Genomic DNA, 70,489 nt, shown 5'->3' with positions numbered 1-70,489 from the left:
ACTCCGGTGGCGGCCACTCACGCTTCCTGGGACATCAGCTAAGGGAGGGGCCGGCAGAGGGAGGCAACAAAGCCCAATGGGCTAGGATGGCTGAGGAGTTCAGTTTGGGGTGCAACAAATGTGGGGTGCCGGGGCTCCCAGGAGTGGAGATGGGCAGGAGGAGGCCACTGTCTGTCCAGGTTGGGGCCCGGGAGAGCTGGTGGCGGTGAGCCAGAGTTTGCAAGCGCTCGGGGAGGCTGGCTGAGAGCCACCTCCTGCCCCCTTTGGGAGTGTCCTGTGTTCCTCCATGTTCAGCTGTTGCTGCCAGGGAACCCTCTTGGTGTGTAGCATCCCCTGCTCGGCTCACTGAGGGCCGGTGTGGCCGCCAGCCAGGCTGGCGACCCAGGCCTGGCGAGCCACCGCTTTCAAACGGGGGGCGGGGGGGCGGACCCACTGTCTCCGGGTGGCTGCTGGTTCACCTCCCTCTTGGCTCAGCCGCTCTGGTGCCAGTTTACAGAGAATGTGGGTGGGAGGTTGTTAATCCCCAGAAGTGGAGCTGGTCCGAGGGAACGTGGCCGCGGGCCCTCCAGGCCGGCCGCGGGGGGTTGAGAGTGCCGGGCTGGGTCGGGGAGCCTACTCGGCACCATCCCTGTGGTCTCTGCTGCGGCCCTATTTGCATAATTTTGAAGTTGATTGGCCTAAAGGCAACTTCGCTTAATCACAGCTAAGTCTCTGGTTGCAACGGCAGCTGCTTCCAATTAGCCGCGTTGGTACCGTGGTTTGTTAGACTGGCTAGGCAGCCCCTCTCCCAGCTCCCCCGCCGCCCGGCCCCCCTTAGACCCAGAAGGAACCCGCAGGGCCCGTAGCTGCCTGCAGAACTGAGTGTGGACAGGTTAGCACACAGCCTGGGATGCAGCAGGTGGAGGCCCTGCCAGCTCCCTGGAGATGCTGCCGCGATGGGCTGCGGACTGTACTTTAGGTACCAAGGCATGGGGGTTAGAAAACGGGGCTGCCTGGCTCTGTTAGTAAAGTTTTATTAGCACACAGCCGCTGCCGTGCAGCCTGTATTGTCTAGGGCTGCTTTCTTGCTGTAACGGCAGAGCTGAGTCACTGTGATGAGCCCTCCTGGCCCACGAAGCCTGTGATATCTAGTGTGTGGCCCTTCACAGATAAACGTCCCCGCCTCCGACCTAGCCCAGTGGTTCTCATACGTGAGTGTGCGTCAGAATCCCCCGGAAAGCCGGTAAAACGCAGATTCCTTGCCTCATCCACCCTTGTTCTAATCCGACGGGTCCCGGGGGGCCCCAGACCCCGCGCTGCTAATGAGCTCCCAAGCGGAGCGCGGGGCCACACGCCAGGCAGCCCCGGTCCAGCCACCTCCAGGGTCCCTCACAACAGTGTCCATACTCCTTAGACAGAAGAGAAAGCCAAGGCTCTGAGAGGTCCCTCGCTTCTCCGAGGGCCTGAGCTGATGCACTCTTCTTCCCCAGCACATGCTACACCCTCGACCCAGGCACCTCACCCCGGGCGCACCACGTGCCGGGGCACAACAGGCCCAGCTCGGTTACCTGGCCTGGTCGGTTCCATGTCTGGGGTCCACACCGGGCTCCGCCGTCGGGGACAGCGACGACTCTTCGGCAAGTCAGAGTGTGTTGCCTTCCTTGGGTTGGGCGAGCATGATGGCGGGAAGGCAGGGTGTCAGGGGCACAGCTGAAAGCGCTTGGGCCCTACCAGGGGCTCTGCTGCCTCCCCCACCCCTGGCATCTGCAGTTTGCGGTGCATTCAGTTACCAGTGTCTGTTTGGTTTCATCCCCTGGCTCAGGCAGAGACCCGGGCTGCCACCCCCGAATCATCTCATGCCACTTTGTGAATGATCGAGGGTACCTCCCACACGGCACCCTCTGCATCTCTCATCTTCCCGTGACCTGGGAGGGGTGGGAAGGGGCAGGACACCCACTTACGGAGGAGAAGCTGGGCCTCCCCGAGGCCAGGTGACCTGCCCGGGCAGCTGCGAGGTGGCGGTGGGATTCCATGCCTGGGTTACCTCACAGGGGCCCACCTGGTTGGGGCACGCTGCCGAGCACAGGAGGATGTTTCAGGGCCAGCGTCCCCAGTTTATAGGCGAGGAAACTGAGTCATCGAGAGCTCATGACCAGGAAGTACTTGACGGGGCAGAGTGTCTGGGGCTCCCCGGAAGGAGGCGATAAATCCTTGCTGGAATCAGAAGACCCCAGCACAGGGATAAACATCCTTGAACCTGCCAGCCAGCGTTAACAGCTGGAACACCCACCCCCGTCCCCTTGGGGCCACACCGTTACCCCCGCTCCTCTCCGTGCCCTTATCACGGCTACACGCCTTCTACATTTTTAAGCTCTTTTTAGCTTCCTAAAGTGGATCATGCAGCGTTTGATCTGGGGACCGAAGTTTCTCCCTGAGCCCTGGTTGCTAAAATGCCCTGTGACGTTTGGTGTGGCGACGGTTCAGTTTGGCCGCTGTAGAGCATTCAGTGTTTGGACATCCTGCCATGCGTTCTCCCGCCCATCCAGCTGGGCCACCTCCAGGGTTTTCCTCTCAAAAATGGCCTCTGAGAACGTTCTCGTACCTCGCGCCCGCGGGGGTCAGCAGGGCCTTTGCTGAGCCCAGGAGGGGTGTTAGTGCCACTCATCCCACAGTCACTGAGGACCCACCGTGCGCAAGAGGATGCCGTGAAATTAGCCTCCGCGAGCTTGCTGTGGGGTTGTGCTCTCTCCAGCCCGGCCCCGGCCCCCCTTCCCCCGCCCCCCACCAGCCCGCCAGGCAGGCTGGTCTGTGCTGTGATCACAGGCTCTATTGAAGAGGAATAGAGGAATTCCTACTGCATGGGGTCATCACCAGGAGTAAAGGCAGTTACAGCTGCACTTTCATATGACGTAGGGGCCCGGGGTCTGGCTGAGGCAGCCCAGCTCAGAGAGGGGAAGGCACTTGCCCAGGGTCACACAGCTGAGAAGTGGCAGAGCCCAAGCGTTAGGACCCCAAGGTCAGAGCCCTTCCTTCTTGTTCTCTGCTGCTGTGCTGACCCTCAGACCACAGGCAGGACGGGAAGCCCCGTTACCTGGGTGAGCACTGCCCCCAAACCGGTCCCATATTTATTGCACTGAATGAACCCTCACTTTGCCGCGTGTGTCTTAGTCTCTCTGCCGGGAATGCCCTCCCACACTTACTGGTCCATCAGGAGTTACTGCCAGACCCTCTGGTGAGTTGAATCCCAGCTTTACCACAGCTAGCTGGGTGACCCAGGGCAAGTTACTTAAACTCTCCGTGCCTCAGTTTCCTCATTTGTAAATTGAGGATAATCACAGCACCTCCTGATCGCGTGAGGATTAACTAAATCCCCATCCCTCCCATCCCACCAGACGGTCGGGCACTTCTCCTGGGCTATCATGGCGCCCTGGTTTCCGCATCACAGCCCCAGTCACCCTGGGCTGCCACTGTCCACCTGGATGGTGACTAGATAAGGGGCACCCAGGCCTGTCTGGACCTGGCACTCTGTCTGCTGTAAGCAGAGCACCTGTGACTTCAGGGGATGAGAAAAGAGGTTTATGTCTGGCCCAAGGCAGGATCCAGCGATGGGAGGGAGGGAGAAGGAGCCAGCCTCCTTTGTGGCCTGGCTTTAAATGCCACCGTGGCACTGGCCACGACAGAAATGCCAGCTATGGGGGCACAGGGGGCCCTGGGTGTAGAGATGGTGGTGGGCGGGACAGTGCCTGGGGGTAGGGGAGACCTGGCTGTAGAGGCCTAGGGCCCTTTTGACTGTGTCCAGATGGTCACATGATGTGTTGCCAACAGCAGCTGGAGCGGACAGCCCTCCGCGGTGGACAGGTCTTCTGCTGCCGGCTGGAGATGGGCGGGGGGTGCGTGGGAGGGGGCAGCCAGGAAGGCAGCCCACCTTTGGAGACTGGTGGACAACACCCTCTCCGTGTGCCTCGGTTTCCTTCCTCAGAGGGCAGGGGGCTGAATGCACTCACGAACGCACTTCACCTGGGCAGTGCCCGGGATGGAGGACGGTCTCCAGCAGTGGCATCACTGACCCGCATCTGACCAAGGACGGATGTTGAGGGCCTCGGGGGGAATCCACATGCATGGTCTCTCATACTGTGAAGTGTTAGCCCAGATGCGCCCCTGCAACCCCAGCTCAGCCGCTTCCGAGCTGTGAGACCTCCCAGAGAACAGCCTCAGTTTGCTCACCTGTAAAATGGGACTTTTGGTGAGGCGCTGTGAAGACACCAAGGCAGGGGGACCTGAACCTGGCCCCGGGGACAGTCCCCAGGTGGCGGCCCCAGGCCTCGGGCTTGAGCTGGGTCCCCATCGGTGGCGTAGGCCTGAGGCTCTCTGCAGCTGCTAGCCTCCTCGTGGCCCCAGAAGAACCAGCTGAGCTCCTGTCCACACAGGCCGGCAGCCATGCTCCTTTGCCGATACAAGGCCCGACTGAGTCACTCTCATTTTATTGGGGTGCAGGGTTGATCGTGGTGGGGAGTGGAAGGCCAGCGGCTGTGACGGACAGGTTTCTGGTCTCTGCCATCCAGAGCTGGGCAGATCAGGATGTTCCCAGATCCACGGCGTGCAGAGGCACGACTTCCTTCGGGAGCAATAAGGGTGAGGGCCTCACCCTCACTGAGCCCAGCCGCGAGCCCGGGTCCCTGCCCTGGACGAGCGCACAGCCTGGGGAAGGAGCCAGGCGGGGCCAAAAAGTGACCCTCAGTCCCAGAAGGATGTGAGGGGCCCCAGGGGAGGCTGTGATGGGCAGGTGTGGGGAGAGCAGGCTCTGGGCACAGAGGCTGGGAGCCCTGTGGAAGGAGCGCAGATGCTGGCCCCGGACCACCTGCTCAAGTTCCGGCTCCTCTGCCTGCAGGCTGTGTGATCTCGGGCAAGTTGCCGACCATCTCTGTGCCTTAGTGTTTTTGTATCAGGAGCTTAGCACACAGGGTGGGTGAATAGAGGGGCAACGGCTCCGACAAGCTCCGTGCTTTGTGGACCAGCGAGGAAGCTGGGATGGGAGGGAAAACAGGGAGTGCGGGGGAGGCGTGAGGGTCCGACCTGGACCACCTCCAGCCTCCTCCCTCACCCCCACTCCATCCTCCCTTCAAGCTCTTTCCCAAAGTCAGCTGCCCTTGGGGCCCTGCCCTGGTGACCTGGTGCCCTTTCCCACCTCCCCTTTGCACCCAGCTGCCCCGAAGGTCTCTTCCTGTGCGCGCACCCAGCCGGCTGGCCCGGCGTGGCCAGGCAGAGGACAGGGTGGGCAGAGCCCGGGGACGCCCTGAGGGTCATGGCTGGCCCCTGTGTGAGCACGGGCCAGCGCCTCCCTCCTCCCCTCCCCCGGCAGGTTCGGGCGTGAGGCTGCACAGCTGTCCTGGTGCGCAGTAGGTGCTCAAAGGGCTCTACTTGTCCTCGGCTCTGCTCCCCGCCCCTTCCTCACCTGAGAGGGCCAAGCCGCCGGTTTCTGGTGGCCCTCGTGACCGGTGGGGGTGGGCGCCAAAGAGACCATCAGCACCCACTCCGTGCCAGCAGCGCCCACTGCCTGCCGGCCGCGCCTCCTCCCCTTGCCCTCCCTGAGCTCGGCCCCACCCCTTGGCCTTTGCACCTGCTGGCCTCACTGCTGGCGCGCTCCCTCCCCAGGCCCGCCTCGCCTGGTCCAGCTGATCCTGCCTGAGATCTGACCTGTCAGATCTCGTGTTCCCTGGGGACACCCCTGACCCAGACCAGGTCAGGGCCCTCTTCTGTGCTCAGGTGCCCAGAGTCGCCACGTGTGGTTGGCTCCACAGGGGCAGGAGGGGTCTGTTTAGCCCACCGCTGTGTCTGCAGTCCTTAGATCAGGGCTGCCCAACATCCCACTCGGCAGGGAATGAATGAATGAATGCCTCCATCACCTCCATGGCCCCTCCCAACACGCCTTCAAGGGGGGCGTGTTATCCCCACTTACAGATGGGAAACTGAGGCTGGCCTTTGGTTTCTGTTCTCCCCAGTGAGGGAAGGTTCCTGGGGCCAGAGCCCCCTCCCACGGAGGGAGGCTGGAAGAGAGGCTCCCAGAGTGGGGAGAGAAATCCAGGGCTGCCCTCCGACAGTCTGTGGGCCTGTCTTTCCTCTTCCTGCCCTGACACTTTAAGTGATCCATTCTTCATGTGATATTTTCATGCTTCTACAGTGGGAAGAAAATGCCGCTGGGATTTCCAGGGGTTGTTTTATCTGAATGGTGTAGCCAAATAATTCGGAACACGTAGGGGCAGAGGGCCTCAAGAGCTCTCAGCTAAGCCCTCCCCTTAACTGGGGGAGCCATGCGCCTGGTGATCTGGTGTGGCTCTGAGCAGGGAGCAGAGCGTCCGGGCCTTCAGCAGGACTGGAGTTTCCAGCCCAGCCTCTCTTAGCTGCGTGCCCTCGGGCAGATCTCTCCCCTCCCTGGGCCTCTGTTTCCTCACCTGTGAAATGGGAGAGCAGAAGTGCCTACCTCAAACATTCAGGAAAGAGACATGCACGGAGGACCCGGTGAGATTCCCAAGAAGGGATGATGGAAACAAGCCAGGTTTGGAACTTGAACCCAGAGCCCAGTTGGCAGAGGTTGGGGTGGAGATGTCGCTGAGGAAGGAGAGCCCTTTTGGGAATCAACTAGCATGTCCTCTTGAAGGAGGGACTTGGGGGGCAGGAGTGGTTTCCAAGTTGGTGGTGACCTGCACGCCATCCCGTGGTCACACCCACGCCGACACCCCACACCGCACTTTGCAGAGCTCACCTCTCCCCTCCTGCGTTGACCCTACAGTAAGTAGCCCCATGGAGCGGGGGACATTGGGTGGGGGTCAAGGGACGTAGATCCAGGACCCTGCGCTGTCCCACCTGGGCTCCCCTGGACTCCGGAGTTGGGGTTTCCTGGCTTAGAGGAGTGGCATCCACCACGGGCTGACGCCCAAGTTCCCTCGTGGTGTTGGCAGTGAAAGTTGACACCCCGTCTCAGTGCGAGTTGCACTCGGGCCTCTGCCTGCATCTCTGCTGTTCCCATCAGAATGTTTGCTCTTTGCAATAAAGTGGACCCCGCATCCAGGCCAACGAGTGTTGACACAGTTCCCACTCTTTGAACAGCAGCACCTACTGTGTGAAAAGCATCCTCTGTGGGTGACAGAGACACAGAAGGCCTCGTGCCCTGCAGGGAAGCAATGAACAAGCAGGTGGGGCAGAAGGAAGTCAGTGCTAACTAACGGCATAAGCCCTGCATGAAAGGAAGAGTTCAAACACACTTTCCTCTGCACAGCAACTTCCCAGGGACCTAAACCACCGGCTTTGGAAACAGCAGTAGGCAACACCAGATAAAAGCCATTTACGGAGCACTTGCTCGACGTGCCGGGTGCCCCGCTAGCGCTCCTGGACCTTTTCACCTTCCTTTAGGACCCCAGCAAGGGGTGGGGGTCATGGTTCCCATTTTACAGACGAGTAAGCTGAGGCCAGTGAAATAACTTGCCTAGAATACTCAGCTACTTAGCAGCAGGGCTCAGATTCCAGGCCGGGGGAGACTGACTCCAAAACCTGTGCCATCACCCCAGCACCCACTTTGAGCCCCTGCTTGGAGTCAGACACACCTGAGTTCAAGTCCCAGCCCTGCCAGCCTCCAGTTCTGAGCCAATCACTTAGGCTCTCTGAGCTGCGATGTTTTTATCTGAAAAATGGAGCTGGTAAAGCCTGCACTCACTCAGCCAAGCCAGCATGTGTTTATAAAGTGCCTACTGTGTGCCAGGGCCCATGCCGCATTGCGAGAATCCAAAAGCGAGTCAGCCAGGCCCGCTTCGCGGCGTGCGAGCCACGCTCAGAAGGGCCCGTGCTTGGTTTCATGCTCCACCGTCGCTGTCTAGAAATGCTTATTGATTTTTGAACAAAAATGGTTCTCTGCATTTTTCATTTTGCACCGGGCCCTGCAAATTATGCCGCCGGTCCTGGGTCACAGCCCTTGTCCAGCTTACAGTCTAGGGGAGCGGAAGACGCAGCTCAGAGAGAGCCACTGTGCAAGCGTGCGATTATAAACTACTATCTGTGTGTGAAGGAGAGGTGGACAGGCCGTGAGCACGCACGGCAGGGTCCCCGACCTCGTGTTGGGGTCAGGGGACGCCTCTTGGAGGACACAGGCACTGGGGGATTCATCTGAATCTACCGGGTGAAGGGAAGCCACAGGGTGGGGTGTGGGGCATGGTGAAGGGGCTGCAGGATGGCCAGTGTGGCTGGAGGGTGGGCCTCCCTGACCGGGGAGGTGCCAGGACCCTGGCAGGAGTCTGGCCTTCCCCCTGCCCATCCCCCCACCCCATGCCCTCGGAGGGTTTTAATCAAGGAGTGATGCAATGGGGTTTGCATTTTGAAAGGCAGCTCTCTGGCTCCGAGGTGAGGGTAGGTTTCGGGGACAGAAGTTTCGGGGGGCCCCATGTGCTTGACTGATTCATGGGGTGGGGTGCAGGCCACCGAGATGGGAGCAGCGTGGACCTCAGGGCCGGCGTGAGGTTGAGAAGATGTGGGAAGGGAAAGGGGCTGGCCGACACAGGCTGGGCCCCAGCTGGGGTGCGCTTCACGGTGGCCGTGCCTGCTGGCCATGCAGCCCAGAGCCCGGCTGCAGGCAAACCTGTCGCACTCTGGCCCAGTTCCGTCTTGTTTCCTGCTTCCCCACCCGCCCGCCACTCCCTCCGCAGGCCCCAGGGGTCAGGAGGACACACTTTGATCTTGCTTCACACCGGCTCTATTCCTGGAATTCACGTTTCAGACAGATTTCATAACCTCCAAGTGTGTGTTGCCCTAAAAAAAAAGTTCACAAGCTCAGGAATAGGACTGCATCGCCAAAGAAAGGCCCTGGAAACGTGGGGACTTGCTGGAGGATAAGGTCGCCACGGATAACGTGTGTGCCCGTCACATGTATGTCTGGGCAGCAGGGGGGTGTGCATGCATGTGCACGCACGTGTTGTTGCAGGCATATGTGTGCAGGCGTGTGCTGCCTGGTGAGTGAACACGCCCATCTGCCCATGGAGACAGGGCACAGGAGCAAAGTGCGGGCTTGGCATCCTGGCTCTAGCCCGCCCGTCCCTCCATCCACACCCCGGGGAGGGCAGTGGTACAGCCTAAGGGTGTCAAGAAGTAAGTGAGTGCATCATAGTCAAGTGCTCTGCAGGCCTCCCGGCCCAGGGTGCGCGCCCAGTGGCTGTCTCCAGGGTTATTTCCAATACCTGTCTATTGGGCACCTGCTCTGCCCACAGGACTGTTTGTGAGGCCCCAAAGGGCTCTATCCTTGTTTAACTACTAATTCATAATGCTCATACTACTATTAATAAGAAGAAGAATGCCCAAGCTTAATTACTAATTCATCATGGAATCAGTGGCTTCCTGACTGTTGCCCCCAGGCCGTCGTCCCATGGCGACCAGACCTGGTCCATCTCGTTTGTGGCTGAATCCGACCGCCACCCAGCGCTGGGTTTGGCCCCCTGCAGAGGCCCGTTAGGCATTCACCGACGGGTGTGCAGAAGAGGACCCACTCCCTGGACGCTGGGGGTGGGGAGGACAAGTAGCTGAGGCAGCTTCATGGACCAGGTGGCATTTGAGCCGGACCTCGTGGTGGGTCTGATCTGGACATCTGAGTTGGAGGAAGAGATGCCCGGGGAAGGGCCAGCCCGAGCGAAGGGCCCGACTCCTGGGCTCTACCACCAGCACCCAATGCCCAGGAGGCTGGGTCGGGACCCATCCTCAGCTGCACCCCTGCAGGGGTGGGGCAAGGTGGGATGTGTCTGGGGGACAGGTGCGTAACTAGCCACGTGCCCTTCTTTGTTCTTGCTGCTGGGACATGCGGGGCTCAGGTGGCCGGGTCTAAAGAGGTCAGGCCCCTACAGCAGGGGTCTGGGTTCTCAACGCCCCCGCCTGCCACCCGTTTTCTCTAACCCATTTGCTCTCAAGCTGGGACACAAACTAATCAGGCAGCATGGTCCCGCCCATGCCAGCCTCGGGAGCCCACCCAGGGGAGTGAGAGAATCAGAGGGAGAAAAGCTTTGCTGAGAGATGGGCGCCGCAGCTGCACCTCAAAAGCTGGGTCCAGGCTGCCCGCCTGCAGGACAGGGGAAGGGTGTCCGCAGTGTGGGGACAGCGTGTGCAAAGGCCCAGAGGAGAGGCACATCCTGGAGGGCTGAACCTTGAGGAGTAGAGAGAGACAGAGGAGGCAGCAAGCCAGACCACCTGGGGCCTGGGAAGTGAGCATGGACTTGAACCTGGAGCTGCCAGGACCCCTAAGGAGGTGCGTGGGTGGTCAGATGGGCCTTTCAGGAAGTCAGTAGGACCTGGATTGGTGGGCGAGGCTGGGGCAGAGGTATCTAGCGGCAAGCAGCAGTCCCCACGGGTATTTTGAGCTCCAGCCCCATTCCAAGCACTTTGATGCACTGCTTCATTCAATCATCACAAGGACTCTGTGAATTAGATGCTATTTTCATCCCCCTTTTAGGGCCGGGGAGACTGAGGACACTTGTCCCAGGTCACACAGGGTGTGGCTACAAAAGGTGGAGCCAGGCAGTGTGGCCCAAACCCAAGGCCCACCCTCCAGGCCACCCGGCCCTTGACCTGGTCCAGGCAAGAGGGGATGCTCTTGGCCACGCCCAGGGAAGGTCACGGTGGGCTAAGCAGGGGTCTGGGGTAAGCCGAGAGAGGATGAGGAACCTCCAGGTATTAAGCGGGGGGCCGCCAGGCGTGGGGGGTCCTGGAGGGACCGTGGCAGTGCCCCCTGCCCCACATCAAGGGCCCGCCTCCCCTCCCTCCCTCCCGAGCCCTGCCTAGCCCTGGCTGATGGAGAACAGATCTGCTGTTGTTGCCAGTGGGGTTTAATTCATCTTCGCCGGCTCTGTTTCTCTTCACATGCCCTCCATCCTCTCCACTCAGGCCTCGCCAAATTCGGTGTTTAAAAATAATCCTCAAATCTGGGAACAGCAGTCCCCGGCTGACCCAAGGAGTGGATGCAGAGATGCGTGCTTGACTTGTGGTTCTAGAGGCAGTCAGCCTGGGGGGTCCTGCTCATCCAGAATGTTCCCCCTGTTAGTTGAGATTTATATCACTGGCCACCAGCTACCATTGTGGGTAGATTACCAGTGTTCAAAGAAATAGAACCCCGGTCAATAAATCGAACCTGTCTGTGGTAAATGTGTTTTCTGAGGAGCGAGGGTTGGGGGCTCCGGAGGCTCTGGAAACTCCTACAGTGCCAGGAGGGAGAGTGAGTTTCGAGGCTGGGCTTGCTTCCTGTCTGAGACACTGAGTGGCTGTGTGACCTTGGGCAAGTCACTTCACCTCTCTGAGCCTCAGTGTCCTACTTTACCAGATGGGAGTTTGATATCTGCCTCATCAGGCTGTCGGGGACTATCTGAGATAACATGGTGAAAAGCCAGCGTCCAGCACCTGTGAAGAGCCCAGCTGGTCTAAGCCAGTCCCAGGGCGCAGCCCCACGGCCGCAGACCCCAGAACCAGGGCTGGGCCCAGGGGGCGGGATGAGGGATGCTCACTCTTTCAGCCCCAGCTCCTACCTCTGCTGGAGGGGCTTCCCCCAAATGTCACCAGTGGGGGAGGGTCCCAGGTGGTGGCACCTGACAGCGTGACACGCCCGGGTCCCCCTCTGCGGACCCCACAGGGGGGCTAAGGTGAATATGGGGCTGTTGATGGTGTGCCCTCAGAAGCTGGCCCTCTCATGGAAACCTCACAGGGATGGCAGCCACGGAGTTTCCAAAGCAGCTCTCCCACCGAGCCAGGAATAGAGATGCTGGCTTATAGCTTTCCTGTCTTCGGTCATTAGAAATGGAATTTTTATGTAACTTCCCAGTGACACATGGTGGGGTTTTCTTTCCACCACGGGTTCAGCCTTCAGTGCCAGCACCTAAGCTTCCCCGGGGGTCTGAGCAGGTGGGGCAGCCCCCACCTCCACCTTTGTCCCACCAACAGGGCTGTGGCTTTTGTCACCCGTTGACTCATCCTGAGGCAGCCGTGGGTGACCAGGCAGGGCGGAGGGCGCACGGCCAGGCAGAGGGGACTGAGCAGATCGCAGGGAGGACCCTGCTGGACAGGGGACAGACGAGTCACAGTGCATCACTGTGACGGGGTACACCTGTGCTGTGCGGGACCCACACATCCACAACAGGCCCTGTTGCTTCAGCGCCCCCAACGGGCCAAGGGCTTGAGGCCGGTGCCAGTCGTGCTGGGAGTCTCACCCAGTCTGCGTGACCCCCAGTTGGCCAGGCCCTGGCCCAGGACTCTCACAGTCGGAGAGAGGAGGGCATGAGGACCAGTCCCATAAGGTAGAGCTGCTGGGCGCCCTCACCCAGGACACCCTGAGTCCCTAGAACCTGGCCCAGTCCCTTTCCGGGCGTCAGCAAGCGGATAAGTGGGGGTCAGCAAGTGGATGTTGAGAGAATACATGAATGAATAAATGAATTAACACATTAAGGAGAGAAGAGATAGAATATGATACGCCTCAATGGAGAGACAAACTTCTTCAAGCTGATGGAATCGAGGCAGGCTTCCTGGAGGAGGCGGCATTGTAACAGCTTCTAAGGTGGTGCAGGATTTGGACTCACAGGAAAGAGAGGAGGGCACCCCAGGTGTGAGTGATAGCCCCCCTCAGTATACGCAGGACTTTGTAGGGAGTGGGAGCAGCAGGAAGGAGGGCTGGGCACCGGCGGAGGTGGACCCCCACCCCCACCCAAGCATTTGTTCCATGAACCCACCAGCTCTCAGACTGGAGCCCCGGCTTAAAAAGTGAAAAGTGAAAGCCACCTTTCAGGGGCTAGAAGGGCTTGGAATCTGGACACCCGTCTTGGCCCTCGCCTTCCCCATCTGCGGAATGGGGCCACATGGCAGGGAGGACTCATCTCAGAGGACCTGTCACTCCCCACCCCCACAGTGCATTTTCCAGGACTGATCTTTAGGTTTCCCCAGTATGAAACCCTTTCCTAAGCATTTCAAATGCTTTAATCTCCTTCATCCTCCCAGGAGGGCCCTGAGGGAGGCAGGGAGGAGGCCCAGGCTCAGAGCGATTAAGAAGCTCACAGCCCTTGGGGGCAGGACTGCTCCTGGGGGAGCAGAGAGACCTTCACAGAGAGGTGGGCGGGTCCCCCCAGGGACTGGCAGAGACTGACACCAACATCACCACGAGTAAGCGTCGTATTAAGGCGGTCAGGCTTCGTCCAACAGCCCTGCCACCCCCTTTTCTTATTCTGGTTCACCAACCTTCCAAGCAGCAATGACACCCTGGGTGCCGCCGTGCCGCCCGTGCTGCAGGTGCGAAGCCCCAGGCCCCACAGCAGGGGCAGGGCCTGGCTGTGAGCAGCCTGTGTTTGGCCGTGAATCTGGCACTGTCTCCTCGGTCCGAAGCTCTGGCCTCTGGGTTGCCCCCTTGGCTTCCTGCCCTGCCTGCCCGCTAGTCAGCAGGATTCGGAGCTGCCTTGGACCCAAGCTGGGGTCCCGGAGCTCTCCCTGATCAGGGATGCCGTGAGGGTAGAGGGTAGTGTGCAGGACCTTGTTTGGCCTGGAGCCTGGCACATAGTAGGTGCTCAGCAAATTACTCCCCAGCCACATGCAGCTACAACCCTGGTGGGGCTCTAGCAGGCCACACAGAGGACACTTGGTCCTCCTCTGCAGCCTCCATTCCCAGAGCCCGGGGGCGGGGTGTGGGGGTGGTGATGATAGTGAGGGAACCCGTCCCTCAGGTTTGTCCTGAGGTTTCAACAACCTGATATAAAGTGGCCACTGAGGACCAAGGCCCTGCCTTAGGCGGCCTCTTGCTACGCACCCCTCCCCCCATCCTCCACTGGCCTCCCTGCTGCTCCCACCTCAGGGCCTTTGCACCTGCTGCTCCCTCAGTATGCAACACTTCTTCCAATCACCACCATCCATCTCCAGAACTTTGTCATCTTTCCACACTGAGACTCTGTCCCCATGAAACACTCACTCCCACTCCCCCTCCCCCAGCCCCCGGCACCCCCCATCCTACTTCCTGTCTCTATGGACTTGACTGCTTTAGGGACCTCGGATGAGTAGAATCGCACAGTGTTTGTCTTTTTGTGTCTGGCTTATTTCACGGAGCGTAATGTCCTCAAGGCTCATCTGTGCTGCTGCCTGTGAGAATTTCCTTTCTTTTGAAGGCGGAGTCATGTTCCACTGTAGTACGTGCCATGTAGTGTTTGTCCATCATCCATCCATGGACATTCGTGTCATCTCTTCCTTTTGCGATCGTGAATCGAGCTGCTATGGACATGGGTGTGCAAGTATCTGCTTGAGTCTCTGCTTTCAGTCTTTGGGGTGCAACCCCAGGGACCTCATAGCCTCTGAACTACTCATCTGTGAGCTGTCAGCCCTGGTCACTAGAATGCAATCCAGGACAGGGACAGCTTCTATTGAGTTCCATCTCGAGTCTGTTTAGTTCACTGCCATGTCCCTAATGCCTGGAAGGTGCCAGCTGGATGCATGCTGGTGGGGGTGGGGTGAGGTTAATGGACGTCACCGTTAGCGACACAGCAGGGAGACGTGGGTCCCGCCAGCCCCCTGCAGGTTCACGAGCTCGCCTCTAATCCCCTCTCTCACCACCGTTCTCATTCCCGTGCCCACCGGCCTCAGCCCGCTGGTTATTTCCACCACCTGAGCCATCCGTCCTCCTTTGATTAAGTCTCATTTTGCCGTGAAAAGAAAGGGAGATGACAGCTGACTGGTGGGGGAAGGTCATTCATCCCGGAAAGGAAATTGGATGGCGGAGTTTCCATCATCCGCGGCCCGGCCCCTGCTCCCGGCAGACCTGCTTCCCTGCCCATGCCTGTCCGGCCCGGCCATGGGCAGCAGAGCCAGTGTCTGCACCGCAGACAAAACAGCCCACACCCGGCCTCTCCCGGCTCTCGTTCGACAGGCAGCGCTCGACGAACCGATGCAAGCCAAACGATGACCAGTTGTGGCCAGCAGCCCTTGAACGTGCTCACCGTCCTCTCGTTGCTGATTTCCGCAGGTAGAGCCTCCGCGATGCTTGGCGGGAGGCGGGAGGGGGAGGTGGTCCCTTCCTGGTGTCAGGGCTATAGCTCAGCCGGGCTTCTGGGTGCTGAGGGGCTGCCTGCCCTAGTGGCATCAGCCTCGTGAGGGGCTCATGTTTGGTGAGAACCTACTGTGTGCTGTGCCCCACGTGCCTGCCTCGGGGAGCTCAGCTGGAAGATTCTCGCGGACACCGTGGGGTTAACGGTGGCTGCCGGTAAGTCCCGGGAGAAGCCCTTACGTGCAGTGAATTATCTCCTGACCCCAGCAAGTCAAAGTCAGGCGGTATCGTAGTCATCCCACTGTACAGAGGAGGAAACTGAGGCTTGGAGAGGGAACTGACAGCCAGAGACAACACAGCTAGTGTAGGGGCTGGATTCCAACCCAGACAGAGTGGTGCTGGGGCCCTGTCTCCCAGCACCCGACCAGTCCCCTAGGTGGGCCCCCTGATCCCAGCAGGGGGGCTTTCACGCTCCTGTTCGCAAAGAGGAACACGAACCAAGTCCTTCGGCTGCTCCAAAGCGAAGCTGGCCGGCTGGAGAAGCGCACCCTGCCTCCTGCCAGCAGGGCTGGCCCCGCGCGAGCCCTGGTCTCAGCGAGGTGCCTGCTCTCGCTGTGTCTCTCCCTCTGTCTCCCTCTCTGTATCTCTGTCCCTGTCTCTCTCGTGCGTGTGTGCACCTATGCCCTCGTGCCCTCCTGCTCTGGTGGGGCTGTGGACACCGGCCTGCACCTTTGGGCCCCTTCTGCCCCTTTGCTGGGGGTCATGGTTCAGGAGGACGCCATGAAGGGCCCTGGGATGGCAGAGAAGAAGCCAGGCCAAGGCCATGGGTCTGGGGGCCCCTGTGCACAGAGCTCCTTCCCCACTGCTTTCTCATGCAGTAGGTCATCTTGTCCCCTGGGAGAGAGGAGCTCCCCACCCATTTACAAATGAGGAAACTGAGGGTCAGACCAAGAAAGAGACCTGCCTGAGGTCACATGGTCAGTGGACACCGTCACCTGGCTGTTAAATGATGGCCACGCAGACCCTGAGCCTCGCAGGTGTGTGTGTGTGTGTGTGTGTGTGGAGGGGGTGATCGGGGTCCTATCTTGGACGCCAAGACCCCGGGACCCAAGAGTGGCTCTCCCCTCAGTGTTCCCTCTCCACGTGGGCCGGTTTTCCTGGTGACTCAGGACACGCTGGCCTCCTAACGGCCATCCCCCTGCCCTCGGGCCCCAGGCACAGCCCCAGAGCCACGGTGCACCCGTGCCTGGAGGCCGGAAGTGCTGTCCTTTATCGTCCACTCTTTCGCTTACACCCTCCCTGCTCTGAGCGGGCCCTGCGCTTTGCTGTTCACAAATGCTTCTCGGAGCCCCCAGCCCCCGGGAGACCGCTGGTCTTCCATCCTTGAGGGCAACGAGGCACAGAGAGGCTGTGATGGCCCAGGTGATCCTGTGCGCTCCAGGATTCAGACCAGCTGTCCTGGCTCCGGCACATTCTTCCTCAGGAAGCAGCAGTGGCCTTGTCTTCGCACATGGTCAAAGCAGATGGTACCGGCTGTCCAGGGGTGGCCGGGGTGAGCCACTGGGGACTTCTCCTCATCCCTTCCCTGGCTGGGCCTCCCTCCCACTTCCATCTCTGCACTGCACATCTGGCTCCTCTGAAGCCCAGCTCAAAGGCTCCCCCCACCACTCTGCTCCTTCCCTCCCTGGGTCCTGTGGCCTCAGGGCCCCAGCTTGTCTTCTTGACCAGCCACTGGGTGTTGCTGACACATCGAGCCTCCTGCAAGCCAGTGTGAGCTGACCCCCGCCCCCCCTGCAGGGCTTTCTCATCAATCTGGACGGGGACTGGTCAGTGGCTGGAATTCACTTCCTGCCTCTGCCTCTCACCTTTAGCCTCTGGTACGTTGTGCCTCCAGGCCAGTGGGTCCCAAACCAAGTCTATTGGCATCCCCTGCAGGGCTTTCTAAGACTCAGGCTGCGCCCCCCACCCCCAGAGTTTCTGATTCAGAACGTCTGCTGTGGGGCTTGAGAAACTGCATCTGTGACAAGTCCCCTGGGGACGCAGACGCAGCAGGTCAGGGACCACACTTTGAGCCTGGTGCTCCCAACCTTAGTTTTCTCCTCTGTACAATGGGAATACATGAGATCAAATGAGACGGTGCATCCCCCTGGGGCTTCCTTAGTGACCACGGCATCCATAAGAGGGTCTTCTGTTTCCCAGAGTCGAGGCTGAGAGCTCCCCTGACTCCTGAAGGGCTGAGACCCTTTTCCCGCAGTGATCCTACCCGTCCCCACGAAAGAGGGTGCTGTACTTTGGGGAAGGGGCCCAGGATTTCACGAAGCCACCCAAGCCAGCCTCGGCGCTCCAGTACATGAGGCCCACCCGCCCACCGGCCAGCACAGCCCAGCTGCGATCCCCTCGGCAGCCCCTGGCGCTGGGAGCTGTGTGGGCTGGAGTCTAATAACCTCTCAGCAGAGACGGAGCTCTCAATTAACTGAGGCGCTTCTGCAGAACTAGAGCCTTGGTGGTTGGAGAAATGTATTCAGCCTTGGAAGCCCCTTTTGAGCGATACAAATTAGATACAGCAGTCCTTTCATGAAGACGCTAATTAAGCTGGAGACAGCGGGCTTCAAGTTGCTTTCCATTGTTATGTTTGTTCAGGCTTTCACTCGTCTTTATCATCAGCAGCACAACTAGTAAATACTGTCCTGGGTTTTCAGCGTCATCAGTGGCTGAATAGGGGCCTCTGGCCTTGAGCCAGGAGAATGAGGGTCCAAGGCCAGGGCAGCTTTCTCGCCATGAGCTGGGGCCACCAAGGCGGGCCCTTGGGGACCTCCGGGTATAAGGCATCAGTTTAGTAGAAACCGAGATACGAGGGGACACCGCTTTCTCTACAAGTGGGACCTGGTTCTTGCACCCATGCCACTCACCACCCAGGCCAGCCTGGACTTGTTGGTGAGTCCACCATCAGTCCGCACAGTGATGGAGGAGTACAGAGGCTCCTGGACCTCGGATCCAGGCAGGCCTGGGTTGGATTCCTGCTCCACCACCTCTAACCGGCTCAGGTAGGTCACTGTACACCTCTGAGCCTCGGGTTCCTCCCTCTGTAAAGTGGGATCCCAGACCTGCCTGCTGGGATGGCCAAGTGGATTAAATCTGCTAGAGCCTGTGAAGCACATAGTAAGTGCTCAGTTAGTGTTGCTTCCTAATTGAGTGCCAGCTGTGTGCAGAGCCCCTGGAGGGGATCCACGTGAGGCCTAAGATCAGCCCAGCCTGCAAGAAACTCCCAGTCTGAGCAGCACAGTAGAAGCAGGATGGTAGCCGAGGGGGGCCTGGGAGGTGACAGGAGCCAGAGCAGTCTTCCTGGCAGAGGGGAGGCTCACACTGGACCACAAAGCCTTCCTGGCAGAGGAAGAGGTGGGCACAGCCCTAGAATAGGCCAACCGGGCTCTGCCCGTGGTCCTCATGGACTGGTGGGGGTCTCGGGCCAGCTGGGCCTGAGGAGGGACCCCACCAAGCCTGGTGACCGTCTTTTCCAGTCTTGTCCGCGCATTTCCGTGTCTGTGAGCCATACACGGACCACAAAGGCCGCTATCACTTTGGCTTCCACTGCCCCCGGCTCTCGGACAACAAAACCTTCATCCTCTGCTGTCACCATAACAACACGGTTTTCAAATACTGCTGCAATGAGACAGAGTTCCAGGCGGTGATGCAGGCAAACCTCACGACCGGCTCCGAGGGCTACATGCACAAGTAAGTACTGTGCTGGGGCCACAACCCCACTGCCTTGGGCCCCAGTCAAGTCCGGGTGCTGCCAAAACACCCCAGCCTCCAGGCCAGCTGTTGGGCAACCAGTGCAAGGATGGGTGGACCTGGAAGGAGTCTGGGAAAGTCTTCAGGTGACAGGTTTTCTGACCTGTTCTGCCCTCCGGACTTTAGCCTTCTTATCTGAGAAATGGGCATGTGATACCTGCCTCTCAGGGCTGCTGCGGTAGTTAAATGAGGTCAAGGATGTGGAAGACTTTCAGGCATGAAAGGTGCTTGGACCCGAATCCACGGGGCCTGAGTTCCTTTTTCATTCATTATTTGTTCAACACATATTGGTTGACATTCCTGACCCAGAGATTAATCCCATGCAGCCCCTTTCCCTAAGGTGATTAAAACACATGAGACCAGGGCCCTGATGGAGGGGATATGAGTGTAAAGAAGGAGGAGGAGTTTGCTGGTAGAAAAGCAGTGAGAATATGCTAAGTAAAGGCACATAGTATCGAAATAGCATCCACTGATTTCTCTTACTATGAGTGAAACTGAGCATATTTCACATGCTTGAGAGTCACTTGTATTTCCTTTACTGTGAGCTAACTGTTTATGTCCTCTGCCATTTCCTATTGAATTTTTGGCCTTTTCTTATTTGTTCACAGGAACTCTTTACATATGAAGGAAATAGGATGCATTGCAAATATTTTCTCAGTGTGTCTTTGAATTTGTGATGCTTTTTTCCTCATGCTTAATTTTTAATTGTTATGTAATCAAATTGTACCCATTTTTTTTCTTTTATGTCTGGTGGGGTTTGTATCATACAGAGGAAGTCTTTCACTACCCTGAAATTGTTAAAAATCCCCTCGTGTTGTCTTTTACATCTTTTATGTTTTAATTTTTTGCCTTCAAATCTTTGATCTGTGAGGAATTTATTTGGAAGTAAGATTTTTTTAAAATTTGGATGTAAGTAATTTTTTTGGATGTAAAGTAGGAATCCACATTTATTTTTTTCCCACATGGGTAGACAGTTATCCTAACAGCAATCATTGAATTGTCCATCTTTTCCTCACTGATGCGAAATGCAAACTTATTGTATACTATAGTATACTAAATTTGAGTGTCTGGGTAGATTGTGATGGCTTTCATTGGTCTATTTATACATTTGCTAGTACCTCATTGTGTTAAGTACTGTTGCTTTTGATGTGTTTTAATGTCTTCTTAGTCTATTCCCCCAGGTCTTTTGTCGTACGAACTTTAGAATTGGCTTTTGTAGTCTCCCTGCCAAAAAAAAAAAAAATCTAGTTAGTACTTTTTACTGAGATTGTGTTAAATTCATAGATTAATTCAAGGACAATGGACTTTTCATGACGTTGAATATTCCTATCCAAGAATACAATGTGTCTTTCCATTTATTTTCTTTTATAATGTTTTGGAGTTTTCTTCATATAGATATTGCACGTATCTTTTGTGTTTGTTCATATTTATTTCTTTTCAAGCTGCTATTTTATAATGGGGTTTTTCTTCTACTATATCTTCTAACCCAGGGGTCCCCAACTCCCAGGCCGCGGATCAGTACCGGTCCACAGCCTGTTAGGAACGGGGCCGCACAGCAGGAGGTGAGCAGCGGGTGAGCGAGCAAAGCTTCATCTGCCGCTCCCCATTGCTTCCCATTGCCCACATTACCGCCTGAACTATCCCCCCACCCAGTCCCTGGAAAAATTGTCTTCCACGAAACCGGTCCCTGGTGCCAAAAAGGTCGGACACCACTGTTCTAACCAACTGTTGTTTAAATGATAAAACCTAATGATTTCTAAATACGTATTTTTTTACTCAGCCACCTTACTGAAATTTCTTATCTTTGTAATACTTTTTTCAGCTGATTCTCTTAGGTGTCCGATGATGCCATTTGCAAACAATGATAATCTCATCTCTTTCTTTCCAATTTTTGTGCCTCACTTCTTTTTCTTGTCCAATCGTGTTGGCCAGTACCTCTAAAACCATCTTTAAAATTGTCAGGCAATCTTGTCTTCTTCCTGACTTTAATGGGGATGCTTCAGATATTTCCCCAGTAAGCCTGAAGCTGACTCTTGGGGTAGATGTATTTTTTTCATGGTAAGGAAAAATCCACTTGGAAGGAGTGTTTGTTGAGTGACTGTTGAAGAGATTAGTGGCACTGCTGGGAGTGGTGGGGTGGGGGTCTGAGCCTCCATCTCTCTGTCTGATATTGGGGCTTGGATGTTTCGCCACCATGCCATGCTCACTTGGGGGAAGTTGCCTCTTCCCTTTGATCAGGCAGGAGATGCAAATCCCTTGACTATCTTCTGAATCTCTCCTCCTCCCACCAAGGCCAGCTCCCCAGCCTTCCTTCCTCAAATGCACGGGTGCTTCCCCTGAATATCTTGCCATCTGCTCAGACCTCAGAATAATTTTGTGTGAAGTAGTTCAGCAAGTCTTTTCTGTCACGAGGACTGGAATCAAGCCTGGAACTTGACCCAAGCCTTTTATAAGACCAAAGACTAATTCCCTGAGGGAGGAGGGCGGTGCCAGGACTGGGGTTAGGACCCTGAAGTGTTGTCATTGCCAGCTGAAAGCCAGACAGAAGACAGAGGCTTGGCAAGACGGCCAGACTTCTCCGAGGCTCTGGCGATGGTGTCTGGGATCCTCATTCTGAAGCCCACAGGTTTCTGTGATCTGCACATTTACACGGGATTCACACGGAATTCTCCAGCGTTTAGGCACAGTGGGTCCTGGCTGCAGATAATGAAGAGTTGGACCACAGAACAGAGCCCTTCCCCGGGGAGGCATGGACGCATTGAGGAAGTTTAGCTTGGCTCTTATCCTGGCACCTCGGCAAGCATTTATGGAGCTAGCGGCACGGGGCCAGCTCTGTGCTCAACCCTCTGAAGCCACTTAGCAGCCCACCCTTGGCCCCCTTTACACACAGGAAGGTGAGGCGTGGAGAGATTGACAACTTGCCTGACTGAGGCAGCCAGTCGGGGTGGAGCCGAGAGCCAGCCTGGGTCCAGAGCTGCTTTCATAAATCTGGGACGTCCACTGATGGAGGGCCTAGAGCCGGGACCCCCCCTGCGGCCCAGTGGACACCTGGAGCCTAATCCTCCTTTCTGGGGGCTGCTCTGTGCACTGTGAGACCCTGGCCGCCATCCGCTAGACGCTGATCGTGCCCCCTCCCCACTGACTGGCTGTGACAACCAACCGTGTCTCCTGACGCTGCCAAGCGTGGGGCGCGGGACTCTCCCGGTTGAGAGCACTGCTCTGGAGGGATCCCTCCTGATTATTCTCCACCGAGCTTCCTGCCATCGCCCTTCCCGCAGACGTGGACGGAGGCCCAGAAGAGCTGGGCTGAGCTCCCCTCCCAGGCTGCTCTGCTCTCCTGGGCTTCACGAGGGAGGCGTGGTTCTTGGTGTCCTGTATCCGAAAGTGTTGAAGAGGGTGGGAGCCACACAGTCCAGAGGAATGAACGTTTCCAGACACAGTTCCCTGCAGCCTGAGTGTGAAATGCCAGGGGAACCATGGGGCAAGGCGGCGGGGGCTGGCGGGATGGGGTGGGGCCTCGTGGACCGGGGGGCAGAGGGGGAGGGGCTTGGGCTTCCTCTTGAGGGTGGTGAGGGGTCCCGAGAGCTTTAAGCTGGGCTTGTGCTCAAGGACCTAGGACACTGCAGAAGTCATGAGGATGACTTGGCCAAGACCGGGGCCCTGTGGAGAGGAGAGGCTGGGGTCACCCAGGAGACAGCCAATCCAGAGCTCAGATAAGAAGCCCTGGAGGCCCCCGTTTAGCTGCGTGAGCTGGGGCATCTTGGGGAGAAGGCCTGAGCCCAGGGAGTGGGGCCAGGGCCTTGCGTCCGGCCAGAGCTTGCAGCAGAGAGGGGACAACTGGAGGATGGGCCACTGGGTGTGGGAGGATAGGTTAGTGAATGGGTTGGGACAGGCCTGCCTGGCCAAGAGGTCCTGAGTGCTCCGGGTGTGTGAGGAGAGCCAGGTAAAGTCCACCTCTGGGACCGTCCTGCCGTTTGGAGCTCTGACCCTTCTGGGCAGGATGCCTTTGTTGTCTCATTAGTCCTCACAGCTACTCTGAGAGGAAGGAAGAAGGGGCTGGGCCCAGGCAGGTGAAGTCACCTGTTCCACCCAGTCAAGGCCAAGGGACACCAGGGCCCTTGTTCCGGCCAGCGGGCTCTGCCACTCCCAGGTGCATCTGGAAAGCCAGGACCTGTCTGATGCTGGGGGGTGTGCCAGACCTCAGCCGAGAGGCCAGGTGTTCCAATATCCCAGGAGGTTAGCGCCCACTGGCAGCCCCTCTAGAGGGACCAGCGCAGCTGTGACCCCCGTTGGGGCTTTGCGAAGGTGCATGGGGCTGTCAACAGCAAGGCTGCCTGACATTCGCCTGCCCCGCCAGTGAATCAGCTGGGAGGCGGGGCTGGCGGCAGGGAAGAGGAGAGCGCTCCCGATGACTTCTTTATTTGTGTCTCTCCGGAGGAACAGAATGGTCTGTTTTGGCTCTAGCTGCCTGGCAGGAAGGCGGACAGAGCTAGGGAAGCAACCTCGCCAAGCCTGCCGCCACAGTGAGATGCCACTTCTAGCCACTTGGGCAGAGTCCCTGGTGTTCAGGAGTGTACTGCACACCCTCCCATGCCAGCTTCCGGCTGGGACGCCAGCAGCAGTGGCCACCCAGGGCCCTGCAAGCAGTGGCAGCGTCTGTCCAGGGCGCAGGGTGGCACGGGGTATATGGGGTCAGCGGTCAGCTCTCTCTGGGGGCAGAGGTGGTATGGACTAGAGGCTGGTGCAGTGCGTGGGTGTTCTCCACCAGGCAGATGGGCTGCCAGGGGTGGGAACCTGGGGCAGGAATGCTCAGAAGACGGAAGGGTCTTCAAGGCCTCAAAGTGGGAAGTGATGGGTTGTCATTCTTCCCTCGGCTGCACTGAAACCTCTTTCCTCCAGTAGCTTTCCTTTCCCGGTACCCAGAGGTGCTCCAGCCACACCGAGAGCTGACATGTGGCGGTGGGCCAGGCCTGAGGACCTGAGAATCCCAGCACCCTGGGTCTCCTCTCCCTGGGCCCTGTCCTGCAGGCCTTCCATCACCGTCAGACATGCTTCAAGCTCGGAATCCGGCTCCCGAGTTGGGCCGGAAGTTCCCGGATGTTCTTGTCAGTTGCTCAGCCCTATCAAGCCCCTTTAGGCGTAAAACATACGGACACACTGTCGGCCTCGTGACGCTCCAGAGGTTCTAGAATCCGCGAGGCTTTCTAACCTGAATACACCCCTCCACGCCAGGGGAAGGGACGTATATGAACGTTTGCGAGCATTTAGTGGAAGGCAGGGGGCCTTACTTGCCCTGACTCCTTTAATCCGAGTAGAGGTATTTATGAAGAAGGTCCCGCTGGCCTCACTGCACCAGGACTGAGGCTCAGAGAAGGTGAGAGCTTTCCTGTAGTCACACAGCACACAAGTGGCACAGCAGGGTTTGGCACCGGTGTGTGGGGCATCTGGGCTCAGTTAAGGAGCAGCCCCAGAGTCCCTGGGAGTCGAGACACAAAGGCTTATTTTTGTTTGTTTGTTTGTTTGTTTTGCGGTACGCGGGCCTCTCACCGCTGTGGCCTCTCCCGTTGCGGAGCACAGGCTCCGGACGCGCAGGCTCAGCGGCCACGGCTCACGGGCCCAGCCCCTCCACGGCATGTGGGATCTTCCCGGACCGGGGCACGAACCCGCATCCCCTGCATCGGCAGGCGGACTCTCAACCACTGCGCCACCAGGGAAGCCCCAAAGGCTTATTTTTGACTCACACTCCATGTCTTTCTTGGGTCACCTGGGGCTCTGGGCAGGGAGCATTCTGTGACCCGAGCTGATCAAGCAGTCCTCATCCAGAGCAGGATGTCTCCATGGCAGCGGGAAAAGAGCGATGGTGAAATTACAAGGTAACTTCTAAGCTTCCACCCAGAATCGGCCTGATACTTCTGCTGACGTTTTTTTTGGCCAAAGCACATCACTTGGCCAAGGCTGTTACCAGCAGGGCCGGGCCCTGTAAGCAGGCCTGCAGGGAGAACAGTGAATATTTTGGTATTACTGGACGCTACTTCATTAGCCCCAAGCCCATGCTCCTCCACGGCACTGGACAACCTCAATCCGGCTGTGTGACCTTGGGCAAGTCACTTTGCCTCTCTGGGCCTAGATCTATTGAGCATTCCCTCTGTGCCTTAATCACAGGAGCCAGCACTCACTGGGTCCTTTCTCCTTCAGGCCCGTGTTATCTCATTAAGCCTCACAATTGCACCACCAAGTAGGGCATATTGTTATCCCCATTTTACAGATGAGGAAAGTAAAGCTCGTTTTCCCCAGATCACGGAGAAAGAATTTTGCCAAGCTGGGATTTGAATCCACACAGGCCTAATCTCCTGGGCCCAGAATTCAGTCACCAGGGTTATCAACTTGTCACACTGACTGACAGGCCCCCCTGTGAGCGGGTTCAGTTATTTTAGGTGAAGTCGGCTGAGGGGCCATGAGCCATCTCCCAGCCAGCCTGGGGCCAGCTGTGAGCTCTGCAGCTGATACTCCTTTCTGACATGATGGCCTCAGGAACTCCGTCCTCCGTCCTCAACTGGGACTGCCCACGGGTGGCGATGGGACCTCCATCTGGCCTCCGCCGGCTGACATACCTGCTCCTGTCCCCGGGAGGTATTCAGTGACATTCCTCCGTCAGAGAAGGTTTTGTTTACTGCTTGGGAAGCAGCAAAAGAATCTGAATCATTAAATCTTCCAAAAGATACTGAAAAATTGCTATCTGTGGCTTTGGCTGGCTTCACATCTTGTCCCATAAAACAGCCTCTATTTTCTCTCCTGCCCTTTATAAAACACCCACACACACACTCAACAAAGACCCCTGCATCTGGATGAAATTAATTTCCAGATCACATTTTTAAATTAGATTAAAAAGACCAGAATGCTTCCAGCCAGGCAACCATGGAGAGGGCAGGCCCTGGAAGGCAGGGAACTGCCTGGAGACGGCGTCCACGGCCCAGGCTTCCCAGCCGGCTGCCGCCTCCAGGGTGGCCTCCCTTGCGAGGCAGAGGGAGTCAGCAAAGGTGGCACCTCCTGCGGGTGTACCCCTCCCTTCTCTGAGCTGGGGGGGGCGGGGTGTGGTGAGATCATGGGGGGTGCTACCACCCCCCAAACCCCATGCCAGTTAGAGCAAGCTGGCTGCGGAGGCCTGCAGGCTCAGCAGTGCCCATGCACCCCGTGACGATGACACACTGAGATGCAGGACGCTGTTGCTGGGGAGGTTGGGGCCTGTCCGCAATTCCTGGTAGAGGATGAGCCAGGACAAGTGGGCCAAGCAGATGTGGGGAATTCCTGCCTGGACATCTATCTTAGACCTGACCTTGGGATTCCCCAAAACTCAGCATACTCTGAGGTCAGATAGACCTGCTTGTGAATCCCAGTGCGGCCACTCCCTAGCTGTGTAGCCTCTGGCCACTGACTTTGCCTCTCTGGGCCCCATTTCCTCATCTGTAAATGAGGGATACTGGCTCCTAACTCACAGTACTGTTGCAAAGATTCGGAAACACAAGGCACGGGCACGTTGTGATTGCTAGTATCACTATTAACTACTAGAGAATATGCATAGAGAAGGTAAAGTCTAGTGAAGAAGTTATTCCTATCAAGGCTGCCACTGACAGCAGCTCGCTATAAGCACTCAATATATATTAGCTTAAGGAACATTGAAAGCAGCCCGAGGCCGAGCATTGAACGCTGACCCTGGCCCCAAGGAGCTCTGATCTCGAGGTGCAGACAGTCCTACAAGACAGCAAAGACAACACAATGTGTTCTGGGAAGCCCGGTGGCTTTGGGAACCCAGGAGAGGGATTGGACTTAACATAGGACATCAGGGAAGGCTTCCTGGAGGAGGTGATAGCTGCGCAGACATGGGGGCGGGGCCAGCGGCCTGCACAGGAGGTAGGGAGCAAGTTCCAGTCAGGGCAGCAGCATAGGCAAAAGCCTGGAGGCGACTTGTCTGCCCAGAAAACATGGGTGGTGCCTGCCTTAGGCGGTGTGGCGCAGCGGTTAGGAATGTGTGCCGTGGAGCTGGATTGCTGGGTTCAAATCCTGGCTCTGCCACTTAATGGCTGTGAGCTTTAGACAGTCTCTGAATTCCTCTGAGCCTCAGTTTCCATCTCGGGGATGGGGACGATAGCGGTAATGCTTCCTTCCATGTGTGTTTTGAGTGTCGTCGGATGAGCTAAGATGCGTAAGCACTTAGAGCAATGCCCACCGGCTGCTGCTCTGCAAGCTGTTATTATTTCTTAGTCCTGATGGTTTAGGCCCAGGCGTGTCCAGCTCCCACCCCCAGCTGGCGTCGTGGACTCCCTCTCTCAGTGTGGCAGCCCCTGCCTCTCCTGCCCCACCGGCTCCCTCAGCGCCCGCGGCTGCCGCCATGGGAACCGCCAAGGCAAAGCCTGACGCTTAGAGCAACTCTGTGGGGGCAACAGAGGAGGTTGGAGAGGGGGTGCTGGGGAAAGCAGGGGTGCCAGGGGCCGAAGCCAGGCCTTCCTCCCCTGTCCACGTGGACTCCTGCCTCGGCATGCCAGACAGGGCTGCTGGCCTCTGTTCCCTGGCAGGCATTCACACCTGGATATCTCCAGGTGAAGCTAGCTTCCCCTTGAAATGAGGCAGCTCAGGGGGCTGGGTCGGTGGGGGGCGCTGGCAGGCAGTCATTCACACCTTAGCATGAACAAGCCCCTGGGACAGCCGCAGGCCTCATGGAGGTGGTGGCTGGAGATGAAGCCGCAGAGGGATCCAAGGTGCCGTGAGGCGGAATCGTTGGGTTACTCGTTCCTCAAGCAGATACTTGCCCCAAACACCTGCCAGTGCGCGCCTGCTCGCGGGACACACAGAACCTCCCCTCGAGGAGCCCCCAGCCGGCGTGGGGAAGGAGGGTGTTCCGGGCAGGGGGCTCGTGTGGGCAAAAGTCAGCCTCCCCACCCAGCCTGGGCGCAGCCCTGGTAGGGGCTGGGGGACCCAGAGGGGAGGGACGCCCATCTCACTGCAGCGGCCAAGGCTGAGCAGGTGAACCCAGCTGGGAAGATGCAGAGTCTGGAAACCGAGACCAGGAGGGGCTTCACATCATCTCCTCCAGACCCAGAGACACACGGGCATCCTCCCAGGCCACACGGCAAAGGGAGGCCAAGGAGAAACCAGAGGCAGGGCCTCCTGGCTCCAGACCCGTGCGCCACAGCTTCAGACAGCATCCAGAGGTACCTCTCGAGGGGACCCCGGACACCCGGGAGCCTGTCTGCTGAGAGCCAGGGCGGGTCCCCCCCAGGGGGCAGCGAGGCTGGACACTGGCTTTGCCTCGTCTTTGCCGCCCGCCAGCTCACACCCACCTGAACAGATGGCCGCAGCAGGGAGCCGGTGGAGGGGGCATTTGAGTGACTAATAAATCCGGCCCTTAAACAGCCGCAGTCCCGGGCGAGCCCCGTGTGGAGCTCCGCTGGCCCCGCTGCAGTGGTGAGGCCAGGAAATGGCCCTCCCCGGGCACCCGGGAGAGACTCAGACCCTGGCCTGGGCGGGAGGATATACCCGGACCCTGCCAGCGTGGCCCCGGCTGGTGGGGGGAGGGTTTGAGGGGCACTCAGTTCAGAGGAAGGGCCCAGCAGTTTCCAAGAGGCAGTGGGAGTCAGGCTGGGGAGGAAGGAAGGCGGTGGGGGGACAGAAAGCGGTGGCTGGGCAGAAGGCGCAGTGTCCCAGTGAGCTCCTCAGGGGGCAGCCAGCTTCCCTTCACTAAGGGGCATTTGCAGCTCAAAACCAACCCCATCATCTCTGCTTCTGGAGGGCAGACTGGCCCTCAGCGTGGAAATGCTGGGTGAAGGAATAAAAGAACCGACGTCAGGGGGCCCTGAGACCCCCAGCCGTGCAGTCTGGGGGTGCCTGGTGGAGAGCGCTGTCGGGGAGCGGCCTGAGGGTGGGTGTGAAAGGCATGTGGCTGGTGGAGCAGATGCACCAGTGTCTGGTTCGTGGGGTGTGGGGAGGGCAGCTGAGCTGATGCCCTGACTCCTGGGCTTCCGAGGGAGGGAGCGTGATGGCGCAGGCTGGAAGGGAGCGGGCCCCAGGTGGGAGACGCCCTGGCTGAGTCCCACGCAGAACTTGGGGGTGTGAGGTGGCCCACCCAGTGTAGATGCCAAGGGGCAGGAACTTGGGTCAGTTTGTCCTCAGACGACAGACTTCCTGCATTTGCCCTGGGTCCAGAAAGATGGGGAGGGGAGGGGATGATGAGGGATGCAAGAGAGCCTCCTAGAAGGCGGGGGTGGGGGGTGGGGGGGGGCGTAAGCCAAGGCCAGGAGGGGGGCAAACGGGAGGTATCTGCGGGAGAGAGCTGGCAGGTCTGGGAGTAGCGCCCATGTTGGGGGGGCAGGAAGGTGAAAGTAAGGGCCACCACAACACAAGAGCCCCAGATGCCCAGCGGAAATTTTCTTCCAGGGGGCCTAACAGGGTGAGGCCCCCTGGGCTCCCGGCCCAAGGACTTGGGCCTTGGAGGGGACGCTCGAGGGACAGGCCGAGGGCAGTGGACTGCAGGCACCTGGGAGGGGCAAACAGGTGGGGGAGAGGAAAGTGGGGAGTGGGCATGAGAAGAGGGAGCTAAGATCCCCTGCCCCCCAGAGGGGTTCACCTTCCTCTCGGAGACCCCGAAGTAGCCTCCGTGCCGCATTTTCTAATCACCCCCCCTGATTACCTCCAGCCTCGATGAGGCTGCTGTCCCGGCCTCTCTCAGCCTCTCTCTGTTTTCCCGCAGCAACTACACCGCCTTGCTGGGAGTGTGGATCTATGGCTTCTTTGTGTTGATGCTACTCGTCCTGGATCTTTTGTATTACTCGGCAATGAACTACGACGTTTGCAAGGTTTACCTGGCACGGTGGGGCATCCATGGACGGTGGATGAAACAGGACCCCAGGCGGTGGGGGAACCCTGCCCGGGCACCCCGGCCAGAGCAGCCGGCCCTGCAGTCCCAGCCTCCCCCGGGTCCCCTGCCTCAAGCCCCCCAGGCCGTCCACACGCTGCAGAGAGACAGCCACAGCCCACCGCTGATGAGCTTCCAGGGTTCGTCTGCCTGGTGAGTGGCTGCGATCTCTTGTCTTTGACGAGCTTGAAAAATACCAGATCATTATTGCTGCTGTGTTTGGCTTGTCAATTACCGGATGCTTTGCTTATATTATTTGCCAAGAAAGATGTGAAGTGGCTCGTGGTAACAACGCGTGCCTGGACAGAAAAGTCGACATGCAAGGTTGAAACAGCTTAGAAACAAAGCTTGCAAGTTTGTTTTGCTTAGATTCTGGCGTGAGAGCTGTTGCCACTGAGCATGAAGTGGAGTTGTGAGTTTCCTAGCTGCCAAGGCAAAAAGGGAAATTGGATGGCTTCCCAAGTTCTCACAGTCTGGTCAAAGGAAGCAAGTCGATCTGTCGGGGGCTGAGGGAGAAGCTTTTTCTGAAATGAAATTTGAAAATAAGCATATTTATTACTGGACTCCATCGTGCATATATGTTGAGTCGCAGAAAGGCATCTGAGGGCGATGCAGGCAGGCTGCTCAGCGATGGCTCAGGGGAAGGGAGGGGAGCCGGCCAGGGAGGTGGGATCTCGGCTGGCCTTATAGGGTGGCCACCCCAGCAGAGCCTGGTTACCCTGCCCCAGGGGCGAGTTCATGATTTCCTGGAAAGGGACAGACTGCTACTCTCATGCCTAGCCATCTCCAGTCTGGTGGGAGGCAGAGAATAACCTAACCTGGGCGTCCCTGGGCGGTGCAGAGCTGGAGGGAGAGAGGAGGGGTCTGTGCATTTTGAAGCAGGAACCTACCGTGTGACTGGCCAGCACCAAGAACAGGCGTCAGCCCCTGGCAGGAGCCAGGCTGAGTGTAGATGCTCAAGTCCAGGGCTCGGGTGTGGGGTTCAGCTGCTCTGCAGGGGCTGAGCTGCAGCCACGGGCACACAGGGCACGGGGCACATCATCCCAGGACATCACAGTACTGAGCCCAGCCTGCAAGATCCAGTGCAGAAACCTACAACACAGTGATCCCTGCCAAGCCATGAGTTTTGCAGGCAACCCAACCCAGGTTCAAGTCCCAGCTCTGCCAGTTACCAGCTCTGTAACTTCGGGCAAGCTCCTTCACCCTCTTAACTTTCCAATCCTTGTGAAGCAGGGGAGAGTGAGAACGCACCCCCCCACCCCCGCCACCCTGGGATTGTCTTGAGGATCAAACAAAATGCCTGGCACATAGTAGGTGCTCAGCTAACCGTTGCTCCTTCCTTGCAGGAGATGCAACCAAGCTTGTTCATGATCGTTTAAGTAGCTAACAGATAGTGACCTTTTCAATAATGAATGACTTAAATAATTAATAAGATACACTTTGCCACAACGGTCATGCAGGAGGCAAAGACGCAGCCTTGCTCAGCTCGGCTGGACAAATGTGGACTGAGCCGGTCCTCTGGGTGGGGCCCCCGAGCCGGGCTTCTGCTGGTGTGGAGGTGATGGGTGGAGGAGAGGCTGCTCTTCCCCTTGAGGAGGGGGGAGGGGACACACAAGCCCACCCAAAGCTACAGACCATGAAACAGCTGTTGGCTCTGCCCCAAAGGCGTGGTCTCCTGAGATGTGAGTCTCGCGCAGCAGACACACCTGGGGTGCTTGTCAAAATTAATTCCTCAGCCACAGCGTCCTAACCAGGAATCTCTGGGGGTGATGCCTGTAGGCACTACAGTTTGAGAACCATTGGAAAACTTCATTACCAGGACCCAAGTGTTCTGAGAGCTGAGACTCTACCATGTAAACGAAGGTGCTCCCCAGCCCCTGCCATGTTCCTGACGAGACGGTGATGTGAGCCAGCCCTTAGGGGCTGTTGCCGTCCTGCCTGCAGAACCCGGGGTGGTTTGCTTGCACAGAAAGGGTCCATTTCTGAGTCGCTGCGTCTGGTCCTAACAGTTCTCAGTGTCCCTTGCTGTTAACCGTTGCCTGTCTCTGAGGTCTCCCCCTTTCCATATTGCACACGTCGTGCACCTCCTGTGTACCAGGCCCTGTGCTGTGCGATCCAGATGGGGTTTAAGGACATCAGCTGTGGAGGGGAAGGGGGCATGCAAGCTCGTTGGCATTGCACGTGAAGTCTGGGTTCATGGCATCTTCATGAGAGGCTGGGCTCCCAGCCCACGGGCTCTGCCCTCTGTACAGATGGTTTCATTTCTGAGCTCAGAGCCTCTTTGTGTCCTGGTTCTCATAGAGGCAGACTCAGAACGGGGTTTCCATCACCATATGAGTCTCCGTACAAGAACAAGCATCAGGAACGTGCCAGGACGCGATGGGGGTTAGGGGATCCCCAGGTGCCGCCCAGCTCCCATCCTGCCCTCCACGCTCTGTGTGACCTTGGGCCGGGGACTTCCTGCTTGGGCTTCCTTGTACCAGCCGAAGGGAGAGGGGATGGACTTTGAGACCAGAGCAGACCTTCACTCGCTGGGCCTCCTGGTGGGCGCCCATGGCTCCAGCAACATCTGCGGAGCACTTGCTGTGTTCCGGGCCCTGTTGGCACGCCTTCGTTCTCACTACGACCCCGGGGGCTAAGTGCTGGGAGCACGGAGCTTTCTGGAGGAGCCCAGGCAGTAGGGTCAGTACGTGATGGGGTGGAGGGGGGTGAACAGCTGGCCCCAGCTCCTGCCCCGCTGCCCCTTGCTTCCAGCCCCGCCCCCTGTGGCGGCAGGAATCCCTCCCCTTCCCGAGTGTGTGCCCGTCTTCCCTGACGTTGTTCGGTTTGGCTGGAGTTTCCCAAGCAGCCACTGCCCCACCCTGGCTCTGTGCCAGGTGCTGGGGACACAGAAGCAAGCGGGCAAGTGAAACCTGGGTAACCGTCACAGGGTGATGGGGTACAGGCGGGGGGGGGGGCGCAGGCGGGATGCGGGGCACAGCCAGGCCGTGGGCCCCAGCAGTCTGAGGTTAAACAAGCCTTGCCTTGTGGACAGGAGCGGAGGTGGGGCTTCTCGGGCAGGTGGAGGTCTGAGACAGCAGGGCTGTAATCAGTGTTTCTCCCGGAACAAGAGCTATAGCGTCTGCACTACTTTACTACCAATTGTCACCTGGATCTCCCCACCCCCACCCCCCACCCCGCACGTCGCTGAGATGCGTCTCCTTGAGCACGGATCCCCTCAGCCACTCCCCAAGGGCCCCTCTCTCTCTCTCTCTCCCTCCCTCCCTCCCTCCTCCCTCCCTCCTTCCTCTCTCTCTCTCTCTCCCTCCCTCCCTCCCTCCCTCCCTCCTCTCTCTCTCTCTCCCTCCCCCCTCCCTCCTCCCTCCCTCCTCTCTCTCTCTCTCTCTCCCTCCCTCCCTCCCTCCATCCCTCCCTCCTCTCTCTCTCTCCCTCCCTCCCTCCCTCCCTCCATCCCTCCCTCCTCTCTCTCTCTCTCTCCCTCTCTCCCTCCCTCCCTCCCTCCTCCCTCCTCTCTCTCTCTCTCCCTCCCTCCCTCCCTCCTCTCCCTCCCTCTCTCCCCAGGGCCCAGCTTCTTCCCTGGGGAGAAGGACCAGAGTTCTTCCTCTTGGAGGAGGGGCCGGGGAGGAAGAGGGTTGCAAATGCACACTCGGCACCTTGGTCCCTGGAGTCCCCATCCCGAGGTGCCTTCCTCTTCTGGGGTCTCCATATGCCTGTTTTGAGCCCTTACTTGGCGATGGGGAATTCTGGAGCCAAGATCCAGCCTGGAACGACTCCAGGGGAGACTGAGGCAGGAGGCTTATCATAGGCACCCCGGAAGGGAGACCCAAGGATGCTGCAGCTGCCCGGTCCGGCGGCTGGGAGCAGGTACTAGACCTGGACGCCTGGCAGTGGACTGGGCTGACCTCGGCGCCCCCAGCTGAGCCCTGTGAGGGGCCAGGCACCTAGCAGGGCTCAGCAGAAACCCACGAAGGAGGCTGTGGGCGCTGCTCCCTGCACCCTCCTCCAGGCAGCCAGCATTGATCTACTCAGTGTCAGGTGCTCAGGGCACAGAGACACAGAAAGAAACAAGATGGGAGGACAGGAAGCGGACGGCAGTAGCCGTTGCTCAGTGCCGACCATGTGCCAGGCACCCACACCGGCTCCGTCAGCCAGGTGGGCACCGCCCAGCCATAAAGCCGTCAGCCTTCTTAGGGGATGTTTTTAGTGCTATCATCACCGTCGGTATTATCAGAAGCAGCACGTGTGCCTGGGCCGGGAGTCAGACGGCCCAGGTTCGAGGCCCACCTGTGCCACTCGGAGGCTCTGCGACCTTGGGCAGCCCGTTCCACCGGCCCCTGCCTCAGTTTCCCCATGTAAGCACCAGGGGTCATAATCATCCTGAGAATTAAACGGGCTGACCCTCGTACAGGCCTGGTACCTGGTCCTCAAGTGCCGGCGATTCTTGAGATCATTTCACGTTTGGGTAAATAAAGGTGGTGGGGGTCCTGCCCTGCCAGGGTTGGGGGGGGCGGGAACAGCATTCACCCCGTGCCCCACACAGGCCAGCCGCATGCCGCTTGTTCTGTAGGGCTGTTGAGCCCCATTTTCAGATGTGGAACCTGGGGGGCTCGGAGGAGTTCATTGACTTGCCCAGGTCAGCCAGAGAAGGGGAGACTGATGCAGGTCCCACCCCAGGGCCCATGGCCTCTGCTGAGACTCGCAGAGCCTCTGGAGAGGCGGCCTCCTCCACGGGACGGGGAAGGAACGTCTTCGTCAGAAGCTTCTCTGGTGACGCGCGGACTGAGGCAGCCCCCAAGCTGCCACTTCAAGAGCGGTATCGGAGGTCGCGCATCAGGGGCGCTGCATCTCAGAGCAGTGCCTGCCTCCGTGGTCCCTGCAGACCCACACTCCATCCAGCCCCATCCCCGGAAACGCCATCTCCTTGCTGCCTGGCAGGGCCAGGCCCAAACTGCATCACCACTCGGGATGGCATGGTGGTGCCCCTGCCTCGGAGGCCACAGTCACTGAGTTATGGACCCGGCCTGGATCCGGGGGTGGGGAGGTGCGGTCCGAGGGGAAGAAGCGCAGCCGCTTTCAGTTGATTTCATGGAGAAGCTGGCTTTCCCTTCGTTTAGAACACAATGACCTCGGACTGCAAAGTTTTCTGCTAAAATCCCACGGACTCAGCCTCCCCTGGTGCCCGCACCTCCGTGGCTCATTGCCTCCCGGAAAGTGGTGACAAGGTGCCCTGCTTTTCTGCTCATAATGTCTCCCTTGCTCACTTGACACGCTCTGGTTTTCTCCCGAGCTTAGGGAACGTTTCACCTCGGCCCTCGTCGCACCCCTGCCGGCTCCCAGGCGGCAGGAGGGCAACTCCGGGCTGTGCTCCCCCTTCCTGCCGCCCTCCCCTGCCTCTCCCTCCACCTGACTTTCTTTTTGCCCCAGCTCCGGGTCTACCTCCTGGTGAATCACAACTCTATTATTGTGCTACGGTTTCCCCGGGCTGGAACCTACGCCCACCGCAGGCATCTTGTCTCTGGTGTTCAGGGCACATAGTAGGTGCTCAGCTAATGCTGTCTGATTGACACAGCAGCAACAGAGCTGGAGTCAGCCCTGACACATCACCCTAACCCTCAGGCTGCGTGCTTTATTGCCAGAGCCCCCCTAGGCGTGCAGTGGAGCTAAAGGAGAAAAGGGAGGTGGCCTGGGGTGCTGCAGGTACTACCCAGGATCTTCACTGCAGCTTCAGGGAGAGGGGTCCCCGAGGCACGGTGTCATCCCAGCTGCCTCGATGCTTGTGTGCATCATTGTCACTGTTACGGGCCCAGGGGAGTAGCAGGGGCTCCAGGTCAGACACATCTGGCTTTGAATCCCAGCTTGACTCCTCAAGACCTGTCTGAGCCTCGGTTTCCTCATCTGTAAAATGGGGACAATCACAGCCTCACCTCACAGGGAGGTCTCAGGACCAGAGGAGGTTCTGGCTGCCCTCTCAGGGCCCCAGCCCCCCGTTGTCCCTGCCTCACTCCCGCTGGTTTGTCCCACCTCCCCAGCCCCCGAGAGGGTCTCAGCTCCTAACCTGGCCCCCAAGGCCCTCCGCAGCCTATCTCACTCTCTCTGAAGCCTCGGGCTGCTGCTCACCTCCCTCTAAGATGCATGCACGGGAGCAGGTCGAGCGCTGGGAACCACGGTTACACTTACAGTTTAGACGCCCTCCCCCCCGCCAATCATTATTTCCCTTGGTCCTTGTAATTCCCACCCTGGGAACTGAGCTGCCCAGCTTTACCGTCCCCTTTTACAGATGAGCAAACACAGGCCCAGAGAGGCTAAGTGACTTGCCCACGGCCACACAGTAAGTCCATGGACTTAAGCCAGGGTCTCCCTAGTCCACAGTCTCTCGGAACTAAGTACGACCCTGAGCTAACTGCCACAGCCCCTGCCAACCTCAGAGCCTCACACCCCACAGCAAGATAGGACTACAGGGGCTTCTGTCTTCCCCACCAAGGAAAGCTGTGCAGTCTTCCCCTCCCACCTCATCCCTCATCCCTGCCTCACACCTTCCATTCGAGGCCTGGTTCCCCTCCAGCTCTTGCTGATTCACACCTCCCTGCTTTTGCACACAATTCTCTTCCCAGAATGCTCTTCTTCCACATCTCCCTGAGGAACTCCTATTCATCCTTCAAAACCTTCCCTGAGGTCAGGGTCCCTGGTCAGGCCTAGAGGGCTGAGATGGGGTGGTGACTGGAGGAGAGACAGGAGGCTGCCCAGCCCCCAAGCCTTCCCAAGAGAAAATTCCTGACTGGGCCTGGGAAGGGGGTTGTTTGTGTATCTCAAACTTTAATGGGTATCCAATCCCCCAGGGTCCTGTTAAACTTGCAAATTCTGATGTGCATGGTCTGGGGTGGGCCTGGGATTCTGCATTTGTAGACAAGCTCCTGGGAGATGCTGATGCTGCCAGTCTGGGGACCAGCCCTTGACTAGAGGACAGAGCCGCGGCCGTTAGAGCTGGGAGCTTCTCTAGGGCAGGCTGCCTGACTTCAAGGCCCAGATTGGCAGAAGGAGCCCTGGAGGCCTGGGGGGCTGGCTCTGGAGTCCAGGGGGGATGCTGAATTTCCTGGCCCCCTGGACAGTAGAGGAGCAGCTCCCCCTGGTCCACCTGGCCAGCCAAGAAAGCCTCCAGCCAGGGAGGGGCTTGTTTGCAAGGAAGTGTCCCATCACTTGAGAGAACGGCCACAGTAACATGAAGTGCGCAGAGGACCCAGAAGAGCCCATGATGAACTGCGGGGGAGGGAGGAGTCAGGGCATGCTTCCTGGAAGAGGAGGCGATGTTGCGCCTCACCTGAGGAGGTAAGGGGAGGTCACCTGGTTGGCGCACAATGGAAAAGTCACCTCGGACAGAGGGAGCAGCTTGAAAAATGGCCCCGGTGACCCTTGAAATCACGTGACTTTTGCAGATTTCGTGTGGGAGAACCAGACCTTCTTTCCTGATGTTCGTTCGGGGGCTCCCCTCTCAGCCCATCACTCTCCCACCTCCTCCCTCCCCCACCTAGAACCCTCACAGCTCATTGCAGAACTCATCTGTGCCTCCCCGTGGGGTCCCTGGAGTTCACCCAACCCCAGAGCCTCCCCCCTGGCAGAGCCCAGGCGTCACTTTTTTGCTGGCTCTGCGGCCAGAGTTTCTGGTGTACGGTTTCTGCAGGGACACCAGCCAACAGCGAGAAATTCCAGAAAATTAGGAGACAAAGGGAGAGGACCAGGTATCTTCTTTCCTTGGCATCACATCAAATAACAAGGAGGCCTCCGTGATCGGAATTCAGAAAACAGTGACTGTCCCAAGTGGGGCTGGAGTTTCAAATGCTTAGGGCTTCCAGCTGGATCAGGACACTCTGGCCCTGTCCCCTCCGACCCCTGTCCTTCCCGGCTGGGCCCTGGCTTCCTCCCACCCGGCCTAGTTGACACAGGAAGGCACCCTCTGCCAGCTCTCCCTGTTTTCACCTTGTTCACACGGCTTTGGTGAAAACCCAGGAGAGTGTTTGTTCATTAGTGGTGCTCCACGACCAGGGGGTACCATGAGGGATGAGGGGTGACAGAAAGTCCAGACCAGAGGCCTCACGTGCTGTGTGTCCTCAGGTGAGCCGCTGGCCCTCTCTGAGTCTCAGTATCTACTCTGGACAATGGTGATGAGAGGTGAAGGAGGGCACACAGAAAGGCCCAGCCCAGGGCTGAGCACACAGTAGGGCTGCAGGGAGCGTTCATGCTATTCCTGGGGAGTGTCCCCTCGCCCCTCACCAGCTGGCCTGTCCCTCCTTACCCTGGAGAGGGCAGAAAGCCAGACTTAGTGGAGAAGAGCCGGCAGCGGGATGGGGGGTACGGGGGCGGGGCAGTTAGCCCAAGAGGGAGCGCTTGGGTTTGGTGCTGGGGAGTGAATTTAAAATCACGGCAACCCTGGAGCAGGGGTGCAGCCGGGTGCGCTATGTTCCTGCCCCAGCCCCGCTAGAGCATAAGAATGAGGGTTTCGTTTGCTTGATTCAATGCCTCCCTCCCAGCTCCCAAACACTTATTTGACAAATCCTCATTTTACAGACAAGACAACGAAGGCACAGAGAGGTTAGGTAACTGGTCCAAGGTCACCCAGCTGGTCACCTGCAGACTCAGCACTTGAACCCAGGCAGTGGCTCCACCCCAGGCTGTCAGGCCCGGGTCTTCAGCCTGGTGCCCTTGGCCAGAGAGCCGGATGAGAGAAGGCAGGAGTCAGGAGATAGAGCTTGAGGGCCTCTGCGCGCCCCTGAAGCCTTGGGCAGGGAGCAGCTCCCTGCTGCAGGCTCCAGCCAGGGCAGGGCCAAGGGCAGGGGGAGGGGCCAGGAGGAAGACAGGGTATAGCGTCCAGTTCTGGGCCAGAGAGGGGCAGGGATGGGAGCCGATCTCCCCCACTCCTATCCTGCGCCAGTCTCTGAGTTGGGCAACTGGACACACAGTCAGACGGACTCAGGTGCAGACAGAGGAAATGAGTGATCAGATCTGATCAAAGGGAGCCCAGAGAAGACACCTGCCCATCCTGGGCGTCAGGGAGAGTTCCCTGGAGGAGGTGGCGGCTGGAATGATCTTTAAGGATGAGTAAGAGTTAGGCAAAAAAAAGAAAAAGCCGGGAGTGTGTTGCTGGCAGGAAAAACAGCACGTGCAAAGGCCCAGGTGAGGGGCCAGGCCCACGAGGTCTCCGAAGGGAGCAGCCGTCAGGAACAGAGTGCGACTCAGGGTTCTTTTCTCTGATAGAATTATCAGATAGATTCTTCTTCTAGGCAACCCCCTTTGCTCATATTCCACAAGAGCCCAGAAACGCCCCCCAGAAAGTCTTCCAGTTCTCAAGGCCTTCTCTTTTTCTGCTCTCTCCCTTCCTCGAGGGCGATAAACCCCAACAGAGACCCCAACCCAGCCCTTGAAAACACCAGCCTCCAGGGTCCAGAAAAAAGAACCAAACAGTCCACGTTCAAAGGGACCTGGGGCTATGCTGGTGGATTTTCCCACTCATACCAAGGAGTAAATTGTGATATTGGAGCAGAAGGGAAGGGGGTGGATGAGGCAGTTTGGAGGGGCAGTCCTGAGTTCAAATCCCACGGCTGCCCTCCTGAGTCATGTGACCCGGGCGATTCCTGCAACATCTCGCCCCCTCCCTGCCCCCTCCCTGTCTCTCAAGGCTTAGGGTCTTCTTTGGGAGGGGATGATGAGATGCGTGGAGAGGCAGGGCCTCCTGGAGCCAGAGCACGGGGCCCCTTATCTCTGGTCTTGATTATTATTTCCTCCACCTCAGCCCTCCACCAAGTAGCCGTGACAGTCTCCTTTCTTTTCATGCCAAATTTTCCACCATAAAATTGCCCATGCTCGGTGGAGAGCACACGAGGAAAGGACCAAATGGCCACACCACCAACCGCGGCCCCTTCTCCCCTCCAGCCCTCTCTTGTCGTCAGCACATCATTTCGCTTTATAGCTGTTGCCTTCGCCCAGAAAATTGTGTGTCTTGGGTTTTTAATTCAACATTATGTCATGGCAAGCTGCCCGCGTTATTGAGAACTTTTCATGAGCAGTGCTTTAATGGCTGCGTTCATTGTGCCTTGAGAGATGGTCCGTCATTCCATGACCCACTTCCTTGTCTCTGGCTACCTGGGGGCTTCTGACCTCCCACCTCTCAGAGCATCGCTCTTCTCGTGCCCCGGTCCCTCGGCCTCCAGGACGAGAGGGTTTCCGGTGTTGGCACTGAAACCCCCTGCCCATCCCTGCCCAGGCGTGTGCTACCCAGTGATGTAGGGCTCACTCCTCCGAAGCCAGCTGCCTGTGTCTGAACAACTCCACCTGCTACGAAACTCTATTTCTTTGCAGGCAGGAAGCAGAGTGGTGAGGGGCAGAGGCTCTTGGAGGCTGGCAGACCTGGGTTCAAATCTTGCTCCCCTGTTTCTTGGTGGCCAGAGGACCTCCAGCACATGATTTAGCCGAACTGCCCTCACCTGGAAAGCAGGGTGATTAAATCAGCCTCACAAGGTGCTGTCTGGCTAATTGAGACGTGGGAAGAGCCTGACATATAGAAACTGCTGTACAAATGGTTTTCATCTCTCCCCGGCATCACATCGAGGTGTGGCAGGCTTTCTGCAGTGTTGAAGATGGCAGTCGGCTGTCCCCAGGGTCCACAGCCCTTTCGGCTGAGTACCAGACAGCGATCAACACAAGGAAGGGTTTCACTGGATGAGTAGGAGTTTTCTGGAAGTGAAGAAAGGGCAGAGAGAGCAGCTTGGCAACGTCCCAGAGGAGGGAAAGGCTGAGGAAAAGTGAGGAGCCCTGGGGAGCCCCGGGTCCTGGGCACTACCCCATCATAGCTCCCGGCCTCTCACTGGCCCCACCTTAGTCCACGTCACTGCTCCCTCCTCGTGTCTGCAGCCTTAGACACTGGAGGGCCCTTCCTTGAGCCTCTTCTTCCCATCTCCACCCCCCGCCCCGGGAACCCCACCCGGCCCACAGTTACAGTCTTGTCCCCCTGTACCTGACCCCGGGTCTGTCTCCACCCACGTCTCCCCCGACTCCAGACTCACCCGGATGTTCAGTAGACACGGCCGACAGACCAGCACATCCAGGGACCCCCGCCCCCCTCCCGCCGGAGCCAAGCTGACCCCACCCTCTCTTTCCCGTTTCACACGTCCTGTGAGCGATACCTGAACGAGCCCAGAACCCTCCCTCCGCACCCCTCTCCCAAGACCAACCATTCCAGTCCATCTTCCCACCAGGGTCGAGACAACGCCTCCTAATTCTCTCCCTGCTTCTATCCTCTGCCTCCCAACACCCCCCCCCCCGCCCCCCAACCACATGGAGCAACGATCCCTTTCAAATGTGAATCAGAACCCACCGAGGCCTTTCTCACTGCAGGAGAAAACTCTTTCACTGGCTCACAGCTTGACCTGACGCCCCTCCCCAGCCCCTCTGTCCTCCTCTCCCCCACTTGATCCGCCACACTGGCCTCCCTGCGGCTCCCGGAGCTTGCCAAGCTCACCTCTACCTCAGGGCCTTTGCACCTGCCACTCCCCCTGCCTGAAAAGCTCTCCTCCCAGATATTTGCATGGCTTGCTCTCTCTCTCTTCCACCAGGTTCCTGCCCAGATGTCACCTCCTCCAAGAGGCCCTCCCTGGCCAAGGTTTATATGATAGCAACAGCCTTCCCACCCCACCGTCCCCCTCTACTCCCCCTATTTCTCTTTCGGTCTCTACATGGAGCTCACCACCTCTGTTGTGTTTGCTTTCTTGTCTGTTGTCTCCTCTGCTGTAAGGAATCCCGGGAGAGCTGGGATTGGTCTGTCTGTGCCCAGCCGTGCCCCCAGCACCTAGAAGTAGGCTAGGCGCTCCATAAGTAAGTGTTGAGTGAATGCATCTTCTTCTGCCCGGAGCCTGGCACGTATTAGGCACCTAGTAAATGTCAGACCGATGAGTGGATTGCATCATTATTGTTCATAAAAGGAGCTCCCATTAACTGAGGAACTGGTGAGCTAAGCGGCTGCAGCAGACGGTGCCAGTTCACGTCCCTAGCTTGGCCACCCTGAACTCCGTGCATGGAGGAGGAAACGGAGCCTCGGCGAGAGTTAGCAACTTTCCCAGAGCTGCACGGCTGCTGAGGCAGAATTCACACCCAGGTCTAGCTGACTCCGAAGCCCACATTCTTGGAACGGGAAGCAGGGTCTCCCCCGGTACTTCTCCTGCTGTGAGAGCTACACCCTGAGATGGTGCTCACAAAGCACCCAGCCCCATGCTGGATCTGAGGACAGGCTCCCTGTGCAAATCAGGCCTTACCCACCCCTGGGGCAGGACCCTGAGGGTCCTCCGGGCACCGGCAGAACAAGCCCTCTCTGATCTGGATGCAGTATCGACCTGGGGTTCAGAGGGTGCCTCCACTTGCTAGTGGGGAACCTCAGGCAAATTATTTCACTTCTCTGAGCCTCAGTTTTCCCATCTGTAAGATGGACCAGTAGACCAACCCTGCGGGGCGACTGCGAGGATTAGAACAGGGCCCGGCATGTGATAGGGGCCTCATGCTCATCATAATTATTGGTGTGTTATTAGTGCAAAGAGTAAAAGTAGACAAGAGAAGCCACAGAACCCCCCAACATGCACAGGTGTTTTGCGTTTTCTGCTTTCTTATGCACGTGCTTTTCCACTCTTCCAATAATGACGTACAGTGTTTCCCCCTTATCCAAAGTTTCACTTTACCGGGTTTCAGTTGCCTGCGGTCAACCTCGATCTGAAAATATTAAATGGAAGATTCCAGAAATAAAGAATTCATACGTTTTAAATTGCACACCATTCTGAGTAGCGTGATAAAAATCTCAATCCATCCTGCCCCAGATGTGAAACATCCCGTTGTCCAGGGTGTCCCGTCCATCAGTCACTTAGTAACCCTCTTGGTTATCAGATGGGCAGTTGTGGTGTCACACGGCTTGTGTTCAAGTGACCCTTATCTACTTAATAACGGCCTCTCGGAGCAAGTGCAGTGATGCTGACAAGTCAGTTGTGCCAAAGGGAAGCCACAAAGTGGATCCTTTAAGTGAAAGGATGAAAGTTCTCAGGGTGGAAAGAAAAATAGCTAAGACCTTGCTAAGATCTACGGCAAGAACGAATCTTCTACCCGTGACGCTGTGAAAAAGGAAAAAGAAATTTGACAGTTTTGCTGTCACACCTCAAACTGCAAAAGTAACAGCCACAGTGCCTCATAAGTGCTTCATTAAGATGGAAAAGGCATTAAATTTGTACAATAAGGTATTTTGAGAGAGAGAGAGAGAGAGAGAGAGACCACTCTCACATAACTTTTATTACAGTGTATTGTTATAATTGTTCCATTTTATTAGTAGTCATTGTTGTTAAATGTGCCTTATTATACTTATTGTGCCTAATTTCTAAATTAAACTTTATCACAGGTATGTACGTATAGAAGAAAACATAATATACGTAGGGTTTGGTTCTCTCTGAAGTTTCAAGTACCCACTGGGGGTCTTGGGATGTATCCCCCATGGTTATGGCCGGGGAATGTCTGTACACATCATTCTGCATTCTAATTTTATTCACCTAACATTAAATTAGCCATTGTCCTGTGGTTTTGACTTAATTTTTCTAAATACGTTTTAGCAGCTCCCAAGTAGTCCAGATTCTATATGCTGGCGTTAATTTAGCCATTCCCCTACAACAAGGCATTTATACAGCTTACAGTTTTTTGTACTGTGACAAAAAACATTGCAGGGGAGGCACATACTCTAGAAAATCAGGGGTGGCAACAAACACCTTTAAGTGTTTATGGTTTTCCCTTTTCTGAATTATTTCCTCTGGGTAGATTCCAGGCTGGCAAATTATTGAGTCTAAGGATGTGACAGTGTTACGGTTCTTTATATAGGTGCCAGCCTCATTCCCAAAGGGACTGTCACCCACCAGCATCTTCTGAGGTTGCTCATTTCACAGCCCCCTCTCCAGCACAGGGGTTTGCTTTTTTTTTGATTATTAGTGAGGTTGAACACCTTTCCTTTCATCTGTTAATTAGTTGTATTTCCTCTCCTGTGGGTTGCCCACTTATTTTACTGTGCCCCCAAGACAGGTGATAATTGAAGCCATTTCCATCAACAACATTTCTTTCCCAAACGTCAGCTGCTAGGTGTTCGTCTTGACTGTGTATCTCTCTCCCTGTACTATTTACTTACCACATTTTTAATTGATCTTAAATCAAGCCATTTTTTTTGGTTAGAAAACTCAGACTTGCTCTAAGCAATCATATCTTTACATATTTCCAGGGAACCATCCTACACCATTGGTGGGAATGTAAATTGGTGCAGCCACTATGGAGAACAGTATAGTGGTTCCTTAAAAAACTAAAAATAGACCTACCATACGATCCAGCAATCCCACTGCTGGGCATATACCCGGAAAAGACTAAAACTCTAATTCAAAAAATACATGCACCCCCATGTTCATGGCAACACTAATTACAACAGCCAAGACATGGAAGCCACCTAAGTGTCCACAGTCAGAGGAATGGATAAAGAAGATGTGGTATATGTATGCAATGGAATACTACTCAGCCATAAAAAAGAACGAAATAATGCCATTTGCAGCAACATGGTTGGACCTAGAGATTATCACACTAAGTGTAGTAAGTCAGAAAGGGAAAGACAAATACCATATGATATCACTTATATGTGGAATCTAAAATACAACACAAATGAACTCATTTATGAAACAGAAACAGACTCACAGACATAGAAAACAAACTTCTGGTTACCAAAAGGGAAAGGGGTGGGGAGGGGTAAGTTAGGAGTTTGGGATTAGCAGATACCACTACTATATATAAAATAAACAGTAAGGTTCTACTGTAGAGCACAGGGAACTCTATCCAATATCCTGTGATAAACCATGATGGAAAAGAATATGAAAAAGAATATATATGTATAACTGAATCACTTTGCTGTACAGCAGAAATTAACATCGTAAATCAACTATACTTCAATTTAAAAAAAAGTTACATTTTTCCTAATACACATAAAACAAATCCATAAACGTACCCAAGAGTTGCTGGGGCTGCCGCAGCAGCACTGATAGTTAAATTCTGAGAAATTTTCAGAGCCCGTAGTTAAACCACTATAAAAATTCAATGTTATAAACTTCCAATTAAATAAATTTTATTAAACACAAAGGTAACAGATGCTTGAAACTCTTCACTTCCTAATTGCGTTGCTACATTGGCTACTTTCTATGCCCTTGAGGTTTGAGGTCTGTTGTATCTGTGTGATGCAAACGTGCATGATGGTGGCTACCACCCATCTCTCCCCAACTCTGCAGTCAGCTACGTCATATTGGCAGTATTTACACCATGGACATGGGCAACAAATGCTACAAATCAGGGCTTCCCGCTGGAGAACAGGTCATTAAGTGTTTACCAGCTCATCGCTATACATGGCTCAGATCTGCCTGCCCCAGTGGTCTGCCCCGTACTGTGGAGAAGCAAACATGTTCTTAGGTGCTTGTGAAAGCAGGGTCCCGGCATTCCCTGGGACACCCGTAGGCAGGCGTCCCGGGCAGCAGTAGCTGGGACAAGAAGCAAGCTGGAGGGAGATGCATCCACCCTTTCCAGGTCCTGGTTCTTCTGGGCACAGAGAAAGCAGGGGGCGTGAGAAGGCAGAGAGTCTGGTCAGCCCTCCCTGTCACACGTGTGGGTCTCAGACCCCGAGGAAACAGCTCGGACGTCCCTTTGTAAACCCTCCGGCTCCATCCTGCTCCTCCTTCCCTGAACCAGTCCGCATTGCTGTGCAGCTGCAGCCCGGGCACACTTACCTCCCTCATTTATTCAACCGGTACTTTATCCAAGGTCGGCACTAGGTCACGGCTGTGCTAGGTGCTGGGGGTAGAAAGGTGAGACAGGATCCGCCCTGCCCGCGAGGAGCGCTGGCCAGTGATGGGCAAGAAATCGATCCTGGCCCTCCACTGGCTTTGCCTGGAAAATCAAGGTAGTCAGCCACAGGGAGAATAGACCTCAGGGAAGGTTTTGGGAAAATCACTGAAAAGGCACTTCCAGAACGAACTAGACCCACTGTCTCTGGGCCCAGGATGCAGCTCAGCCAGGGCAGGGGTGGGGAGGTGGGGAGTGAGGGCCTTGGGTCCAGCCAACCAGATCCACAGGCCCTGTGACCTTGGGCCAGTCACTCGCTCCTGCCAAGCCTGTTTGCTTGTCTGTGAAAATGGGGCCATCAGGGGGACAGAGATGGTGCCCACTAGAAGCCTGGCACAGAGCAGGAGATCAGCCCCGTGGCGCTCCCATTCCCGGGGGCACACTGCCGGGTAGCCGCTCAGACCCTGGGAAAGGCTCCTGCGATCCTGCCCTTGCACCTGGCCACCCAGCCTGGAGGAGACCCGCACGGCCCACCCAGCTCCCAAGTTTGAAATCAATTAAAATTCCGTGACCCAGGAACTGCGGTAGCTACTGTGCAAACAAAGACGCCAGCTCGCCTGAGTAATTAACAAGGAGATGTTTCCACGAAGGCCCGGGCGAGTCTCGGGGGCCACTAGCCCAAGAGAGGAGGACGAGCCTTTACGGCGGCCCGACAGGCATTCCACAGCATCGCCCTCTGGGCTGCAGCAGGCGGAACCAGAGAAAGCGGGGCCACCAGGGAGGGAAGTCGTGTTTGGGCTTATGACTGTTATGTTCCCCCAGACCCTTATTTCAAGGGCTCTTCCCAGGCCCAGCTCCCAGATCAGGGCAGGGGAAGAAGGAATTTATCTCCATGTGGGTCGGGGGAGACCACGGAAGCTTTCCTTCTTTATCCTGCTCCCCCATCCCCGCCATTAACACTCTGGCTTTAGCTGCTAAAATATTTGCTTCCGAGAATAGATGCTCGTTGGTGCAGCAAATGTCTCCCGATGTGAGCATTCCAGCCCCGTCGGAACGACGGAAACCTGCACTTGCCTGTGGGCCAAGAGGGCACCCCCTCCCCCCTCCTCCTCAGCGTCTTCCGGGATGGTCTTCCGGTTGTTTCTAAGGCACCCACAGGGTGCTGGGGAGAGCCCGCTGCCAGATCGCTTTGGCTGCGAGATCTGGGAGTGGTTCCATCCTGCCCTGGGTTCTGGGAGCATGGCTTTGGGAATCTCTGGGTGCTGCATCCCGGGAGTCCCCTGGGCTGGGCTGGCACCAGGTTCTGGGCTGCCCAGCTGTGCATCCTTGGGCAAATTGCTTTACCTCTCTGAGCTGCAGCGTAGACATTGGTGGGGGAGCAAATAACCTCCACCTGGCAGGGGGGTGGATAGTGAAGACGGAATCTGCGAGGGTGTGCAGAGGACCTCATCCAGCACCCCACTCATAGGAAAGACCCCCAAAGTACCCCCTTTCCTTGTCTCTGCTCACTTTGTGAGTGGGAAAAGAGCTCCCTGCCAAATGCCCCCTGCTCAGCTGGAGTTTGCCGAGGGTTTACGTCACAACTCATCCAAACAGACGAGACAGGGGGATGTGGTGCTGGCTTGTCCTGTTGTGGCCTGGTCACCCTGGGGTCTTCACATCCCAGAGCCCACTCCCTGGTGAGGCCGGCTAGAGTTGTCTGAAATTTGGGAGGCTGGAGACAGCCATCCCCGGCCCTGGTGGTCTCAGAGCCAGGGAGACACAGCTGCTGAGGCGCCCTGGGGCCCCCATCTGTCTTCAGGTTTGCCGTCTGTGTCCAGCCCTCCTTCCCGACCGCTGCCCCCAGGCCGGCAGATGCCGCAGACACGTCCTGGGGAGCGGGTGGAATGCCAGAGCCTTCTATGCATCCAGGCCCCTCGGCGGTCACTTGGCTCCCAGCCCCCCTGCAAATGGGCCCCCTTCTCCCGTCCAGCACCTCTGAGTGACCCTCCTCCGAGCCTTTGACGCCCCTTTCTGGACCTTCCCTGCCCCCAAGTGTGGACACACCAGTCGCTACAATAGCACCCCAGTGACTGTGTCCCTGTGACCCTGACCGGCACCATCACTTACACGACTCCAGGGGTCACGTCTCTCGCCTCCAGCTGTGCCCCCGTGGCTGTGTGCATTTGATGGAGACTTGCCCACTTCTTCCTGAAAAGCCACTGTTCCGGCTGCTGATGGGACTCACAGCTGGCGGCCTCGTGACGGGAGGGAGCGTGTCTGTGAGTTTAAGGAAAACGTGGGGTGGGTGGAGGGCTTTCAGCATTAGGCGACTTGGTCTGATGGGAGTTTGGTGGGAGCTCCCCCATCCGTGGCCCGGGCAGGACTTACAGTAGGAGGCGGGAGTGGAGGCAGGGAGGCTGAGGGTAGGCCGCCGCTGTGCCCCAGGGAAGAGGCCAGGATGGTAGAGGCTGGGGGGTGGTGACGGAGAGCAATGGACCGATTCGGAAGTATCTTGGAGGTGGACTAGGTGGGACCTACGGAGTGAGTGGATGTGGGGAGGCGGGGGAGGGGGAGCGCCAAGGACCACTGTGGGGTCTGACGTGGGTGACACGCGTGTGGCCACAGCCCAGAAGGACACACGAGAGGAGAGGCGGGGCGGGGGCTGTGGGGGGGAGGGGCATGTAAGGGGGAACATGCCTCGTGAGAGATGCAGAGATGGCGGCGCCAGGAGGGCCAGGTGTGAGCCAGGTGGGCAGAGGGAGGCCCCAGGAGGGCTGGCGGACTCACGACATGTTGCCCTTGAAAGACGGCCTCCTCCCTGGCTGTGAAGCCTGCCTGGAAAGGCCAAGACCAGGGGTGTGTGTGTGTACAACGTGGGTAGGCGGGTGCAGTCTGTGTGTGTGGCTTGTGACGCAGTGTGGGTGTAGTGTACGTGTGTAGCATACAGTGCGTGTTGAGGGTGTGTGTGTGCGTGTGAAGTGCAGGTGTGTAGTTTGGGCATAGTGTGTGCGCACGTGCGTATCGTGTGTGTGTGGATGTGTGTGTTGTGTGCACGTTCATACGCTTGGGTGTGTCCCTGGCCCGAGCCTCAGCGCCCTCCTGCCACCTCTGTCCTGACCCTAGGGCAGCGGGAAGGGCGGCGGGGAGGGGCCAGGGCACCTGAGGCCGCCAGGGGTGCAGTAAAGTAGGAACGGGGCCAGGTCAGCGCCCAGACTGAGGGAGCACAGAGGCATGGATGGTGCCAGGGCCAGGGGACCAGGAGCCACGGATGGCCACCGGCAAGGTGCAAGCGCCCCAGGGCAAGGAGGCACGTTAACTTCCCAGAGATTTTGGACCAAAGCCTGGGCCCCGGGCCAGGGCTGAGGACACAGAATGGATCAGACTCCATCTCTGCCCGTGAGACGCTCACGCAAGCCTGGCCTCACTGGGTTCCCTACCCCAGCTCCCCACGAGCTCCTACTCACCCCTCAAAGCCTTGCTCAGGTCACTCGCCTCCCTCCATCCTCTGGAGGATTTCTTCCCCTGCTCCACGCTCCCATCACAGCCAGGACCACGTGGTCTGTTGTCACATCTGTCCCCACTGCACCAAGCAAGAACAAGGACGATCTGAGTCCTACTGGGGATCCCAGGGCCCAGAGCAGAGCCTGGGCTGGGAGTCACAGCTGCTCGTTCAACCCCCTCTACCACTGGCTTGCTGTTTAACCTTGGGCAGCCTTGTGCCCCCCCAAGCTTTACTGTCCCCTCGTGTAAGTCGAGGGAAGGGACAGAATGCTTCTATGGTGCCTTTCAACTTAGAACCTTTCTGACCTTCTACCTGGCTGATGGAGACGCCGATAGGGGACAAGAACGGATGTGGAAAGCGCTTTGAAAAGTTCGTAGCAGGAAGCAAAGAGAGAGTCTGTCTGTAGAGCAGGAGGAGGGGGGAGTTATGGACAGAAGCTGCAGATGAAAAGGACAGACTCTGGAGCACCTTATGGCATTAATGTAGGATGCAGAGCGCCTGTGGAAGCAACAGCGTCAAATATTTACCAAAGCAACATTAAAAATTAACCTTTAGGGTGTAGAGGTTTAAAGACCCAGAGCTCCATGGGAAATGCCACCAGGCAGAAGAGTAAAGGGTACGGGCAGGAAGGGTACATGCTGGGCTTGAACAATGATGCCCCCAGAGCCAGGCACAGCTCCCCACGGACCCCTCCTCTATTTCCCGCCACCCGCCACAGGAGCCTTCAGCCCTGCATCTGCAGAGGCACCTGGGCAGCCCTCCTCAGCCATAAGCCTTTCTGAGGCTCCCGGGTCTGCAGGATAAGGACAGGCCCTCGGCTCGGCATTCGTGGCCCTCTGTATTTTGCTCCTGCCTCTCTGGGCAGCTGAGACCTTTAGGATGGAAAAGAGTGAGCTGCCGAGGTTGGAGGAGATTGAGGTGGGATCGGGGAACATTCCAGGCCCCGGAGTGGCATGTGCAAAGGCACTGAGGCACAGAGAGCCAGTGCATTCATGCACCAGAAGGAAAGTCGAGGTGCAGGAGTGTGGGGAGAAAAGGGGAGCACAGGAGGGGAGGGATGGGAGTTGCAGGGGGTGTCTGATGTGCAGGGCCATGGTGAGGGGTGGGCTTCCTGATCCCGGGACCAGGGAAGCCCTCCAGGGGAGGGACAGGTGCCTTTTTCAAAGCTACCCCTGGCAGTGAGTGGGGAAGGGAGCTGGCCGTCCAGCAGAGGCGGGCACTGTCTTGCAGGCTGGGTTGTGACAGGAGCAGAGAAGGAAGCAGACAGCCCACAGGACCAGCTGGTGGATTGGGTGGGGGTGAGGGGCTCCAAAGACTGTGTCCCGGACTCTGGCCTGAGCTGCTGGGGAGATGCTGGTGGGATTTTTCCAAGGTGGGGACCCAGGGGCAGGCGTGGCTTTGGGGATCAGCCTTGTGGAGTGTCTGCAGCCTGAGGTGCCTGTGAGCGTGGATGGGGTGATGTCGGTGCCGCACACAAGTCGGGGAGGAGCTCGGAGGAAAACCTGGGTTGAATCCCAGCTTGGATTTGGCCAAGGGGGCTTGTCACAGAATCATGTCGTGCAGGGGCCAGGAAGTCACCTGGGGAGAGGATGACGTGTGTGGGAAGGGACCAGGGGACGCCGGCAAAGGAGTCTGGGTAGGAGCAGCCCCTGAGGCAGATGGAACCCAGAAGGCCTGAAGACGGGGTGATCCTGGAGCGGCGGGGTCAGCCTCAGATGCCAGGACCGAATGCCCTGCCCTCTGCCCGCTGCTCCCATGATGCCCGTGTCCGTCCCGCAACACAGTCAGCGGCTCCTGCAAACACACGGAGGCGACGGCTTGTCTGACTCCCAAAGGCATCATCTCTCCTTCCCATCCGCCTGGCCTTTTCCGCAGCTGGCTTCTCTCTTCAGGAAGAAAGTGAGGTTTCCCGTTGGATTCTTTAAAATGAAGCAGTGCCTTATGACCCCAAATCATTCTAATTTGTCCACAAACAAGACCTTTGTTTTGATGGTCTCTCGTTTCTCCTGGAGACCCGGTGACCCACAGCTGGGGTGCGAGGGGCACTTGGGAGAGCGCTGCCCGTCTCACCTGCACCACGGCCTCTCAGGACAGGTGTTTTCTGGCCATTTTACGGATGTGGAAACTAAGGTTCTGAGGGGTCGCTGGCACATTCGAAGTCAAGCAGCCAGTGAGAAGCAACCTGATTCCACGGTCGGGCTCTTTACGCTCTGCTGGGAGCACCTGCACGGCGCCAGGTCTCAAGGGGGACCCAGTTAGCCCAAAGCCTCCCCAGCACACACACATACACACGCGCCACACACATGCACACACACACATACACACAGACCACACATACACACACACACACCACACATACACACAGACCACACATACACACGCGCCACACACAGAGACACACACACACAACACATACACACACCACACATACACACACATACACACGCGCCACACACAGAGACACTGTTGACATCACACACCCAGACATCTCACACCGACACACACACACACACACGCACACACACATGCACACACACACATACACACACCACACACACCACACACACACATACACACACATGCACATACACACACACCACACACACATACACACAGCACACACAGCACACACACATGCACACACACACGCACACACACATGCACACACACATACACACACCACACACACCACACACACATGCACACACACACACACCACACATACACACACATACACAAGCGCCACACACAGAGACACTGTTGACATCACACACCCAGACATCCCACACCGACACACACACACACACACACACACACACACACACACACACACACACGCCCGCACCTTCCCCTGCTCAGCCCCTCCTTCTGCACCGGGATCACTGCCCCTCTTCATCCGTCTAGAGGACCAACAAGCTGTCTTGCTAACGGCAAAATAAACATTCCCTAGAGGGTCTCTAACGTCCCCTGTGTGAAACGCTTGCCCCGCCCACTTCACGGGACATCCGTGCCCTGAGCGCCTTCTGCGGGCGAGGCGCTCTCACACGCTCTGCTTCCTGGAGCCTCACAAGGTCCCCGCTTAGCAGGAGCGTGAACCCAAACTCCCGGAGTAGGTGACGGACAGCGGGTGACGGCAGTGAGCGAGGACACGGGCCGAGTGTCTGCGGGGACCCCAGGGGCCTGGGCCCTGCCTCGCTCCGGGCAGCTCTCGCCTGAAGCAGGGGAGGATGGAAGGAAGCCCTGATCCAGAGAAGCCTGATCGCTCTGAGGGTCGTGGAGCCTGACCGTGTCTGCAGGACTAGAGTGAGGGACCCCGAGGCCGAGCTGGCCGCAGGGGGAGGAGGCGGCCAGAAGCAGGTTACGGGCTCAGGAGAGGAAGAGCCTCCTGCCAGGAAGCCTCCCTTCACAGCCCAGCAGCTTTCCTCACTAGGTAGTGAGCTCCCCATCACTGGGGCATGCAAGGTGAGACCAGAGGCTCATTTCCTGAGGCTGTTCACGGTTTCCGAGTTGAAGTACATGAAGTGCCCATCTCGATGCTACAGCGTGGTGAATTTCAATCCGAAACTGAAACATCCCAACATCCAGAAGGCTTAGCTCGCGTCCCCTCGACACCACTCCCCTGACATCCAGCCCCTGAGTGTTTTGCACAACCGTGGGCTGTTCCTAGGCTGGAATTGGCTGGTGTGGGGCCTGGGGTCAGTGTCTCTCACGCAACATTTCATCTATGAGGTGAATTCCTCCGTGTTGTTGGGCATATCGAGAGCCTGTCCTTTTTCAGTGCTGTGTAGTACTCCATCGTATGGATGTAGCACGCTCTGCTTATCCCTTTGCCTGTTGAGGACATTTGGGTCGTTTCTATTATCCATAGAGCTGCTCTGAACCTTCACAGCCAAGTACTCTGGTGAACGGGTGAACACATTTCTCTTGGGTGTCGTACAAGTGTCCTGGGGCTGCTGCAACCAGTGACCACGCACTCAGTGGCTTAGAACAGCACAAATTATCCTCTTATAGTGCTGATGGGCAGAAGTTCAACGTGAGCCTTGTGAACCCCTAATATTCAGGTGCTGGCAGAGCTGGTTCCTTGGAGGTTCGGGGAGAATCTGTTCCCTGGGCTTTGCCAGTTTCTGGAGGTGGCCTGTGTTCCATGGCGTGTGGGCCCTTCCTGTGATGGCATCACTTCGACCTCTGCTTCCATCCTCACATCTCTTTCTCTGACCCTGACCCTCCTGCCCCCCTCTTTTAAGGACCCTTGTGATGACCCCAGGCCCACCCGGTAACCAGCCTCCCCGTCACAAGGCCCTTGACCCATTCACACCGGCAGAATCCCTTTCACCCCGTGAGGCCACCTTCACAGCCTCTGGGGATGAGGATGGAGACCTCTCTGGGGGCCTGAGTTCTACCCACACAGGTGTATATGTGGCATCAGGGGACAGGCATATATTCAACTTCAGCACGTACAGCTCCCCAGTTTCCCAAAGCAGGTGAGCCATTGTGCGCTCCCCAGGTCGTGGGTGAGAGCTCCTCCCCCACCTCACCAGTCTTTCTCATCTTAGCCCTTTGTTTCAGGGGCTTGTAGGGCAGCTCCCCGTAGTCGTTTTACGTTGCATTTTCTCCATGCTCGCGTTTCACTTTCTATCATCATTACCGAGCACACCTCCTCCATGCCACCCCCCACGACCACACCTTCTGCCACTAAGAGGCCACCATCTGTGCCGGGGGACTCTGCTCTCCCCTCCGTGGGAGCGCCCTCTTACCACCCTGGTGGTCCCGCATTGTTCGCCCCTTTGCGAGGAGTGGTCAAAGCGTCTCCACCTCTCAGGTTGCTGTGAGGACGCAACAGAAATTGAGCTGAAGGCTCCTGTCCCACTCCCGGCTTATCGTCCCCACTAGATCCAGGCTGAGCTCTTATCAGTGCTGTGGGCACGGTATCTGCAGCTCACCTGGCAATGTAGCCATGCTGTGCCTCGTGAGGCCTCTGCTTTCATCCTGAGCAGTGACTGTGACAGATTCTCCGCCTCTGGAAGCGTCCATTGTTATGCAAATTGCCAGGAGCTCTGTCTTATCTCCCCAGTTAGGTTGCAGAAGCCAGCTGGAGACCCTCCTTATCCTGCTGGGCCCCATCCGGGTCCCAGCCCTGCATCCTCTCTCCAGGGCAGCGGTGCCTGCTGCTCAACTGGCCTCCCCACAGCCAGCCTAGCCAGGCCACCACCCGGCACCTGAGGGGTGGCAGTGCAGCCCAGTGGCCGGCAGCACAGGCTGGACTCCTGGCTCCACCACTAGCCAGATATGTGACTCTGCGCAAGTCATACTACCTTCCTGAGGCTCGGTTTCCTCACCTGTAAATAGGGGAAATAGGGCTACGGCTGTTGGGAGAGCGAAGTGAGACTAGGCATAGAAAGTGCTTGGGGCTTCCCCGGTGGCGCAGTGGTTGAGAGTCCGCCCGCCGATGCAGGGGACGCGGGTTCGTGCCCCGGTCCGGGAGGATTCCACATGCCGCGGAGCGGCTGAGCCTGCGCGTCCGGAGCCTGTGCTCCGCAACGGGAGAGGCCACAACAGTGAGAGGCCCGCGTACTGCGAAAAAAAAAAAAAAAAAAAGAAAGTGCTTGGACAGTGCCCAGCCCAGAAGAGATACCCCATCACAGCAGCCCTAACTCTGACCTTTCTTGGGATTAGGAAGGATCTTCCACGTCTACGTCCCAGAGCCCTGGGATCTCGTGTAAGGCCTTCACCTGGCAGTTGAAGGGCTCCGTGGCTGCCTGTCTAGCCTCAGCCCACCAGGAAGATCCTGCGTCACCTGCTGTGACCCTCTGATTGGTCTGGGCTCAGGCTGCCCCCTCCTCCTGGTGTGCCTTCCCCCACTTCCTGACATGAGTTTTCCCTGGGTCCCCGCCCCCATCCAAGCCACGCCCCCAGCCACTCAGCGCTGACACAGTGCGGGTCTGACGCTCTTGTTTTAGGGTCCCAGTGTGGCTCCCCCCCAGCTCAGAGCACTCGAGGGCTGGGCCCACTCCTTCCAGGTCTGTGTCTCAGCCCCCAGCCCAGGCCTGGCAGAAGATGCTACCAGCAGGGGCTTCCAGAGGCATCATTCTGCTTTGGTCGCCACTGCGTGGGGAGCCATTGCTTCTGAACCAGTTGCCCAGTGATGGACATTTCTTTGATCCTAATCCTCCACTTTACCCACATTACTGCAATAAATGAGCTTGTAAGGATTTTGCCCTTGTGAGCGTATTTGTAGGATAGTGGTTAAGTGGGATTACTGGGTGAGAGGGCGCGCGCATCTATAACTTGGGTGCGCGCCAAACTGCCTTCCAGGAGTGACCTGACGTCCCTCCCACCAGCACGAAGCAGAGGTTTCCCCCCCAAACCCAGCAAACACATGGTGCGCTCAACCTTTTTGATCTCTGCAGACGTGATGAGTGGAGGAATGTAGAAGCTTCCTTTGCGCTGTGCTCTGGAACGCCTTCTCATTATGGCTTTCATTTGCGTTTCTCTTATTTTATAGACTTTGGATTTGCCGTTGGACAGTTTCTTTCTGGCATTGCTTTGTTTAGATTCACTTTTCCTGGATTCTCTGGGCGGTTTCTATTGTCTTGGAAATTCACCCATCTCATCCAAGTTTCTGATTTTTGTTGCACAGGGTTGAGTGTGTAGGTTGTGTGTTCCCCCCATCTTTCCTGAGCGCCAGCTCTGTGCCAGGTGTCGTTATTGGTCCTGGGGGTAGAGTAGTGGGCCAGCTCCCATTTATATGGAGGCTACAGACAATTTAAAATACGTGTGGAATTCCCTGGTGGTCCAGTGGTTAAGACTCTGCGCTTCCACTGCAGTGGATGTGGATTCCATCCCTGGTCAGGGAGCTAAGATCCCACATGCAGGGCGGCACGGCCATATAACAAATAAAATAAAATATGTGGACTGTTAGATGGTGATAAGTGCTAGCGAGAAAAACACTATGAGAGCAGGGAGGGAGTTGATGATGGAGTCCAACTTTCAATAAGGTGGTCAGAGAAGGTCTCAGGAATAGGTGACTTGAAGGACGAAAGGGAATAGCCACGTGTTTATCTGGGAGAAGAGAGGGAAGCGTGCTGGTGCAGGTGCTGTCTTGGTCTAAGTTTTTGGAGAAGCACAACCAGTAGGATAGATATCGATACAGATATAGATATAGTATAGACACAGATGTCGATATCTATATATAAATCTAGATTATAGATAGATATCTATATATAAATATATGTCTATATATAATACAGATAAAATATGTGAAATCTACATCGAGATAGCTGTATATATAAAGAGACTTATTCCAAGGCATTGCCTCGTGCAGATTTGGAGGCTGAGAAGTCCCAAACCTGTACTTGGCAAGCTGGAGATCTCGCAGGGCTGACGGCCCAGGACCACTCCAAGTCTGAAGGCCTGAGAACCAAGAGAGCCAATGGTGTAAATTCCTGTCCAAATCCAAGTCTGAAGGCAGGAAAAGACTGATGACCCAGCTCAAAGACAGGAAGGCAGAGAGGGAATTCTCCCTTCCCCTGCCTGTTTCGTCTATCCAGGCCCTCAGTGGATTGGAGAAGGCTTACCTGCATTGGGTAGGTGATCCACTTGACTCAGTCTCCAGATTCAAAGACGGATCTCATCCAGAAACACCCTCACAGACACACCCAGGACCACGTATGATCCAATATCCGGGCACCACCCCCTGTGGCCCAGTCAAGTTGACACGTAAAATGAGCCATCGTGGCTGGAGTGGGGTGAGCAAAAGAGAGAAGATAAGGGATGTGGCCAGAGAGGATGGAGAGGAAGGTCTTTGGCTTCTACTCTGAGTGAGACAGGAGCCAGTGAGGGTTTTGAGCAGAGGAGGGACACGACGCGACACGGATTTTCACAGGATCCCTCTGGCTGCTGTATGGAGAGTAGACAGAAGAGCTTGATAAGCGAGGAGGCCATGGTAGAGGCAATGGAGGTGGCAGAGGGGCAAGGTTGATGGATACATCTGAAGGATTTACTAGTGGACTGGATTTGGGGATGAGAGAAAGAGAGGGGCCAAAGATGCTCTGGGACTCTGTTGGAGTTGTATTTACTGAAGTCAGGAAACTTGTGGGAAAAGCTGATTTGGGGCAGAGGATCAGGATTTTAGTTTTGAGCATATTAAGTTTGAGATATCTATTAAATATACAGTTGGTGATGTCAAGTAGACAGTTTGAAGCTACGATGTGAGCTTGAGGCTGAAAGAGACATTAATGTATGTAGAGTAGTTAACTCCTTGGGAGGAGATGATTTCCTCAGGAGTGAGTAGAGATGGAAAGGAGAAGAGGAGGCTGAGAAGATGGGGAGGGACCCACGGAGGAGCCTGAGAAGAAGCAGCATGAAAATTAGGAGGAGAACCAAGAGAGGGGCCTGGAGTGTCCTGGAAGCAGGAGAAGTGATCACCTGTATCAGTGCTGCCAAGGGGACAAGTAAAAGGAGGACTGAGAATTGACCACTGGATTTAGCAACATGGAGGTCTTTGGTGACCTTAACAAGGGTAAACCCTGCAGAATAGTTGGGTCAAAAGCCTATCTAGAGGGGTTAAGAGATAGTGGAGAAGCGGAATTGGAAAGGAAAAGTACAGATAACTTTTAAGTGGTCACTTTCTCCTTCTGCTTTATTAAAGTCACCAACAGTTAATGTGTCCTGTTTTTCAAAAAGAGTAAGAAATTGTATTTATTTATTCATTTCTTCCTTTTATGTGTTTAACTTCATCTCAGTTTTAATTTATCAAGTGCTTTCCTATGCCTTCCTTCAGTATTTTGCCTTTTTTTCTAATTTTTGAGCTGGGTAGCTAATTCATGTTCTCTTATTTATTAATATAAATATTTAAAGCTATAAATTTTCCTCTGAGCATTGCCTTGGCTGCATCTCACAAGTTCTGAAATGTAATCTTTTTACTTTCATTATTGTCTAGATATTCTGCAACTTTGATTTTTTGCTCTATCTTTGACACAAGAGTTATTTTAAAGCATTTTAAAACTCCTTGGGTTTTGTTTTGTGGTTTTGTTATTAACATTTTCAAATTCTAGTGTATTGTGATCAGAGAATGTTGCCTTACATCTACTTTTTGGAATTTAATTTCTTTGTGGCCTGATAATTGCTTTTTGTGTGTGCATTTTCAAGAGCATTTGAACAGAAGGAAGATTCTGTTTAATACACACACATAGGGCTTCCCTGGTGGTGCAGTGGTTAAGAATCTGCCTGCCAATGCAGAGGACACAGGTTCAAGCCCTGGTCTGGGAAGATCCCACAGGCCACAGAGCAACTAAGCCCATGCACCACAACTACTGGGCCTGCACTCTAGAGCCCACAAGCCACAACTACTGAGCCCGTGTGCCACAACTACTGAAGCCCATGTGCCTAGAGCCCGTGCTCCACAACAAAGAGAAGCCACCACAATGAGAAGCCCACGCACTGCAAAGAAGAGTAGCCTCTGCTTGCCACAACTAAAGAAAGCCCATGCACAGCAATGAAGACCCAATGCAGCCAAAAATAAATTAATTAATTAAAAAAAACACACATACTATGTTATTAATTAGGTTATTTGGCTCTCTATACCTTATTTATGTTTTTGTCAACTTAATCTGTGAGGCACTGAGAGAGGTGAATTAAAATGCACCAATATTAACATACTCTGTCTTTTTCTTCCTACATTTTCAGATTTCTTGCTCTATGAACGTTGAGGCTATGTTATTTGGTGCAAAGACACTCATTACTTTAAGTCCTCATGGTGACTCTCATCCTTGATCCCCACACAATGCTGTCTTTTTCTCATTCTCTATTTCTTGCCCTGACTTCAGCTCTGTCTAACATTCAGATCGAGACCCCTGCTTTCTCTTGGTTTGCACTTGTTTTGTTTCTGCCCATTCTTTCTTGTGTAATTGTGGCAAAACACATAACAAAATTTAGCATTTTAACCACTGTATCGTTCAGTGGCATTAAGTACATTCACACTGTTGTACAACCATCACTACCGCCCATCTCCAAAACTTTTTCATCAACTACTCATCTTATTATATGAAACCTTTCTGAATGATTCTACCTTCAGTGGATTTTGCTTGTAAAAGTCTGAATCTTTTTTTTTTTCAGCAAGTGTGTGTGTCTCATTAACATTTACTAATACGGCAGCTACATTTAGTCTTAGTTCTGTCATCATAGTTTATGACATGCTTTCTGCTTTTATAGCTTTTGTGGGGGTTGTCAATTTTCACCATATGGCCTCTGTTTTCTTTGTTTTCTTTTTTGTTTATATATCTTCTGACAATTTGGAAAGCTGTGTTTTTCATCCCATAGTTATCTTCATAATTATACTGTCATATGATACCCTTAATCCTCTATTTCTTTAGACACTGTTTATTTTCTCCCTACTATGAATGATGCCCAAATTAGAATGTATCTACTCTCCCCCCCATTCTCTCACTTCCATCAAATGATTTTAGTTGATTATATTATATTAATTTTTCCATTTACCTTTGTACCTCTAATGTTATTTCCATCTCTAACTGATCCTTTTGGACTCCCAACTATAAGCAAATAAGACATAGTTTACATCTGTTACCTCCCTCTTTCTGACCTCCACCTTCCCTACTATAGTTTATATTGGTTCTCTGTTTCCTTTTTTGTTCTTTTCTGTAACAGTCACAATACATTAGTTTCAGACATAGACCTACAGTTAAATAGATTCTCATTGCTAGTACTCTTGCCAGAGTTGCTCTATTTACCCTTCGTTATCCTAAGGTATAGGATGTTTTCCTTTATTATCCTCTATGTATCCTCTGTTAATTTATGCAAGAAGGGCTCATGGGAGCTATAATTCAAAAATGTGTTTTTAGAAGTTTTTCTGTTGACTTTATATTTAAAATCGGGTTCATCTGGGCTTTAAATTCTTGCTTCATTCATTCATTCAACAAAGACTTATTATGTGTACCAGTTACTGCTCCAGACCCTGCAATGCAAAAATGAACACAACACACAAATACCTTGACCCTCATGTAGCTAATTTTCTAGTTGGGAGAGACAAACAATAAGCTAGACCAGGGCTTCCCTGGTGGCGCAGTGGTTGAGAATCTGCCTGCCGATGCAAGGGATGCGGGTTCGTGCCCCGGTCTGGGAAGATCCCACATGCCGCGGAGCGGCTGGGCCCGTGAGCCATGGCCGCTGAGCCTGTGCGTCCGGAGCCTGTGCTCCGCAGCGGGAGAGGCCACAACAGTGAGAGGCCCGCGTACTGCAAAAAAAAAAAAATAAAAAAAATGCTAGACCAGTAAGTAAAATATTTAGTGTACTGAATGGAGAATGATAAAGCAGGTGACGGGGGACCACAGAATCTGTCACCCAGAGCGCAGTGATGCAGATGGTGTGTTGACTCTGCCATTTGGAGTATCAAGCCCTCTGGAAAGATGGACTTTGTTGGTTTAACCCCTCCATTATCTTCCCCCCTTGCCCCTGGAACACACTGGAGTTTGGTGGAAGATGGTTTATCTGTTAGTAGCTGTAATCAGATACAAGTTGCAGAAACCCAACTACAATGGTGTGGAGGTGGACAATCTGGGGCTGCCACCAGAACCAGGTTTCTCCCTGCTTCCCACTCCAGCCACATTAGTGAATGTCCTTTGTTCTCATGCTCTTCCTCTGCATCCATGTCCCCTTCCCAGTAGACTTCCACTTGCATAGCATTGGCCAGAGTGGGTATGTGACCACTCCGGTCTGCAAGGGAGTATGGGAAGGTGAATATTTGTGACTGGGTAATTACCCCTATAAATGGCTATAGGACAGGGGATTCACTGTGTCTGCCAGAGATGGAGTTTGTATTTCTGTTCCTCATTATCCTTGTTTGGAGGTGATCTCAAGAGGAGAAAGAACAAAGGCAACTCAACTCTGCCGATCAAAGCTTTAAGTGCCCTGTGGGCTGGCGTTTACACTCTTGACCTTATCCCAGTGATCTCGTGACCTGTCCATGTGCCCGGAGTGTCCTGGTTTCCTCTCCATGGCTTTGTATGATATGGTCCTATCCAGTGGTGTACCACCAAGGTTTACAATGGTTCTTTTTATTATTATGAGTGTTATCTGTATCTGTTCTTAATATTTTCTAGTTTGTTATAACAAGGGTGACCATCTGGTTTATCATCGAAAGTAGAATACTTTTGAGGTTCTGACAAAATATTAAAAATTTTGTCAGAACAATAAGTATTTACTGTGACTATCCTAACCTAAGACATATAATCACCCTGGTAACCGTTGAGGTAAAAAAACACTGTTGGTTTTATAAGATTTTTTTGTGTGTTTTTTTTTAACATCTTTATTGGGGTATAATTTCTTTACAATGGTGTATTAGTTTCTGCTTTATAACAAAGTGAATCAGTTATACATATACACATGTTCCCATATGTCTTCCCTCTTGCGTCTCCCTCCCTCCCACCCTCCCTATCCCACCCCTCCAGGCGGTCACAAAGCACCGAGCTGACCTCCCTGTGCTAAGCAGCTGCTTCCCACTAGCTATCTACCTTACGTTTGGTAGTGTATATATGTCCGTGCCTCTCTCTCACCCTGTCACAGCTCACCCTTCCCGCTCCCAATATCCTCAAGTCTGTTCTCCAATAGGTCTGTGTCTTTATTCCTGTCTTCTCCCTAGGTTCTTCATGACATTTTTTTTCTTAAATTCCATATATATGTGTTAGCATACGGTATTTGTCTTTCTCTTTCTGACTTACTTCACTCTGTATGGCAGACTCTAGGTCCATCCACCTCATTACAAATAGCTCAATTTCGTTTCTTTTTATGGCTGAGTAATAGGTTTTATAAGTTGATCTGGTTTTGTCTTACAGATTGAAAATTGTATCTTTGTATCTGCACTCTCTGTTCTAATAATTAGCCTGTTGATTCTCTTGGCTTTTCTATGTACGTGATCTGCCAATAATGGTAATTAGGGTTCTTCTAGCCCACTCCTGACACTCTATGCTCTTTTCTTGTCTTATTGCTTGGGCCGGGGCACTAGTGCTGTATGAAACCATAGTGATAGCAGACCTGCTTGTCTTGCTTCCAGCTTTAAAGTCAAACAGGTCTCAATAACTAGAAGACAAAAACATGTCATGTGCTCAGAGAAAAACCTGGGTTCTCCTGGAGCTCAGGCCAGAGAGAAATGTCCCCAGTGCATCACCATGGAGGAGACACCATGTGATACTTTGTTCCTTTCTGCTTCCCTAGAAAACCCTTTTGCCGTGCCTCAGGATGGGGGAGGTGAGACCCAAAGCACCTGGCTCAGCCTCCGAGAAGTATCACTTCAAGACGCCAGGGAGAGCCAAGACGGCCGCGGTGGCGGCAGAGGAGAAAACGCCGCCTGTGCCCCAACCCTTCCTCGGACTTCTAACACTACGAGCAAACTCAGGGGTGGGGGCTGGGTGCAGGGGGGCGCTTCTGAGCCACCCGTCCGCAAGCAATAGTCCCATTTTGGGCCAGTGGTTTCTGAGAGATGGCGCCATGGTGGACTCAGGATGACCGACACAGCTGCTCCGGCCAAGTGAAGCCGGGAGGATTCAGGCCATGTGTCGTACCCGTGCGTGGTTCCCTTGCCTCTGCTCCCTCCAGTAGTGGCCTGTGGGCCTCTCTGTGTCAGAATATTGAATGTGAGTGTGTGTGCGTGCGTGTGCGTGTGATCAGGGGTATCCTTTTTGTTTGTTTGATTGGTTTTATTGGGGTCCCCCCAAGTTCTCTGATGGGCCTGAGTCACCTTGTGCTGGGGGTCTGGCCCAGCATCCGAGCTCCAGCTTCTTGCTGCAGCTGTGAGCCAGATGGAGTTGGCAAGCACAGGGCACAGCCACACTGTGTCTCGGGGGTGTTGGGGATGCGAAATGCCGGCGGGGTTTCGTTCTTATGGAATTTGTTCCCATAATGACAGTGATAATGAGAGACACGTCTCAGGCCATCCTCGGGGCAGGCACTAGATTATCTTCACGTACGCCCTCTCTCATCACCTGGGAGGTGGGTGGGATGTACTCCCTGCAGAAATGGCCCATGTCTCACAGCCAGGAGGAGACCAGTCCTCGGTTTGACCTCAGAGGTATAAGAACCCAAAGTCCAAGCTCCCCAGCCCAGGGTACCCCCAACACAGTCCCTGGAGCATCCCCCCAATGGCTTCTCAGTGGATGGGCCATCACCCAAGCTCTCCACCGTCGCTTCCCCAGGACCCTCCGACACACAGCACATTCTGGTTAAGCACCTACTGTCTGCCAGCCCTCTGCTGGGCAGCGAACGGGAAGGGAGATGAGTCAGGCTGGCCTCGTCCCTGCCCTGGGGGAGCCGCATCTGGTGGGAGAGACAGACACACAGATCTTTGCTGGACAGAGTGATGAGCACTGTGGAAATGCAGAGGGGAAGGTTCTAGAAGCCCTTCCCATTTAAGGAGGGACTTCCACAAAAACTTGGATGCCCGTAACATCTGTCCACAGAGCTCAGCACTGCCACCACCCACCCCGCCAGCCTGGGGGCACACACACGGAAGGGCCTGACCTAGGAAACGATCACATAAATCCCCGAGGGCCAAGGTGGCAGTGTAGACACCCTCATTCCCCTGGTGTTAGTGAAGCCAAAATCTCCCCCAGCGCCCAGCTGGGTGGGCCCGGCTCCTCTGCTCGCGTACCCTCACCTAGCAGGACCCAGTGTCTTCCACAGACCCTCTGCCCATCAGATGTGGCAGTGAGCAGGCAGGCCCCTGCTCGTGGTGCTGGTGTCCTAGCTGGGGGAGAGGACAGGGAAGAAATAAGCAGTGAATAAGGAAGGTAGCAATAGCAGTGAGCCCTAAGCCGAGAATTTGGTCAAAACAATGTTCATGGGGGTCCTCTTGAGCTTGGGTGATCTGGGAAGGGCTTTCTGAGCAGGCTAAGCCCAGCTCTGAATGATAAGCAAGAGCCAGCCATGGACATTAAAGATATTCCAGGCAGAAGGAACAGCTAGTGCAAAGGCCCTGAGGCAGCAACTAGCTTGATGCTTTCAAGGAACCAAAAGAAATCCAGGTTGGCTGGGACACAGAGGAAGGGTGGAAAGAGAGGTGGGTGAGAGCCCAGATGCCGTGGTCCGCTGTGAGTCACCTTAGCCTGGAAAAACATAACACCTGTCCTTCGATAAAGCAGAAAGAAGTTTCCAGGGTGTCAAGCGTTTTCCATCCAGCCTGGCTTTTCGTCCTCTCAAAGCCCATAAAGAAGGGACTCTCCCATTTCGTGGACTACAATGCTGAGCCTCAGATGGGTCAGGTGTCTTGCCCAAGGTCACACAGGCAAGCTAAGGAAGACCCAGACCTGTGGCTTGAGTCCCGTCTTCTCCAGACAGTGCCGCCAAGGCCCGGGTGTACAGCTTTGGCAGAGGCAATGTCAGAGAACCTCCGCTTGGGGTCTTGATTAGGGATAGGCGTGGCTTCCTTTACCCTGGACGCTGAGACACGCCAGGACCTGCCCCTGGGTCTTGTCCATGCGGAGCAGTAGTTGCCATGGAGGGGAGCTCAGCAGTCATTCAGCCCAGCTGGATCAGCAAACACCTGCATCCCATGTGCATGGCCTCGGGAATCAGAGAGACCTGAGCCTTGGGGAGAGCGGTGTGGGCACAGACACTGAGAGCAGTGTCTGCGCTGAGAGCAGTGTGACCCCAGGCAAGTTCTGTGCCTTCTCTGCCTTGACTAAAAGAAAGGGCTGTCGAAGCCCTTCCCACTTAAGGCGGGACTTGGATGCCCACAACATCTGTCCACAGAGCCGACGCCAGCTCTGCAGGGACTTCTAGGGGGCTTGCTTCTCTGGCTTCCTGCGGTTCTGGGGCTGCTCGTGCGGCTGTTCATACGGAGACGCTTCCCCTGCCAAGAAGGAGCTGGCCTTGCCTCTCTGCCCCGAGCACTAGAGCCAGAGGTCACTGTCACAGAGACCAGCAAGGGCTAGGGTTCCCCTGATCTGCATCCCTGGGCTTGAGACCTTGCCAGGCACTGCTCCCGACTCCACCAGAGGTCTTTCCAGGAGCGAATGATGACCCTGTGGAGGTTTACTGTTGCAGCCGGGCTGGGGATCAGAACCCTCTGTTGTGTGCAGGCGGCCCCTCATCGTGAAGCTCAGCAGACACCACAGACTTAGCCAACGGACACAGGGTAGCCTGGGATGCAGGGGATGGAGAGCAGGGACCCACAGCACTCACTGCCCCTTCCCCGCTGGGTGGTGTTGGGCAAATCGCTTCACCTCTCTGAGCCTCACCTGTCAAGTGTGTGGGGTGTTGGCGTGGGACGGAGTGGCTGAGGGGAGAGGGCAGTGTGCGTGGGTGTGAATGTCCATCTGAAAGGCACACGTGTGCGGTTCATTCCCTCTGAACGTCAAGGGCTCCTCAAAGCCCCTGGGACACGGGCCATCCTGACAAAAACCTGCCCCATCCTACCATGGCAGGCAGACGCGCCAATGAGTAGTGTCCCTGAGAATAAGATGCAGGGTGGTGACAGGTTCAAGTAGAGATTTACAGAGTTAGTGTTTTTTAGTGACTCCCTAACCTGATTTTTCGAGCTGCCTAGTTTTACTTTTTACTGTGAGCTTCTGGCTATAACCACATAATTTGTAAAAATAACAATAATACTACTACGAAAAGCAAAACAAAAAGAAGAGAGAGAAGATGGCAATATATCCGCTGAGGAGCTTGTCTTTGACTCCCTGTATTTGTAAGGACTTTTTCCCACTGGGAACTGTGTGTTATAACGAGCAGTTTTATGCTTTCCTTCTCATCTGTGTATAGCGTAATTGTGCGTTTGGGAATCTCTACACAGAACCAATACCTGGTAGCACCCATGGGCCTCTCTGCCCCCACCTGAACCTCTGAGATCCCCCTGCACCTCAAGGAGCAGCCCGCTAGCTCAGAAGGGCCTGGAGCTGCCAGCTGCCAGCCCGACATCTGACGCTGACCGGGACCTATAGGAAACAGGCCTTAACTGAAAGCACACGCACACGCACACGCACACACACACACGCACACACGCACACGTGTGATTCTGCAGGTAGATCCCGTCTCTCTGATGAGCCCGTCTCTGATGCTTTAGAGAAAGAGCAGGTAGGCAGCTAGCATTCCTGGAGTGGGGGCCTTTCTCCTCTTCATCCAAAAAACCCTTCCGGCAAATTCATCCCCAGGGCTGGAAAGGAGGGCTTGGGGGCATCAGGGGAAACACAGCCAGGAATGGGGGTTAACAGGCTTCTTCTACCAAGAGATGCTTCTCAGCTCACCGTCAGATCAAAAGCTCCCTTTAGGCCATTCCCGTCACATCGAGCCTGGCACCATCTCCCATGCGCCCAGCAGACCCCCAGACCCCTGTCCGCACCAGGCCGGTGTCCCAGCCCTCCGCTGTCCCTCCGGACCACGGTCCCTGCCCAGGCCCTGGCTCCTGGCTCCTCTGACACCCCATTTACTGTGTCTCCTAGAGGTCGTGCCGCAAAAGAAGATTAGTTTCCCAGAGTCACAGACTTTTTGAAAATTGTTGATTGATTGATTTTCATTTTTTCAGCTTTGCTGATTGGTCCCCACCGACGGCAGGAGCCATGCCTTAGGTGGCCCTCAGAGGTGAATTTACAGATTCCGCAGCGGTCCAAGTTGACATGACAGCCCCGAGAGGAGTTGCTGGGGGCATTTATTGTCCATGTGGAGGGGCAGCCACGTCACTGCAGACACGTCTGGGTGGGCCCCTCTCTGTGGCAACCTTGGGGGATTCTTATCTTACCGCTCAGCTGGAGAGCATAGACAGGGTCTACCTGTCCCCACTGGCCATCTGAAAGGTCAGCGGGGCAGCCACCCACCCAGTGAGTGGGTGACACTCTGGCCACTGCCACCTGCAGCCCCAGAACTCACCACCAGGCTGGGGTGATGTCCTGTCCCCTCCAGAAAACAAACACGGCACACCCTCCGTCTGACCGATGCCACGCCAGGCTCCCCAGCCCCTCCTTACAGCACAAATGCAGCACCAGATGGTGATTAAGTGAATGTTATGCAGCTTTGGAGCCCGTGGCCTGAAAACTTGAATGTTGAGTTGAGCAGTCAGGTGAGGTAGAAGATTCTAGAAATTCCATTTGTTCATGCATGCATTCATTCATCTATTCAACAAATATTTACCCAGTGCCCCTCTGGGAGCTATTCCTGCTGTAGACGGAGATGTCAGGGAACATGCAGTGTCTGAGGGAGAGGCTGGGATCACCTGTGAAATGACTTGTTGTGCCTAACGGTTAGGAATGTTCAAATTCATAAAGAGAATAAGTGACCTTGGAGGTGGCATTGTCTCCCCCCTCGCCCCACCCCCAAGTTTTCAGTCCAAGATGCTGCCAGACAGTTGGTGCTAGATAGATGCTTGATGAGTGAGCAGCTTTGACTATTAGTTACACTCTACCTAAAACTCCTATCTTCACATCAAAGCCCTGACCTGTTTTCCCTTGACGGACTGAAATTCAGGGCTGCTGCAGTGCCCACCTCCAGGGGGCACCGTTTCTATAGACTGTGCTGTGAACAGTGACCCCAGGGATGGTGCAGTAAGGCGCCCTGTGAATTGCCCTAAACTGCTCTCCGAAATGTGCAGGATCCCATCAAAGTCAGCGAACCCCAGGAAGGGTCACCGTGCACATGACCAAAACTTACAGATTACACGGCCTCTGTGGGCATCCAGTGTGGTCCCAACTGGAGCCAAACTGGTGTCCCCAAGAGAACCTCTTCTTGGAAACTCACCTCAAGTTCTTACCTCGGTTCCTTCCTGTCTCTTCCCCATCTTCTAGGTTAAAGCTAGTGGGATACGTCACTGTCAAATAACCAAACAGTCAGGGTCTGGGTGATGGGCAATAACTACGTGGGGACTGCGAGAGTGGGGGGCTTTGTCACCCTGACAAGGTAGGACCCCCCCACCCAAGGTCGGTGTGTCCTCCCCAGGATCAGCCGGACAAGGGCGCAGACACCATGGGACAGACTTGTCTCTCCTGTAAACCCCTACTTCACGTGAGCAGGCGTGGGGTCTCTCTGAGAGCTGATAACAGGGAAAACCAAAAACCAATAATATTCCTAATAAGAATATAATGTAATAATAATGATAATAATGATGTGTTTTACACGGACCGCTGTTGCACTGCTTTTGTCTTTCTTTATATACAGTAGTTTTTATAAAGATGTCCTTAGGTTTTAATAAAGGGGTGTCACGTCAACTCTTCCCTGTATTAAAATTTGCTTTAATGTTTCAAAAATGTGCTCGGGGGAAGCCGCGCTCACAATTGTGGTCACTCTGTTGGGAGGGTGGACGGTCAGGGCCTGGGGTCTCAGCTAAGAAGCTGCTGGGGTGCTGTTAGGGACAGCTGATCACGTGGGTCCCTCCGGGAAGGCTCAGAGGGTCCAGCCCAAGGGCAGATGGGGAGGCCTGATGGACACCACCTCCCAGAGGGCAAGATTGAGGTCGGAAAGGAGACAGAGCCTCCAAAGGGGCACTGGAGGGCGGCAGGAGGGGCTGCAAGCTGCGGGCCGTCAGCGACGATTGCTGGGGATGCAGCGCCGTCCCCTCGCAACCGCCACCCCCAGCACCACCCCCTTCCCCTGCGCCCGAGGCTGGGGCAGCGTGAGAGCAGCTCTGCGGGTCAGTGTGTTTCCAAGCCTGGCTCAGAAGACAGCCCCCAGTGGCTGAGTCCACCTCCAGCCGGTGGGTCCACGGAGGAAGACCAGACCCCCTGCTCCAGCAGGGACAGACACACTTATTGGGCAAATAGGGGTTTTGCACCTCCAACAACTGTCGCCCAAGGGGACCACGTTGGAGCCTCTCCACCCCCTCCTCAACCTCATTCCCAATTTGGCCAGAGCAGTGTCCCTCCGGGCCCAGCTCAGCTCAGAATTTCTGTCTTAAGTGCTAGTCAACTCTTCCTGCCACCGCAATGGACTTGAGTCCCATGGGATGGCGCAGACTCTCAGCACACACCCTCCTCCCCGCCAACACCACCAGCCTCGTGGCTGGGGCAGAGGAAAAGGACCGGGAAGAGGCCAGGGTTGACATCACTGCTTTGTTGCGGGCACGTTCTGGGGGCACGTTGAGGCTTTTTGGAGAGCCCCGTGGAGGTCTTCCATGCCCCTGTTTCCAGGCAAGGAGGACCGGGCCAGGACACAGCCACACACACACACACACACACACACACACACACACACACACACTTACACACCTCCCTGCCTTGGCACTGGGGAGTGGACAGGATAACCTTCTGAGTAAAGATTGTGCTAGAAAGCTGCCTTCTCTCTCCCAGTTGTCCCTTACCCTAGAGCAGGGTCATTTCTGGCCCCAGCTGGCAGGGGTGACAACATGAGAAGGGCTCCAGACACTTCAGGGTCTTGGGCACCCAGCCGAATGTCTCAGACTTGAGTGTATGGGCAGTGGGGAGCCATGGGCAGGCTGGGGGCAAAGGGGAGACACCACCGGATCTATCCCGTGGAACAGCAGCATCTGAGCGTGGAAAGGATGCACTTCTGGGCAGGACTTCGTAAGCTGGTGGCCGTCAGCGGCGGCGGATGAGCTGAGCATGGCTGGCTCCCACCCTGCTTGTCCAAGGACCTCCACGGCTTCCCTTTACATCCTTCCTCCCCTCCTGAGCTCCTGAGCCACGGGATACAGCCAACTGGAGCTTTCACAGGAAGAAAGCACAGCCCATGGCTCTCACTGGACAAGCACTAGTTCCCCCCAGAGAGAAAGGTCTGCAGAAAGCAGGGGCCACCTGCCTCCACACCGTGACCGGGCCAAGGGGTCCTGCCGGGATTACCGTCTTCACTCCACACAGGCAAGGAAGCGACCACAAAACGAAGCATCCAGGCTCCTATCTGCAGTGGGTCATATCTCAGGATAGCGTATATGAACGCATATATGTGGAATCATGTAGAAAAATGGTGTACGTGAACTTATTTGCGAAGGAGAAATAGAGACACAGACGTAGAGAACAAACGTATGGACACCAAGGGGGAAAGGGGTGGTGGTGGCATGAATTGGGAGATGGGGATGGACATATTTACACTACTATATATAAAATAGATAACTAATGAGAACCTACTGTATAGCACAAGGAATTCTACTCAATGCTCTGTGGTGATCTAAATGGGAAAGAAATCCAGAAAAGAGGGAAGATATGTATATGTATAGCTGATTTACTTTGCTGTACAGCAGAAACTAACAAAACATTGTAAAGCAACTATACTCGTTTAAAAAAAAAAAAAGATTCCATCCCCCGTTGCCTATGACAACATCCCCCTCAGTCCTGCATCCTGGATATCCCCCTCTGGTGGGTCATCACCACCAGTGTGCGAATATGTCTTCGTTTCACCCGTCTGAAAGGTGCGTTCCAACAGGCACCCCCAGTGATGGCAGATCAGGTCTTCAGACTACCCCGCCCACCCCAGCCCCACCCTGAGA

The 70,489-nt window shown here is 55.7% G+C and overlaps 1 protein-coding gene across 2 annotated transcripts; it reads left to right on the top strand.

The window, feature by feature from the left end:
• Window positions 1-14,919: 14,919 nt before the first annotated feature.
• On the top strand, window positions 14,920-62,309 carry SHISAL1 (shisa like 1; the record flags this gene model as incomplete). Of its 2 annotated transcripts, XM_082849928.1 has the most annotated exons (4): window positions 14,920-14,983; window positions 18,523-18,736; window positions 29,538-29,855; window positions 62,281-62,309. In XM_082849928.1, coding segments are annotated over 4 exons (597 nt in total). The 2 variants fall into 2 exon arrangements, with proteins under 2 accessions (XP_082706054.1, XP_082706053.1); XM_082849927.1 differs by lacking the exon at window positions 62,281-62,309 and having other exon boundaries at window positions 29,538-29,859.
• Window positions 62,310-70,489: the final 8,180 nt, after the last annotated feature.

Source organism: Leucopleurus acutus (genome assembly GCF_964270905.1).
Source record: "Leucopleurus acutus genome assembly, chromosome: 11".
Taxonomy (NCBI): domain Eukaryota; kingdom Metazoa; phylum Chordata; class Mammalia; order Artiodactyla; family Delphinidae; genus Leucopleurus; species Leucopleurus acutus.
Note: the sequence above shows the minus strand (reverse complement) of the source record. Positions and strands in the feature narration are given on the sequence as shown.